General features: G+C 46.5%; 1 protein-coding gene across 2 annotated transcripts; it reads right to left on the reverse strand.

The window, feature by feature from the left end:
• Nucleotides 1-10,513: 10,513 nt before the first annotated feature.
• On the reverse strand, nt 10,514-40,425 carry LOC129015016 (liver carboxylesterase 1). Of its 2 annotated transcripts, none has more exons than XM_054452571.2 (14): nt 40,198-40,425; nt 35,978-36,182; nt 33,370-33,514; nt 30,768-30,901; nt 28,584-28,737; nt 27,586-27,693; nt 26,749-26,853; nt 23,864-23,902; nt 19,859-19,999; nt 17,901-17,981; nt 17,491-17,638; nt 13,312-13,443; nt 11,179-11,251; nt 10,514-10,894 (listed from the first exon to the last, which is right to left on the reverse strand). In XM_054452571.2, exons 1-14 carry the CDS (start codon nt 40,247-40,249, stop codon nt 10,711-10,713), a joined length of 1,701 nt encoding a protein of 566 aa, XP_054308546.1. In that variant the 5' UTR covers nt 40,250-40,425; the 3' UTR covers nt 10,514-10,710. The 2 variants fall into 2 exon arrangements, with proteins under 2 accessions (XP_054308546.1, XP_054308545.1); XM_054452570.2 differs by having other exon boundaries at nt 35,978-36,185.
• Between the last annotated feature and the right edge of the window lie 10,149 nt (nt 40,426-50,574).

Consider the following 50,574-nt stretch of genomic DNA (forward strand, 5'->3'; position numbering starts at 1 on the left):
GAAAGCTCTAAAGCATGTCATTCCCACCTTATCAGCAAGAGGAAGCCGGATTATCCTCAAAATCATAACTTTTCCTGCACCAAAGAGCTGAAGTTGCAAGGCACATGGTTCTCTCGAAATCAAAGGGAAGACGAGCACCTAGGGGGAGTGGTGGGATGTGAACACTGGCTTACTTCTCACCTGCAGGCAGGAGACAGCGTGACCATAATGAGCAGAAATACTCTATGAATTTTATTCAGTGCTGAAGGCCAAGTGTGGGCCACTGTAAGAGTATAAAACCTCTGGGAACCATGGACCCATGGGGAGTTGACTCCCATCACGGACTCTACTCCATGGGTATTTATCAGGGCCCATGAGAAAGATTGGGGTAGACAGTAAGACTGGAGAAAGTCTGCCTTCAGGAATGCAGGCATGAGCCCTGCTCACACCCTTCACCCCTAAAGAACAAAATCCTTCAATCATTGCAGAATGGCCAGGAAATCTTGTCCTCCTCAAGGTACTGGTAGAGACATATTGACGTTGAAGATAAGGAACCTTTTAAAACTCTATACCCCTGGGAGAGGGACAGGGAGTCATCTTGGGCCCAGATTATTGGTCTTTTACTGCTGGGGATGGTCAATATCTCCGACAAACCTCCATCTCCAACAGCAAGAAATGAAGGTCCTGCCTAAGGTTGAGGCTGGACCACGACAAGAGCAGGCACTCCTGGCTGCTACCATGGAGTTAGCAAGTCCCAGGTAACAGAAATCTGCTGCTGGGAGAGAGAGCAAAGCATGCAGAGCAACCCTCTTGTAAAAGCAGGTGCACAGGACAGGCCTAAAGCTGAGAGTGGAACAAGACATTAGGAAAATCGTTCAGAAAACCGGCCTTTACACAAGCACACCAGAACCAGCACAAGGGAGCACTGGAAGCATTTGAAGCAGATGGTGCGTTGATGATAGCCATAGCAACAACAAAACTATTCCCCGATCACCACACTCGAAATACGCGTGTGCACGCACACACACACACACACACACACACACACACATGCGTGCACACACAAAATCAGTCTAGCAGCAGAAGAAAAGATATGTCCATTTCCTGTCACGGATACTACTTACTTCAGTTTCAACTCACTTACCCATGATGTCAAGTATTGAATTCAAAATTGCAAACCTTATAAAGGAAGCAACACCTATTAACAAGAGACAAAGCAGTTGGGCACAGTGGTGCATGCCTGTAGTCCCAGCTACTTAGGAGGCTGATGCAGGAGGATTGCTTGAACCTGTGAGTTCAAGGCTGTAGTGCACTGTAATTGCACCTATGAATAACCACCTGCACTCTAGTCATGGTATTATGGTGAAATAGCATCACTTAGAGTGAGAGAGAGAGAGAGAGAGAGAGAGAGAGAGAGAGACAGACAGACAGACAGACAAAGCAATCAACAGAACCAGATTCAGAGATAACCTAGGTGTTAGACTAACAGACTGGGAATTTAAAATAACTATATGGAATACTTCCATGAACAGATGGCTAGTTTCGGCAGAGAGGTAGAAACTATGAGAAAGAAGCAAATAGAAATGTTAGAAATGAAAATAAAATAGTAACAGAAATTAGAAATGCCTCTAATGGATTCATCAGTAGATCTGACACAGCTGAGGAATGAATGAGTGTAGCAGAAGACAGGCCAATATAAATTACCCAACTTAAAATGAAGAAAATCAGTGAAAAAACAAAAAAACAGGGAATCAAAGAACTGTCAGATAATATCTAATGGTCCAACATATGCATAACTGGAATCCCAGAAAGAGAAGACAGAGCAGGCAGAAGAAAATATTTGAAGAGATAATGGCTGAGAATTTTCCAAAAGTAATGAAAAACATCAAGGCATAGGTCCAAGAGCCTGGAAAACCCCAAGCAGGATTCAACAACAACAGCAACAACAGCAACAACAACATACACATTTAGACACACACTGAGAAAATATTGAAGGCAGCCGGGGAAAAAGACATTGCATACAAAGAAAGGGATTAGAGCAGATTTTTCATTGGAAACTATGCAAGCCAAAAAATAATGGAGTGACACCTTTAAAGTATTCAAATGAAAAATATCTTTGCAGAATTCTATATCCAGCAAAAACACTGTTCAAAAAATACAGGCAAAAATGTTTTCAGATGAACAATAGAGAGAATTTATAATTACATACTTGTGCTACCAAAAATATAAAAGGAAATTCTTTATGCAGAAGGTATATGATACAGGACAAAAACTTAGATATTTATCAAAGAAGTGAAGCTCTACATATAACTTTAAAATAAAGGTAAAGTAGGCTATTTTTCCTTATATTTAATTACTGTTTAAAACAAAAATAGCACCAATGAACTGTGGATTCAGAGCATACGTAAGAATAAAATATACGACAAAAATAATATGAAAGATGAGAGACAGGTATTTGAAGTACACTTTTGTAAGATTCTTACACTTTGTGTAATTGGTATTGTCTGAAGGTATAAGGTGATTAATCAAATATGTATATTGTATACCCAGGAAAACCAATAAATAATTTTAAAAAGAGACATGAATAATAACACAATAGAGGAAATAACATGAAATCATAAATACTTGCTACACGAGCAAGCAGACAGGAGAAGAACAAAGACACAGGAACAAATGAAAAAGTACTGCTGAAGTGACAGATTTTAATCCAACCGTATCAATAATTATACTAAACAAAAATGATGTAAACACACCAATTAAAAATGATTTTCAGATTGGATTAAAGAAAACACAAAACGCAACCTAATGCTGCGTCATAGTTAGTCCAAATTCACGTTTCAATGTTTGACTCCTGGTGGCTTTTAAGCCTCAGCCTTCCCTCGTCCCCTCTTGCTGACACCTGGAAAGCTGATAAGAAAGCCTGGGTGCTTCCTCCTTTGTTGCTGGAGGAAAATTCAAAGCTTACCATGAGAAAGCTGACCACAGCCCCAGTGCGGAATCCTCATACTACACCTGGTCGTCCTGTCGGAGACAGCGTCCCAGAGCTCCTTGAGCCTCAGCGGAGGGAAGAAACAGCATATTTTTTCCTTCTGGTCCAGAGAGGGGGGAGACGCTACAGGGCAGGGGTCGGTAAGCTGCAGCCCACAGGCCAAACCTGTCAGACCGTGGGATCCTTGGGTCAGGACCAAGGTCAAACTCGTTTTGGGGCTCCCCAAGAAGTGCTGGGCAGTGCAACCTGGTGGATGGACTGAGAGCTGCCCAGCAGATGGATCTGTACCCAGGGAAGTGCACATTGGCCTTTGGTGAACAGTCCATGGTACCCTTGAACTCTATAATAATAGCAGTAATAGGCCGGGCACAGTGACTCACACCTGTAATCCCAGCACTTTGGGAGGCCGAGGTGGGCGGGTCACCTGAGGTTAGGAGTTCGAGACCAGCCTGGCCAACACAGTGAAATCCCATGTCTACAAAAAATACAAAAATTAGCCAGACATGGTGGCGGGTGCCTGTAATCCCAGCTAGTCGGGAGGCTGAGGCAGGAGAATCGCTTGAACCTGGGAGGCGGAGGTGGCAGTGAGCCAAGATCGTGCTACTGCACTCCAGCCTGGGCAATGAGAGTGAAACGCCGTCACAAAAGAAAGAAGGAAGGAAGGAAGGAAGGAAGGAAGGAAGGAAGGAAGGAAAGAAAGAAAGGGAAAGGAAAGGAAAGGAGGAAGGAAAGAAGGAAGGAAGAAAGAAAGAAAAAGAAAAGAAAGAAAGAGGGAAAGGACGGAAGAAAGAAGGAAGGAAGGAAAAAAGAAAGAAAGAATAATAGCAGTAATAGAAGTAAGCAAAACTCACTGCATAGTTATTATGTGTTTAATTATAAAATACTCTTCATATTAACTTAGAGAGTCTTCACAGAAACTGTACGAGCAGTTCACTTGGTATCAACCACGTGAACATCACCACGAGGCCCAAGAAAACTGGGCTGGAAAGTGACAGACAGGACCTGCTGCGGAATTTGCTGTGCAAACAAACAAAAACAAGACAGGATGCTCATTCTAACAATGAGCATCCTGGATTACAGGTGTGAGTCACTGTTCCTGGCCCTCTCCAGTCTTACTATCTACCCCGATCTTTCTCATGGTCTCCTGATAGATGTCATTGGGTAGACTCTGTGAAGGGGGTCAACTCCTCCTTGGGTCCTCCTTGGAGGTTGAGTTGATCACCAATGACCAATGATTCAATCAATCATGCCTATGTAAGGAGGCCTCCATCAAAACCCAGAAGGACAGAGTTTGGAGAGTTTCCAGGTTGCTGAAAACATGGGGGTACTGGGAGGGTGGTAAACCCCAGAGAAAGCATGGAAGCTCTGTGTCTATTTCCCATACCTTGTCCAATGCATCTGTTTCATCTGGCTTCCATCTGTATCCTTTATTATAATACTCTTTAAAATAAACTAAAAAATATACATAAGTTGTTCCCTGAGTTCAGTGAGCTACTCTAGCCAATGATCAAACTCAGGGCGGTGATCATGGGAACCCTCAGCTGGTGGCCAGTTCCTCAGAAGCACAGGTTAGTGCAGGACAGGCGTCCCTCTTTTCTCACTTGCAGTTCTGGAGAATAACTGTAGAATCTGCTAGAGTGCAACGTCCTGACATGGAGGGACTGGCTGCAACAGCCCCGGCTCTGTTCCATTCCCTCCCTGGGAACAAGATGTTCTTCAGTACTTCAGCCCAGCATGCTATGGTTCCCCCAAAGTATGAAACCCTGGGCGGACTGTCTTCACAGTCCTGCAGCTGCAGGACAAGCAGGGCATGCCCAGCTAAGATTCCATCTGCCCCAGGCAGCCTTCTGTTGTCCCTTGCTGTCTGTTTGGGTGGGAGTTTCCCAACTCTTAATCCTCCTTCAAACAGATTGAATGCCTTCTTGCTAAAAGTAATAATAATGCTTCATAGATTTGTTGGGTGTAGGGCTGTTGTGTCACACCAGATCCAGACAGGCTGGTAACCGGCCTGTGGTGAACCTGCTTCACAGTTACAACCTGAGACTTGTGACTGGTCTCTGACATGGGGGCATTCTTGTGGGACTGAGCCCTTAAGCGGTGGGATCTGGTGCTGTCTCCAGGCAGACGGTGTCAGATGTGACTGCATTAGAGGATATTCAGTGGGCATGCACTTGAAAATTGGTGTGTGGGAAAAGCCCACACATCTGGTGTCAGAGGTGAAGTATTGAGGTTGGAGGAGTGTGGAGAGGAAAAACAGTTGGATTTTTAAATTCGCAAGTTTTAGAACGGTTCAGGGAAGAGGAAAGAGATGGACCTTTGCAGAAAAACGCTGGGTAGATGGAGTTTGCTGAACACTTCTGAGATGCCAGGAACTGGATCGGTTTTGTGTTAGAGGTTGGGGAGGACCCTGAGACAGAAGGCATTTAATCTCAGTTTGAAAGAGGAATAAGATTTGGAAACTCCCACCCAAACAGCCCGTGCGTGATGACGATTCTAGAGGTTGAAAGAGCCAAGAGACCAGTCTTGATGCTGTCCCTGGATGTGTCAGCCAAGGCGTCCGCACCACTATCTGGGGACATTGCTGGGAGCCTGGGCCTGGGGTTGTGGTTCTGACTCTGCCCTGGAAGCACAGTGGCTATCTGACACTGCCCACAAGGGGGCACCAGAGACTCGCCTCCAAATGGGCGCCCTTGGCCAGAATGAGGACCATGCAATTAGTAACCAGGACAGGCCCAGACAGGGATTTCAAACACTGTTGTGGGTGAGAAGGCAGTACTGCTTCGCACCTAAAGACTCAGGCTCTAGATTCAGGCTGCGCAGCTTCATATTCCAGCTCTTGTGACCAGGGCCGGTTTCCTGGGCCTGAGACCTGTGCGGGAGGTCTGTACGTGGCTTTAACGCTGTGCTCCTGCTGTCCTGAAATGCTTCAAAATTGTTAGAATGAGCATCCTGTCTTGTTTTTGTTTGTTTGCACAGCAAATTCCGCAGCAGGTCCTGTCTGTCACTTTCCAGCCCAGTTTTCTTGGGCCTCGTGGTGATGTTCACGTGGTTGATACCAAGTGAACTGCTCGTACAGTTTCTGTGAAGACTCTCTAAGTTAATATGAAGAGTATTTTATAATTAAACACATAATAACTATGCAGTGAATTTTGCTTACTTCTATTACTGCTATTATTCTTTCTTTCTTTTTTCCTTCCTTCCTTCTTTCTTCCGTCCTTTCCCTCTTTCTTTCTTTTCTTTTTCTTTCTTTCTTCCTTCCTTCTTTCCTTCCTCCTTTCCTTTCCTTTCCCTTTCTTTCTTTCCTTCCTTCCTTCCTTCCTTCCTTCCTTCCTTCCTTCCTTCTTTCTTTTGTGACGGCGTTTCACTCTCATTGCCCAGGCTGGAGTGCAGTAGCACGATCTTGGCTCACTGCCACCTCCGCCTCCCAGGTTCAAGCGATTCTCCTGCCTCAGCCTCCCGACTAGCTGGGATTACAGGCACCCGCCACCATGTCTGGCTAATTTTTGTATTTTTTGTAGACATGGGATTTCACTGTGTTGGCCAGGCTGGTCTCGAACTCCTAACCTCAGGTGACCCGCCCACCTCGGCCTCCCAAAGTGCTGGGATTACAGGTGTGAGTCACTGTGCCCGGCCTATTACTGCTATTATTATAGAGTTCAAGGGTACCATGGACTGTTCACCAAAGGCCAATGTGCACTTCCCTGGGTACAGATCCATCTGCTGGGCAGCTCTCAGTCCATCCACCAGGTTGCACTGCCCAGCACTTCTTGGGGAGCCCCAAAACGAGTTTGACCTTGGTCCTGACCCAAGGATCCCACGGTCTGACAGGTTTGGCCTGTGGGCTGCAGCTTACCGACCCCTGCCCTGTAGCGTCTCCCCCCTCTCTGGACCAGAAGGAAAAAATATGCTGTTTCTTCCCTCCGCTGAGGCTCAAGGAGCTCTGGGACGCTGTCTCCGACAGGACGACCAGGTGTAGTATGAGGATTCCGCACTGGGGCTGTGGTCAGCTTTCTCATGGTAAGCTTTGAATTTTCCTCCAGCAACAAAGGAGGAAGCACCCAGGCTTTCTTATCAGCTTTCCAGGTGTCAGCAAGAGGGGACGAGGGAAGGCTGAGGCTTAAAAGCCACCAGGAGTCAAACATTGAAACGTGAATTTGGACTAACTATGACGCAGCATTAGGTTGCGTTTTGTGTTTTCTTTAATCCAATCTGAAAATCATTTTTAATTGGTGTGTTTACATCATTTTTGTTTAGTATAATTATTGATACGGTTGGATTAAAATCTGTCACTTCAGCAGTACTTTTTCATTTGTTCCTGTGTCTTTGTTCTTCTCCTGTCTGCTTGCTCGTGTAGCAAGTATTTATGATTTCATGTTATTTCCTCTATTGTGTTATTATTCATGTCTCTTTTTAAAATTATTTATTGGTTTTCCTGGGTATACAATATACATATTTGATTAATCACCTTATACCTTCAGACAATACCAATTACACAAAGTGTAAGAATCTTACAAAAGTGTACTTCAAATACCTGTCTCTCATCTTTCATATTATTTTTGTCGTATATTTTATTCTTACGTATGCTCTGAATCCACAGTTCATTGGTGCTATTTTTGTTTTAAACAGTAATTAAATATAAGGAAAAATAGCCTACTTTACCTTTATTTTAAAGTTATATGTAGAGCTTCACTTCTTTGATAAATATCTAAGTTTTTGTCCTGTATCATATACCTTCTGCATAAAGAATTTCCTTTTATATTTTTGGTAGCACAAGTATGTAATTATAAATTCTCTCTATTGTTCATCTGAAAACATTTTTGCCTGTATTTTTTGAACAGTGTTTTTGCTGGATATAGAATTCTGCAAAGATATTTTTCATTTGAATACTTTAAAGGTGTCACTCCATTATTTTTTGGCTTGCATAGTTTCCAATGAAAAATCTGCTCTAATCCCTTTCTTTGTATGCAATGTCTTTTTCCCCGGCTGCCTTCAATATTTTCTCAGTGTGTGTCTAAATGTGTATGTTGTTGTTGCTGTTGTTGCTGTTGTTGTTGAATCCTGCTTGGGGTTTTCCAGGCTCTTGGACCTATGCCTTGATGTTTTTCATTACTTTTGGAAAATTCTCAGCCATTATCTCTTCAAATATTTTCTTCTGCCTGCTCTGTCTTCTCTTTCTGGGATTCCAGTTATGCATATGTTGGACCATTAGATATTATCTGACAGTTCTTTGATTCCCTGTTTTTTTGTTTTTTCACTGATTTTCTTCATTTTAAGTTGGGTAATTTATATTGGCCTGTCTTCTGCTACACTCATTCATTCCTCAGCTGTGTCAGATCTACTGATGAATCCATTAGAGGCATTTCTAATTTCTGTTACTATTTTATTTTCATTTCTAACATTTCTATTTGCTTCTTTCTCATAGTTTCTACCTCTCTGCCGAAACTAGCCATCTGTTCATGGAAGTATTCCATATAGTTATTTTAAATTCCCAGTCTGTTAGTCTAACACCTAGGTTATCTCTGAATCTGGTTCTGTTGATTGCTTTGTCTGTCTGTCTGTCTGTCTCTCTCTCTCTCTCTCTCTCTCTCTCTCTCTCTCACTCTAAGTGATGCTATTTCACCATAATACCATGACTAGAGTGCAGGTGGTTATTCATAGGTGCAATTACAGTGCACTACAGCCTTGAACTCACAGGTTCAAGCAATCCTCCTGCATCAGCCTCCTAAGTAGCTGGGACTACAGGCATGCACCACTGTGCCCAACTGCTTTGTCTCTTGTTAATAGGTGTTGCTTCCTTTATAAGGTTTGCAATTTTGAATTCAATACTTGACATCATGGGTAAGTGAGTTGAAACTGAAGTAAGTAGTATCCGTGACAGGAAATGGACATATCTTTTCTTCTGCTGCTAGACTGATTTTGTGTGTGCACGCATGTGTGTGTGTGTGTGTGTGTGTGTGTGTGTGCGTGCACACGCGTATTTCGAGTGTGGTGATCGGGGAATAGTTTTGTTGTTGCTATGGCTATCATCAACGCACCATCTGCTTCAAATGCTTCCAGTGCTCCCTTGTGCTGGTTCTGGTGTGCTTGTGTAAAGGCCGGTTTTCTGAACGATTTTCCTAATGTCTTGTTCCACTCTCAGCTTTAGGCCTGTCCTGTGCACCTGCTTTTACAAGAGGGTTGCTCTGCATGCTTTGCTCTCTCTCCCAGCAGCAGATTTCTGTTACCTGGGACTTGCTAACTCCATGGTAGCAGCCAGGAGTGCCTGCTCTTGTCGTGGTCCAGCCTCAACCTTAGGCAGGACCTTCATTTCTTGCTGTTGGAGATGGAGGTTTGTCGGAGATATTGACCATCCCCAGCAGTAAAAGACCAATAATCTGGGCCCAAGATGACTCCCTGTCCCTCTCCCAGGGGTATAGAGTTTTAAAAGGTTCCTTATCTTCAACGTCAATATGTCTCTACCAGTACCTTGAGGAGGACAAGATTTCCTGGCCATTCTGCAATGATTGAAGGATTTTGTTCTTTAGGGGTGAAGGGTGTGAGCAGGGCTCATGCCTGCATTCCTGAAGGCAGACTTTCTCCAGTCTTACTGTCTACCCCAATCTTTCTCATGGGCCCTGATAAATACCCATGGAGTAGAGTCCGTGATGGGAGTCAACTCCCCATGGGTCCATGGTTCCCAGAGGTTTTATACTCTTACAGTGGCCCACACTTGGCCTTCAGCACTGAATAAAATTCATAGAGTATTTCTGCTCATTATGGTCACGCTGTCTCCTGCCTGCAGGTGAGAAGTAAGCCAGTGTTCACATCCCACCACTCCCCCTAGGTGCTCGTCTTCCCTTTGATTTCGAGAGAACCATGTGCCTTGCAACTTCAGCTCTTTGGTGCAGGAAAAGTTATGATTTTGAGGATAATCCGGCTTCCTCTTGCTGATAAGGTGGGAATGACATGCTTTAGAGCTTTCTACGTACTAACAGAATCCGGAAATCACCCATGGGATTCTGAAAGACACAGTTTAGGATGACCCTCTGGAGAAGAACGGACCACCTCCAAGGTGGTCACTGCCCACACCAGAAGTGGTCCAGGCTACAGAAGGAGTTTAGACCGGTTGTTGGAAGAGACAGCCTCATGGAGGGGTATGGGAGGCTAGTGTACATACTCAGAAAGGTGTTGCAAGCCTGTGCAACGGTCAGTAAGTGCCATGCAATGGTGCCTTGGGATCACCTCAGCATGCCTCCCTCTTCCCTGATCCAGACTCATTCTCAGCCTGGGCCACTTCCATTTCCACGGGCAACTCCAAATAGAGGGTAGGGATCCTGCCCCCTGGCCATCCCAACTCGTATTGTTGGAAATTGTTGGGGGCCCAGAAACGTGCATCAGGCCCAGAGCTCCCCTGAGCACCGTCCATGACCCAGCCCTCTGGACTCTGCTCATCCTGAGACCAGGCCATCCCCAGCAAAGCCACCTTCCTTCTCACATTGCCTCTTTCATCATCGTTCTGTCTCTGAGGACAAAGTATTAATCTCCAGTGCAAGACACAAGCACCAATTTGGCTTTCAAAAGATCCTTTATTCCCAAAGCTGAAGTCACAAATACAAAACTTGCTCCTTCATGGCCTCTGTCCCCGGCCCCCCGCCACCAGACAATTCCCCAGCCATGGTAAGATGCCTTCTGAACCTGCAATGCCTTTCGCAAAAGACCCCAGTCTTTGCTCTCCAGGCTCCCAAGGCCGGCTGGATCTTCATTCACAGCTCTATGTGTTCTGTCTGGGGTGGCTTCTCCACTGCCTTCTTGGCAAAGAGGTTGGTCCAGAAAGCTACTTCTTTGTCCTTCAGCTTCTGGGCCGCCTGGGTGTTGGCACCAATCTGCAGATACTCTTCCTTCTGGTTGTACGCTGGCCAGTGGGGCAGCCCTTCCCCATTGGGGTTTCTGGAAACAGAATCAGTTAGAATTGCCCCGAAGCTGCTGTGTGCTCCCAACAATCTTCAGAGACATGCGAGGAAGCCCAAGTTATCTCTGTCAAGAGGCTTGTATACCTCCAGAGATGGAGAGCTCGCTATCTCCAGGGGCGGCCTCTCCATTTGTAGAGAGCTCTCATTGTCAGAGTGCTACAGAAGTTTGATCACTAGAACCTTAGAAGCTGCCCCTTCCCAATAGGCATGCCCCGCCCCCCACCCTCACCAGCCGTGCTCTGTCTTTGCCACCAGCCTCACCCATTGCGAGCAAAGTTGGCCCAGAATTTCATCACCATCTTGCTAAGTCTGATCTCCTCTTCTGAGGCACCCTCTGTGGGGAAGAAGAAAAAGAGGCTTTGTTACTCAAAGTGCGGTCGGTGGACCTGCAGCGTCAACATCACGTGCGAGTCTGCTGGAAACATAGTCTTGGCGCATGCTCCACACCCACTGAGCTGAAGTCTGCACTTTTAGAAGATCATGGTGGATTTGTGTGTACTTTACCTTTCAGCATATCTGACCTAGGGCTCAGCAATGGGCATGTGTCATTCCACTGGCTGGCTGCCTTTGTCTCCTGTGACCCTCGCCTGCCTCCTCCCCGCTCAGGGTCACAGGAAATGCCCCACCCCAGGGTTTCCTCTACAGCAACCCCACCTCCTAGGGTTGCTCTCTCTTGGGTCTTTTCTCCCTTCCCAGCACACACCCACAATTCACATTCTGAAAAACAACAGAGCCGCAAGGCGCCTAAGCATGCACAGTGAGATGCCCAGAGGCGCTGGTGCGTTCTGAGCAGCCTTGGGGTGAGTCCCATCTGATCTGTAACTGCTGAGAGTTAAGACTTAGAAGACACTGTGAAAGGATTTTTTAAAAATATTCTATAATGTAAACTAAAAATAAAATCCTAACACCCCCAACTGACTGAACACATCCTCTCTGGGCTAAGGGGAGCCTCGAAAAACCTTCAACTCTGTTCCTGCCTGGGAACGGACAGGAGGTCAGACACGCCTCATAATACTCCCTCCCTTTTGTGATTTAGACACCACCGGACCAGCATCAGCAATAAAATAAAGGTCATCATTCTGACAGAACACACTCTTTGTGGCAATAAGACACCAAATTAAAAACGAGACCTAAGGCCACGTCGGGCAAGGGTTCAGGCCTACATCTTTACCCTTAAAGAGTCCACTTTGTTCTCACTGCCACGAGGTGCTTCTCTTTCTCTAGCAGCTAAACCAGCACTGGCCTGGAGTTAAGCAAAATGAAAATAATAACAACGGCTGCAGCTGGGATACGCAGACAAACAGAACCCTGACTCGCCAGACTTAACTACGGCTTTGATTGCATAAGAGACTGATTTCAGTAACTTTCTCCAGATAAGAACATCACCAACCATGAACTGGACCTGGCCGGTGTACAGAGGCTCCCCACTTGCTGAGCTTCGTGTCCTGAGAAGACCTTTGGACTTACAGGCCGTAATTGTAATACATTTAAATATTAGGTGTCCACCACCAGGTGAACATGGGCCATGTTACATACGTGTTTGTTTAATACACATGTGTCAGGACTGTCTTCATGAACATCCATTGCTCCCCCTGTAACCTGTTGAACAGGTATGTTTAGCCAATCCGTTCACATAAAGCTCCTACCCAACCCCTCCTTCAATGGGCCCATTTCTGGGCTTGGCCAGAGGCACCTTCCCAGCCTGTGGGATGGCCATCTTGCTGACTATAAACCATATAAAAAATAGTCTCTTCTCCTATTCCAAATTCATACATCCTGTGAATTCTAAATGAACAATTATTAAATGTAAAGGTTTATGAGTTTTTGTTAGAGACAGACAGAAAGACAAACAGACACACATTAGACCTGACTCAGGGTTAACACCAATTCTAACCTCACCCTCACTCACTTTCTCAGCGCTCCTGGGAGAGGGAAATTGATTGGTGGCTTCTCAACCTAGAGCAGGGCCCCGCATGTGTCCCACCGCCTATCTTGTTGATGACACAGCCCAGGATTCTGAGTGTCTGTGGCAGAGGGTACATGAATACACATCCTCCCTCAGGTGTGTTAGAACGGGAGGAAGCCGGGGGACAACCCAATGACATTGAACCCTGTCATAGTGAATCCTGCAGGAGACCACCCCCCCCCACCATCTGTCTTGTTGATGTCACAGAGCAGGATTCTGAGTGTCTGTGCAGAGGGCACATGAATACACATCCCCCCTCACGTGTGTTAGAGTGGGAGGAAGCTGGCGGACAACCCAATGACATTCAACCCTGTTATACAGAATGAGGAAACTAATACCAGGAGAGGACAAAATTGCTGAAGGCCACCACACCGAGACTGGAACCCAAGTCTCTAACTCCTAGCTCACAGACGGGAAGGAGCCATTACCTTTTAAAAATGGGGCCCCAAAGACGGAGAAGAGCTCATCCCCATGGTCTCCTATCACCGTCTTGGGTTTCATGTCTGATGAGAAGCTTGGACGATACTGAAACTCATACATGTAGGTTGGCGCTCCAGCATCTGAGAAGACAAGGATTCATGCACAGTTCATGTTGCCAGACACACACCTGGAGGCTACCAAGATCTCCAGCTCTGCAGGAAACCTCTGGCTGTCAGCACAGTAGAGAAACAGAGTCACAGGAAAGCTCAGTCATGTGCTCCGGGCTGCATAGCTGTCTGAGGTGGAAGCGGAATTTGAGCCAAATATGTGTTCAATGAACAAATGTTTTATGAGTGAATGTGGAAACCCTGGGTCAATTCATTTAAAATAGCTGCCGGTGCAGGGACCCTGACTCTGCCTCGTCAACCCCTTTTCCTGCTGGTGCATTCTCACACAAGACAATCTCTCTACATCTGGTTACACCGGATATAATTCATTGATAACAGACTCGCGTTCATTCACTTGGATGCCATCTCCACCCTGACAGGTGTCTTCTGTTCTGCGTCGTCTTGAGCATTTCCAGTGTTTTTCTCACCCATCCTGAGAAGACTGAAGCAAATCCAAGTTGCTTGTCTGAACATGAGGCTATTTAAATACAAACATATGCAGAGAGGGAACAATCTGCCTCTTGTGTCTCAGGAATCTGTGGCACTCACTGCTTTATAGCTCACTGTCCCCATGTGTCTTGCTGCCTGCCTGGCCTGGGAGTATTAGGGTGTTAAGGCAGTAAAGTCCTGGCAGAGAAAAGAAGGGGCTGAGCAAGGGTGACCTTGCCTCTCCCCTGCCCTCTTTCCTTCTGCTTTCCCCTCGTCTCCCACCAACAAAGCTCTCCTGTCCCAGCCCCAAGAAGATGCCAGTTTCCCAATGATTGGCTCATTGGAGCCACAGATCACTGCCCCTTCAGGGCTGCCTTGTGGGCCGCCTGGCCCTGTGCCTCAGCACTTTGCACTGGTCATGATACCCACTGAGAAGTGAAACTAAGAAGGAAAGAGTCAGGGCAATGCCAGGCTGGTGCAGAAAATTTACAAAGTCTTCCCCTTTGGGTACAGTAAGAAATTTGGAAAATAAAAACAATTAGGAATAATTAGAAGAAACAGAAATATGGAAATGCATAAAGCAAAATCAGATATCTCTCATAATTCCACTACCTGAGGCAAGGGCTATGTATTTTTTGTATTTCCTTCTAAAATTTTTCCATATCCTATATAATTTAAAAATCAATTTTAACAATCCAATTTAAAGTATCACTCATAACTCTACCACTCAGAGAATGCTTCTTTTTTATTTTAGCATATCTCTCTTTTATGTATTTAACTTGGGATATTATATATGGTATTTTTTAGTACACTATAATCATTTCCCTTTTAAATTTTTTTGGAGAGACAAGGTCTCACTATGTTGCCCAGGCTGATCTTGAAATCCTAGGCTCTCATAATCCTCCCACCTCAGCCTCCCAAAATGCTGAGAATGTTGGCAAGAGCCACCACCTCCAACCATCATTTCTTAACATCATTAAAAATTCATTCACAAAAGGATTTAACAATGGGAGCTCACGCATCCCTAACCTCATGCCCCACCTGCACATGTCATTTCAGTGTGAAAATGAAGAATAATCTATTCGCCCATATTTGTCAGCCTCCTTCACTGCACCCTCGGCTCAGCAGGAAGCGCACCTGGGAAGATGCCATCCTTCTGTGGCTCTGTAATCCACCTATTAAATGGCTGCTTCAAGGTCAAACAAAACTTGCTAAAAGGAGGGTTTGACCTTGCCTTCGCCCCTCGAACATTTTCCAAAGAAACTCAGAGCCAACCATAGAAGAAAGAGCTTTTGTGAATGATAGAACTTATTTTAGGCAGCATGCTGCCCAAAACGTACTTTGTAAAACTCTTTGGCTAAAGCCATTGATATTTATACAATTCTTACAATCACAACACAAGTCTTCAGAGGAAAGTAGCACACAGATTTGGGTAATGACAATTAGACATAATAAGAGAATCAGAGACAATGAGAGGGCTAGTCATGGAGGACATGCAGATTAAAACAGGCTGATGTGCTTCTTGTTGGTGGGGAAGGCTTATGAAACTGGCAGTGTTATGCTAATTTTTAAACTTAGCATCCCAAATGAGAAAGAGAATTAAGAAATCCACATTCTTATGCAGTGGAATTCAATCTTACAATATTTGCCGAAAGTTCTAAAATGTTTGTATTGTCCAACCTAGTTATTCACCGCTAAAAATAATCCTAAGAAAATTATTAGACATGTGGTTAGAGACTTATGAACATTAGGCTGAGCTCAATGTTATTGTAGCATCAGAATGTGAGTAGCCAGGCTAAACATCTAATAGGATAGGAATATTAAAGTCTATTTAATACAGCCATTTCATGGAATAAGGAATGCTTTGATGAGTTTGTATCAAGATAGAGAAAATCCTCACAACATAGTGTTCTATGAACAAAAGTAAAATATATAATTGATTTTTAAAGTATATAGGACATGGAAAGTCTTTAGATGAAAACACAAAAAATTTATACCACTTGCCTCCAGGTAGTGGAATTATGAGTGATACGTACTTTCTTCTTTTTCTGTTTCCATATTTTTGAAACTTTCTATAATTTAACATATTAATTTTATATTCAGAAATGTTATTTTTATCAAAAAGAGTGAGACAACAATAAGTGAAAATTGATAAAATCTGTGTAGTCCTGGCAAAAAAAAGCAAAACCCTGAACTTAAAGTCATGGGAAATCAGATGAAAAACATAAGTTCAGTATTGCTCAAACCATCAGAAAATGGAGATGGGAACTCTATATATAGATCAGACGCAGAGCATAGGGCAAGGGCAAGTTTAAGAAAGAACAGATTCAACTCCAATGGTCTTGGTTAAAGGTTTTTATCAGGACCCTGTGAAGAAATGAGGGTTATGAGCACCTGCCTCTTCCTGTGCAAAGGTGTGTCAAGGTACCTGCTAGTTAAGCGTTAGCTACTTTTTATCATGCTTATGAAGTTCTAAATTTAAAAACCCTTCCAGCATGGTTAGACAGAGGACATTTCCTAGCTTGCAGACTAGGCGAATGAGAGCTAGAAGAAAAAGAATCCTGTGAATCTCCTCTAGCTGGCACCCAGGAATGGACACTCCTCTCTAGGTGAGCACACACATCTCTAATGTCATGCCCCACCCACACAGCCTCGGGTCAGTGGTGGAAGTTCCTGCATAGACCCTGCCCTTGCCCTGTGCTTGAACGCTACTGCACGCACTGAGATGCATAAAAGCCAGCCTCAGACATTGCCATTCTCCAGACCACCTCCCCTACACCCGCCCTGGCTCCTCTCTCTGGCCTTCTTGGTCCTGGACAATACTCTGGATCCCATGCAGGGTTCCCACTTTTTATCCAACTCCAATACTTAACAAACTTGTTTGCAGCCGGCTTGGACCTTAAAACCCTTCCACGACTCATCTTTCAATATTTGTCCTACAGCAGCCCTATGTCCCACAATAACTCCAGGCATGGAGCCCTTGCAGCAGATGCTGTCAGTATCTCACCTATATCCCCTCTTCCTGGGCATGCCAGTCTGACTTCCACCTCCAGCATCTGCAGCTCCTGGCCTGAGGCCTTTGTCTGGTCACAAGAGACTACTCTGCCCTTATGTGCAGCAGGTCAAAGTCACAGGGAATAAACAACTCCTTGCAAGAGCCTTCAACCAATGACAAGTGGAAGCTGGTGAATAAATACTCTGGCTCCCTTGCCACTCAGATGGGATGCCCCTGAGTGCTGTATTCTCGGTGTTTCCTTGAGTTTCCCAGCTCCAGTTGTCCACAGTGGATACTCCCTTGACAATGCATCCTGGATTGGATTCCATCTCTTTCCTCTCACTTCCCCACCTCCCTACTGCTGTTATCTGGGATCATCACCTTAAAAAAAACTACTTGCCTCTGGATTTTTTTTTCTCAGTCTTCTGCTGGCATAAACCAAAATAAGACAGCACCTCATCCCATGCCATATGGAATCAGCCTTTGAGGCCTGACCCTCAGCTGTTTCCATGTCTGTCTATGCTGGGAGGTAGGTGGGTCAGATACAGAAGCTGGTGGGGTTTGTGTCCCTCCCCTGTTCGACCTCTGGGACTCACCTCTGTGGTTCCGGGCCAGAATCACAGATGGGACACCAAACATCACATCTGCTAACAAGTCCAGGAACAGGTCTTTCTTTTTGACAGGGTCATCTGTTCCTCCTAAGTATTTCTCAGTGGCTTCTGGAATCAGTTCCTTAGCAATTTGCTGAAATAGATCAAAAAGTGACCACCAGCCCCTGGTGAACGATGCAGCTTCTCCAGCCCACCAGGAAGGCCTGCCTCAATGGTAAACCCCATAAGCCCTGTGCAACTCCCAGCTAGGGTAGAAAGTGAAGTGGGAAAGGTGGAAAGATGGGGGAAACCCTCAGGCCCCAGTCTTCATTCTGCCATTTAATTGCTCTACAATTTGGGCAAGTCCTTGTCCCTCTCTGGGTCTCAGTCAATTCCCATGATTCCTAGACTCTTACAACAAGGGGATAGGACTTCCACAAGAGTGACATGGCTGTCTTCTGGTCCAGTTTCCCTTCAGAGAATGGAGAGCTCAACAACTGTTAAAAAAAAAAAAGTTCAGCATTTATGAATCATTGGGAATTAATGATAAGAAACAAACTGACCAACCAACCAAACCAATGCAGTCTGAAAGTCCTCTAATTATGGGTGCTTTTTAAGGGCATGGGTCTTTACTGAAATGGGTGAAATCAATGAATCAAATGGGCTTATATCCAGAAACTCAAGCATTGCAAAGATTACACACAAAAAAAACACAATTTCGGAGAAGCTGTGACAGTGTTTTGCAGTGTGTGTGTGTGTGTGTGTGTGTGTGTGGCTGGGATCCCTACAGTGGTCAGTGACATGGAGACGCAAGGTGTCTGCCAGGCCAGTGTGGAATAGAGGGCTCTGGGGAAGAGGATGTAGACCTCCCAAGTACCCCAACCTGTCACAGATGACACTGAAAGCCTTAGATCCCGCCTTCGTGGCTTTGGTCTTTGGTATAACCTCTGAAATCCTTCTGAGGGGCGAACTGCACATCTCTACTCACATAACAACTCTTCCCAAACCTCTGCACTCAGAGACTCGACCAATCTCTAGCATTGCTTCTAGCAGCTTAAGGCTGTGTCCCTAGAATGACCCCAGTATCCTTAACATACCTGCCTGGGAAGGCTCAACCCTGCCAGGACAATTTACTCTGCTCCAGCCAAAACCTGGAGAGAAGCAGCCAGGCCCCTGAACCCAACTAGAGCAGTTACTTTAGAAGCCTGCAATGGTAAACCCTTTCACTACCCTTTGGGATGTAAATCTACCACCCAACCCCATTTCCTTGAGGACCTGAAAGCCTTCTCTTTGCAATGCAAACATTCAGGGAGCTCACTCCTGATCTTCCCTGTCCCTGTGGAAAGAGTAGAGCCTGACTTCAGTGGGTTCTTCCTGCGGTCTAATGCATGGCTTCCTGTCCTAAAGATAAGAGGAGTTTGTTTCTGCCCCAGGTGAGCCAGGATGAAGACATCCAGGCAGTCTAGTCACATGAACCAAGCCTCTCCCCACAGACCACAGTGTGTTTCCCTTGGCACACCTAGCCTATGAAACATCATCAGGCTTTTGTTTCCGGGATATGAGTCCAGTCCACGGTAGACTGTTTTCCCTATTGCAGTCATGTTGCTGAATAAACCCATCCTACTACGTTAACCGGGTTTAGTTTGTTTTATCTTAACTGGAAGGAGAACCCTTCTTTACTTTTAGAAGTCAATTACTTATTCCATTTATTTGTTTCCAACTTTTATTTTAGGTTTGCGGGTACCTGTGCAGGTTTGATCATGGGTAATTTGGGTCTCTGGAGTTTGCTGTATAGATTATTTTGTTACTAGGTATTGAGCATAGCACCCGATTAGGTAGCTTTTCCATCCTCATCTTCCTCTGACCCTCCACTCTCGAGTAGATCCTGATGTCTACTGTTCCCTAGAAGTCAATGGTAACTCAAGAAGAAGCCACTTTCTTTGGATATTTCCAATGAGGTGATGAAGAGCATGAGTGATTTATGGGGGAACTACGCATACCTAGCCCGAGGTGGGAAGCCAGGAAGCCCCCGACTGCCTCTCCAGACTCCTCAACTCCTTCCCCCTCCTAGGCCCCCTCAGTTTTTCCATCTGCACAGTTATTTCTCTACTGGCCCTCACAGCACAGACACTTCAGGATTCTTCAATAGGAAGACAATAAGAGAGTCTGGGGAGAGGGAATCCCAAGGCCCTGATACCCTGGTGAAAACTGTGCCCTCCTGGAGAAGATTTCCATGGAAATGATAACTCCTGCTGAAGGGAACAGCTGCCCGGGACTCAGAGGTGCAGCTCAGAGAGGGAAGGACTCCTGGGACCACAGACAGGAGGGCTGATGGGGGTGGTTGAGTCCCTCCAAGAGACGTGGGCCTTCTCACCATTGGAATAATCCAGCCAAACTCCTGCTTGTTAATTCCAACCATGTAGGGGACAGTGTGGAACTTCCTTTCAGCTTGAAGCTCTTCAGGTGTTTTCAGCAGCAGCACCCCATCAATCACAGTGCCCAAAAAGGGTTGACTCTGGGAAGAGAGAAGTGCAGCGCCTGTGATTCCCTCCCTAGTCACACACATGTCCCCAACTCTTCCTGTCTGAGGGTGAAACCAGTACCACAGACCAGCATGGCCATGGGCCATGGCTGCACATGCTCAGATCCTAACTTAGGGGGGTAGGTCTCCGTGACTCAGGGGCAGAACTTCAGGCAGAGGCTGACACTGCTCAGATGATGAGGAGAGGAAGAAATCTTCACTCAGATTGAAATACATGTATTATCTATGTAAAATTACATGTCTATATATTTCAATTTGAAGTGCATGCATTTCCCTCTGTGTGTCCACAGTTGATTTTCGGTAGTCCTGGCAGTTGCTTCTGATAAAGCCCCCATGAGTGCTGAATTAGAGAATACAGGGTCATCACTCAAAGGGGAAATACTGGGTTAGGTTCTTGCAAACCTCTGGCCACAACATTTTCATCAACCTTCTTTTATGTGTGGGTTTCTGTTGAAAGAGACTTCCACAGCTCCATCCCACACAATAGGGACTTTAGCCCTTTCCATCACAGCCTCATGTATGAATTGGCCAATTTCCTTCTCCTTTTTCTGAATGTGCTATTATGTGGATTTTTCAACACCAAATGCACGGCCATCAGCACTGCAGCTCCTGCCTCATCCAAGCTTGTCTCACACAGGCGCCTTCCCCGTAAGGCACAGCACAGCCTGTTTAGCTCAGGAACGCCAGACAGCAGCGCTACTCTTGGGATCACTCTAAACAGTGACATCACCACAAAAAGCACAAAAATGCAGAACACATGGCACTAAATAGACCGCGAAGAGGACACTTGTAAACATCAGAGATGAAACAAGAAGACAGAGGTTGCCTTGCCAGATCTCAGATGGAACATACCCATCATGCAAATCCAGCTTCCCCTGCTCTGTACCTGCCTGTGTGTGACCATGAAAGTGCCACCAGTATTGATTTGGGGGTTACAAGGACATTTTAGCAAGCAGGTGAATTTATAAACACAGAATCTATGATTAATGAGGAAGAGATTATGCTATCTATCAGTATTTAAACAAGAGCTGTTATTGATCCACGGATGGCTTTGAGGAGGTACCGAACCCTCATCACTCAAGGAGCCTAGACTAGGACATGATTCCCTATTAGAGAGAAAATCATGAATAAAAAGATCAGTGATTAACTCACAGTATATTGATCCATCTCTTAATTTTAGGTTTTACCTTTGATGAATAATTTTTATGTGGTCACAGATTAGAGAGAGCCCGACTCACGTGTTCCCATCAGGGCAGCTGCTTCTGGGTACAGTTATATTTCATATTTAGTCACAATGGTGTAGTTGCTAAGATAGAACATGGATGTTGCTAAGATAGAGCATGGACTTTGAAACCAGATTAACTGCATCTGAAGCCTGGCTCTGCTACTTACTGGCTGGGAGTTTCACCTGTTTGGGCCTCAGTTTTCTCATCTAAGAGGTGAGTTATTGTGAGGATTAAATGGCTGAACACATGTAAAATACTTAGCACAGCACCTGGTGTCTGGAAGGGCTGAATAACTGTTAGGTATTACTTGTTAGCAAGGTTGCTGTGGGTCCCTCTCATAGACATCAGTCCTCTGTGCCATCTTCCCAGTTCCACGCCCCATGGGCTATATTTCCCTCCTGGATATCAGATGGAACTGGACAATTCCTAGCCTTTGAGACCCTATGGCTTCCAGGACCTTTGGTCTGCTCTGCAAAATCCAATGAATGATGAGCTAGTTCGGGCTGCCTGGGGCAGATGTTCTGTGAAGTGGATCAGACCCAGCTGTACAAGGCGCAGATTCTAATCCAATATGGCTGACAATGCAGAACATGATTGGGGTACAAGTCCAGCCTCCTTGAAAGGATGTGCAGTTCAGGCAGGGCTGCTGTGGGAGGCCAGCAAGAGGAGCAGCCCCTCTGGAAGGAAGATGCAGGGCGGGCTACGTGGAGGAGGCGCTGCCTGCCTGCGGTGGGCTCTGGGCAGTGAATGGTATTGACAGGTGAGGAAAGGAGTGAGAATTTCTAAACAGTGGGAACTGCATGAGCAAAAGGACACAGGTGTCACTGTGCAGGGTAAATTCCAGAAACAACCAAGAGTTCTGGGCTTGGAGAAATGCTGTGGGGCAGGTCTAGAGGGAGGGACAGGTGCAGAGCCTACCTTCTGCACAGTCTGGCACACAGTGCGCATGCAGGTGTGTTTTGAAGGACTAACTCCATGGAGGTAAGGGGATTTGTCTCATAGGGAAGGTCAGGCTTTTAAGAAGTGGGGGTGACGTGCTCTAACTCTGTTAAGGAAGGCCAGTCTGGCTGCACCATGAGACATGGAAATGGGGAGAGAAGGTGAAGTAGAAGAGGATAAAAGTTGAGGCAAGAGACAAGAGCACCTCAGTTGGGCGACAGCCATGCTGGAAGACTGCAATCAGCAACAATGACAAGTGATTGTTGTTCACTTAGAGTTTGCAAGTGGCTGCCCTGTGTGGGCACAACCTTGTTGTGTCAGAAAACTCAGGGCTTCCTCCACTGCTCCTCCTTTCTTACCACTTGCATCCTGTCCATCAGCAAATCCTCTCAGCTATTCCTTCAAAGATATCCAGACTCCAACCACTCCTCCCATCCCCACTGCCACAGCCCTGTCTAAGCAGCCAGGTGCCCTTGCCTGGATTATGGCAATGCAGTGGCTGCCCAGCTGGTCAACTGCATCCACTCTGCCCATTTCCTACAGTCTACTTGAACACCAGAGACAGAGACCTTTGTGAGATCTAAGATCATGTGACTCCTCTGTTCAAAACCTCCAAAGGCTTCCCATCTTGCTCTGAATCCAAATCCAAGTACTTTAATTGATCTCTCTCCCACTGCCCATTACCTCTTTAGCCTCAAGCCAGTCTGTCCCCACTCTTAGTCCTCTCCAGCCAGACTGGCCCCTTCCGTCAGGGTCTTTGCAGTGACTGTTCCCTCTGCCTGGAATAGGCTTCTCCAGGTTTCCTGACAGCTGGCTTCCTGCCTCCTCCAGAGCTTGGCTCAAATGCCACCTTCTCATTGAACCATTCCCTGATCCTGCTACTTAAATTGAAACCACCCACAAACTCTACCCCCTAATGCTGCACACCATCAAATGGAATACATACTTGATTTGCTTTTTTATTGCACTCTCCCTGCACTGTAATGGAAGGTCCCAAGAGGGCAGGCAGTCTTTCTTTTTTCACTGCTATATCCCCAGCTCCTAAACAAGTCCCGGCACATAGGAAGTGTTTATTATCTTTGCTGAATGAATCTCATGTACTCCGCCCATGACCATTTAGGAGAGTGCTGTGATCTCCAGGAAGGCAGCAGAGAGGACAAGATTGTAAGATTCTGCAGAGGTGATGTCACCAGAAACTGTCAACCCACTGGGAGGTGGGGGTGGGGGTGAGGAGATTGGGAGGATACTGTTGGAGTTTCCTGTGTGCTGGGAGGAGGCGAGTGTCCTTGGACTGAGATTTAGGCTTCCCCTCTCCATGGCTAATCATCCCTGTTATCTCTGACTCCTGATTGTGGAAGGTTCTGGTTCAGCCTCCTCCTACAGTGCCATTTTGGAGAGCATAAAATGTAAAAAAAGGAGTGGGCAGAGCCCAGGGCACACAGATATGATGCCTGGGAGCACTGGACTGGGAGTCAGGAAAATGGGTTCCAGGCCAGCCACTAGTCTTCCTGGCTGTGTTACCCAGGTGAGTCACTACCCCTCTCTGGGCCTCAGCAACAAACACACAGGAGTTACTATAATTACCCAAGAGAGGATTCTTTCACTCATAGTTAATTGGAGCTTAAAGGTGCTAAGACTCAAAACCTATAATCAAGAAACAAAAGGTCCTTACCTCTCTGGGGTCTCCCTGTAAGTCCAGAGATAAGAATTTCTGTGAAGACAAAGGCAGAGGATGTGGGTGAGAGGCTTCCCAGGAGAACACTGAGCTGGGTGAGTGGGGCAACAGAGGTGTCAGTTTCTCCCTCCTGGTGCCAAGCTGGCTGGGCCAAAAGGAAGTGGGCAGGACTCTGGCTCTGCTAGGCCTGAGCACAGGGTGAAGGCGTAGCAGGGAAGGGTGGGCACCAGCATGGGAAGGACGGGCCGGGGACTCTGAGCCAGGGTCGATGGAGCTCTGGAGAGGACGCCCGCTGGTTGAGGCTGCCCGGTCCTCCATCCCTCTCCGCTTCCTCTTCCCCTGGGAAGAACCCACCAATTCTCCTTCAGAGACCTCCTTCTTCCCCCATCACTCCATGAATTCGTATATCTATATGCGACCTGCGGTGCTCCATCTCCCTGAACATGAATATTAGTTCAGGGATGGGCATACACTCATGTCAATCCAATAGAGTTTACTCCAAAATTTTTGCAGGAATTGTTTAGAAAGAGGGTTTTTAAGCAGATAGGACATAAGTCTAGAGTGCTGTTGTCTTTAACCTTCCCAGGAGATATATCTGCCTAAGAGTGAAGCCAACACAGAGATGTGCAAAGCTGAAGGATAGAGAATGGTAGATTCTCAATAATATCCTATGGTCATCTGGATCCAGCCATGCCTAAAGCCATCAACTCCTGAGATTTTCAGTTTACACGAGGATGCTATTGCAACACATTTCTTTTTCTGTTCAAGGCACTTGGGAGAGTTTCCTCATCTCCCATTAGAAAGCCCTGACTCATGCAAGCTCACTGAGTCTCATCCTACCCCATGCTTGTCTTTGGTGTGTGTTCACCAAGATTGCAGTGACTGTAGTGTTGCACTGTAGTTCCCAGATCTGACCTGTGCTCAGGATGAACCAGTGCAGGTCCCTCCATTAAGGATTGAAGTCCCACTAGCAAGGAGTGTGTGTGTGTGTGTGCGTGCGTGTGCACGAGTGTGTCTGTGTGTGGCTTTTTGTGTGTGGGTGTCTGTGTGTGTCTCTGTGTGTGTGTGTCTGTATGTGTTTCTCTGTGTGTGTGTCTGTGTGTGTGTGTGTTTGTCTGTGTGTCTGCATGTGTGTGTACTGGAGGCAGTGTGTAATCATGGAGGTGCTTCCACAAGATCTCAGAAAAACTCAAAAGAATGTTCCAGGATCTTAGGGATGGGTTTTCCCAAAGACTCAATTCTTCCCTTTTAAGCTGGGTCCTCTGATGCCACGTGCAGAATTGCTGGAATATTTGCCTCCTTCCAGGCATTAGAAAACAGTTGTGTTTTAATTCCTTGAACACTTTGGTCACTTAGAGCCTGACCCAAGACCTAAGCACCAATACCACATTGGACTTAACTCATGGAAACACAAGCAAAGTCCAGTGGTAGAGGCTGGCCCTGGGACCCAGGAGTAGCCTCAGGTCCAAGGAGAGAGTCCAGGCTACTCCTGAGCTTGGAATTCACATTCTTCCCCCTCAAATGGAATAGTTCCCAGTGGCCCTGGGTGCTGTGTCATCTGGATGTTTGTCCTGCTGGGCTTCGCTGTGATGAGAGACTGCCACAGCCGTCCAACAATCCTAAAGGTCCCCAAGTCCTAATATGTGAGGATGGCAGGGAGCAGGGATGGCAGAAGATACTCTAGACCCGCAGGTGTGGGTTCTGGGTCCTACAGTGTTGCCTCTGTGACTAATTTGAACTGTAACATGGGCCAATTACAAAATTTCTCTGTCTCTGTTACCTCTGTTAAAATGGGCACAATGATCTCAAAGCTGAATTTCTCAAGAAAGATAAGATGGAGTCAGGATTAAGGGCATGAACTCCTGAATTCCACTGTCTGGTCTCAAATCTGGCTCCTCCACCTTCTCTGTGAAACATCCTTGATGACTATAATGAATGCTTCCCCTTTGTGCTGCCACCATACTCAACCTGTGAAGTATATGAATGTGTTTCTCTTTGGATAGTTCCTTGAGAGCAGGGACTATGTCCACTTCATGTCTGTTTTGCTACCTCTAACACCCACCCCTACATATTTAGCATGGATGGATGGATGGATCAATGGAGGGATGGATGGAGTTGGTCAATACATGGAGTACAGTTGAATTGGATGGATACATGAATAGATGGGTGAAAACTAGCAGACAGGTGATAACTGCATTGTTGATTTTGGAGGAATGGGTGATGGAGTTGAGATATAAGGTGGCTGGATGATCCATGAATGGTGGTTGGATTGAAAATAGATAAATACAAAGTTATGAATAGGTTGACATTAGATTGATAAAAAGATATGAGTGAATTGGATGAATTAGTGAACAGATAGATGGATAAGACAATCATAGATAGATGGATTAATGAATGGGTGGAGGGAAGACTATCCTAGGATGACAATTGAGTCAGAGTCTCAGAAAATCTAGAAAACTGGACCACCAACAGGTCTAATACAGACAGTTTCTAAGTCAACCAAGATAAATTGTGACATCTTTCTGAAAATCTTTGAGCTTAATATCTCCATCCTCCAAATTCAGGATGATGGTGTCCCCTGGGAATATGTAATATTTAATTTCTTAAAAATACATCTGAAAACAAGAATGGCAAAATATTAAATTTTGGTCAGGATTGGGAATTGTTACACAATTTTTTATCATGTTATTTTTTGACTTTCTTTTTTACATTTGTGGCATTTTACAATAAAAAAGGACAAATCAGATTCCCCATTCAGATACTGAGACTCCTGAGAATAGAGAAATTGTCCCAGGTAACTATCCCTGGGCAAGAGGACAGCTGAAATGAAGAAGTCTGGGACCGAGTTTACAGGGTTTGGGCTATGGGAACAGTCAAACTACCATTTTCAATGTTGTCTCCAAGAGCTCCTCTTCCGTCTTCTGTTGCAGGCAGTGAACCATGACAGCTGAGGTGGTGGTTTTGCAGCCAGCAGTGATAGCAATTTGCTGCAAAGATCACAGGCAACAACAGAGCTCAAGAGCGACATCCCTTCCCTCCATCAACGAGGAAAGTGGCATTCTATCCCAAGCCCAACTTGTACTAGTGGCAGGGAGCAGCAGAAGATACTGTAGACCCGCGGGTGTGGGTTCCAGGTCCCACGGAGCATTGCCTCTGTTACTAATCTCAATTGTAACATAGGTCAATTATGTAACCTCTCATCTCTGCTACCTTATCTCCATTGAAATGGACATAATCATCTCAAGCTGAATGTGTCAAGAAACGTGAGGTGGAGCTGGGATAGAGAGCATGGAATCCTGAATTTCCTTGTCTGCTTTCAAATCCTGGTTGTTCCACTTACCAGCCATTAGGCAGACCCTGAGAGACACAAGACACCATCACTGTCCAACATGGCACCAGGCCCTGGCACATAGGAGGAGTGCGGTCACAGACAGGGCACTGTACTGGCTGCTAGGGCCATAAGCTGGAGTCCCAGCTCTGCCCTGATCACCTGCTGCCCTGGGCAAACCCCTTCTAAGCCCTGCATCAGTTTGCTGGGCTGTGAAACTGGGACGCTTATCAAGGTGTCTCCTTGCCCTTCCTGCTCAGCCATTGGTGCCTCAGTGATTCTGGGAGAAGATTAGCTACAACTGACCACAAGAGAGACCCCTGAGGGTTCAGGAGCATAGAGCCAAGGGGGTGGGGGTGTCCAGCCAGAGACGTACCAGCTGGAGACCTACCTCAGCCAAGGGCTTGACATCACCTTTCTTCACCAGAACAGAAGTGAGGGCCACGCCACTCTCAGAAATGGCCCGGTGGAAGAGGTTCTTGGCCAATGGAGACAAAACCTGACAGCAGAGTGGAGGGGAGGAGAGTTCATGCTCAGGGGTGGGGTCAGTGACTCACTCACTCTTCCAGGCTAGATCTACCCCACTATAAAACCAGCACAGGATTGAGGAATCCAGTAGTGGGCTGACCCTCTGCCCACCTCGAGGCAGGCGGAAGGCTTCCTACAGCTCCTGGTACCTCTCATCTGGTTTTTCATCCCAGCTCCCGCAGTGTCTCCTGCACCCAATCCCCAACCCCAGCAGGACCCCTCACACCCCCAGGTTGTGTCTATGACCCACAACCCCTGCCCCATCCCTCCCCATCCTCAGCTCCATCCCTCCTTCCTCTGCCTGCCTCCCCTAGCCCACCAGGCCCCACAGTCACAGAAACTGTTGCCTCCTTCTTGGGCATGGAACAGCCATCAGACCACCCCAGAGGAATTCCCAGCCTGCTCAGTGTCCATGTCCCCTCCACTCATAGTTCTGGTTTAAGTTAAACAATGACCTCTGTCCACCTCTTGTCTTTGCCTGCCTTTACTCATAATTTATGCCTATTCCTACTTCCCAAGAGAAGGGAAATGAGTCCTTATGTTAAAATGAGTGGGAAGGGGAGAGAGAGAAAGAGAGAGAGAGAGCGCTCAATCAAGTTAGAAGAGGAGAATGCCACCATTGCAGGCTGCAACTAGAGATTCATATGGCCCCTGGACACTAAGCTGAGCTCTGAGCTTCCTGGTGGCCAAGGAGAGCTTGGTCTTTAGCTTTCTACCCCCTGATGCTGGGCTATGAGTAGGGCCAGTCCTGAATCCAGGTATTGTAATCAGAGGTATCCATAGCTGGCTTGACAGGTGTCCAAGAGGTCTCATGTGCATCACATCAAGCGTGGGGTTGGGCCCGCTGCCAGGAACACGCACAAGAACAGAGACACTTTCTCCTCCCGCTGACTCTCCAAAGATGGTCACAGAGCCTGGGTTCCCTCCAAAGCTGGCAATGTTGTCTTGGACCCAGCGCAGGGCAGCCAGCTGGTCCAGGTGACCCCAATTCCCCGGGCTGTGTTCATCCCCTGTGCTGTGAGGAAGAGAACAGGTTGAGGGTGGGGAGCAGAGATGTCATGCAGGACCTTCAGGACCACAGGTGGGGCTGGGGGCTCTCAGTGAACCCTTAAGAATAAGGCTGGGCTTCAGCATCTCTGAGACCCTGCCTTCGTTAGTACAGCATTGTGGTGATGTATGGTTCTACATTCACTCAACTGGCAACTATTTACTGAGCATCTACTGTATGTCTGACACTGTCCTATGAGCTAGAGCACATCTGAGAGCAAAACAGGCAAAACCTGTGACGACACTGAATTCCCACTACAGATCACAAGCAGATAAACAGATACATAGAGAGAATATAATGGTGTCAGGTAGTCAAAGTGCATTGAGGTAAATACAATGGAGTAAGGAAAAAAACAGGGGTGGGACAGGGGGTGCCATTTCAGATCTCAATCAGGGAAGGCCTTTTGGAGGCAGTGACATTTGAAGTTTTGGAGGCAAAGTCCTTCATAAAACAAGTACAATGAGCATATGAGCCTTGTAAATATCCAAAGAAAGGAATTCCAGGCAGAAGAAAAAGCAAGTGCAAAGGGCCTGGGGCCCAGTGAAAGAAAGTGTGAGGCAGGAGATGCAGCTAGAGAGGGCCCTGGGGCCTTGCAAGAACTTTGGCTGTCATGGTAAGGAACATGGGAAGCCCCTGCAGGGTTTTGTGCAGAGGCATCGCATGATTCAAGGCATGTGTTAAGTGATAGCTCTCGGTACTGTGCAACTCAGCCTCAGTATAAAAGTGTCAGGGATCTGAAAGTGTTAAAGATCATAATCAAGGTGAGAGACAGAGAGCTTTGGCTGGGCTAGGAGCCAGGGAGGAGGTGCAAAGTAGTGGACTCTGAGTGGATTCTGAAGGTGGAGCCAAGAAGGTTGTGAGAAAAGAGACAGTCCGGGCTGCCCACGAGGCCCTCTCCTGAGCCCCCGGGAGGATGGGGCAGCAGCAGCTGAGTGGAGGCGCAGTGGGAGGAGAAGGGGGTCTCTGTTGGGGAGGGGCGGTGGGAGTCAAGGATTCAGCTTGTCCCTGGGAAGAGTACAGCGCCCTTTAGACAGCCAAGGGCGGGGAGGAGGCAGTGAGTGATGCCTGTGGGCTTGAAAGGTGAGGTGGGCTGGAAACAGGGGCTCTGGGCTGCTCCCTGGGATCACTGGGAATTAGTAGGGAGGGAGAGGGAGACAAGAGAGGCCTGTGGACAGGGAGGAGGGAGGACCAGGAAAGGGGCTGGGAAGGAAGCATGTCACAGAGGCTGAGTGGCCATCTGCTGCTGCTGGGAGGTCCTGAGAGGTTGGGTGGAGAGCAGGGGAAGGTCACTGATGACCGCGATGAGACCAGCCGAGTGGCGTGTTCAGGAAGAAACCTGACTGGCATGGATGGAGGAGAACCTTAGAAAAAGTTCATAGCAGTTGCACCTTGAAGGAGATCTGACTCCTGTCCCCATGGAGACCTGATGGGAAGACTCCATCCTTGCTTCCCGCACTTGCCAAATTTCAAGCAGAAAATGGGGTGAGTGGGCCCCAACACTCCTCCAGGAAGGAGTCAGATGCTCCCACACCCCACCGTCTGCAGCCCCCATTCCTTCACCCACAACATGCCCTGAGCTCCCTCTGTGACTCTGCCCCTTCCCTCCTCTCCATGAGAAGTCAGATGTGTCAACCTTCACCTGCTGGACTGCCTGCTAAGTGTCATGACAGAGAAATGCAATGTGCTGGAGAAACATAGGTGAAGAAGAGATGAGTCTTTCAGTGGAAGTAACTGGGGGCTGGGTCTTGCAGGATGAAGAGGAATTCTTCGGGTAGAATAAGCATTCCAGGCAGAGGGAACAGCACATGCAAAAGCTCAGAGGCAAGTGGATGAGTGGCTGGGTAGTGAGAGGGCAGGTAGTGTCCAATTATGAAAGGGCTTGGATGCCTTACTGTGGAACCTAGCTAAGCTCCCCTGAGGGCTGGCATGACCAGAGCTGGGTCCTAGAATCCTCGTGCTGGGGGCCAAAGTGCAGTGAGGAGAGTCCAGTTTCTTACCTGAAGAATCCCCAGATGCCTAGGCGGTATTGAATGGTCACCACCACTACGTTTTCATGGGCAGCAAGGGCCAGCCCATCATAGGTTGATGCCGCACCCACCATCAACCCCCCTCCATGGATCCACACCATCACCTGGGCAGAGAGGAAACAACATACCAGTTACAGGACACAGAGCCAGGGAGCACTCAGAAGATGTCTTATATGGTGACCTACCTGTTAGGATACCTTCAGCATCCTAACAGAAGGAAGATGCTATCCAAAGTTCACCAGCACCCAGCAACTTTGCAAAAGGCAATCTCTCTCCTCCATAATTCTCCCAACTGGGGCCCAAGCCACCACCCCACTGCACATACCCTGGCTGTGCCTTCCTTTCTACCCAGTCTCCAGTGCCTCCGCCCCGCAAGGCTCTTCATGCTGAGAACATCATCATGGGCATAGCAAAGGCTAAGGATGTCCTCTTCTCCCCCTCACTCCCATCACCCTCAAGCCTGGACTGTTCGTGCACTCAGCGTACCCATGGGGCAGCCCTTGTATCTCAGCTTCATCTCAGTTAACTCTCTCATGGTGAAGGAAACTTCTCTGTGCATGAATGATTGTCTCGAGAAACACACGTACCTGTGATGGTGTCTCTTCCTCAAATGCCTCCTTATGCCTCTGCATCCCCAAATCCTATCCACCCTGCAGAGCCCAGCCTAAAACTCACCCACTTCAGGATGCCTTCAATCAATGGATTAACACTGTCTGAGAACTCAGTATGTGCCAGGGACTCTGCTAATACCGGAGGATGAGAGTGGATACAACTCCTCATGCATGATTCTTGCATTTTAAAAGTCCACATAGTGGGGAAGAAGTGAGAGTGGCTAAAATAATAATATTGTAATAATATTATTCATGAAATATAAAAGAATTCATAACATAAACTGTGTCCCAAGTGCTGTTCTAAGCACAGTAAAATAAACTATACATTGGGTAGGTACTAATAATGTCCCATTATCCAGGTGGGAAAATGGAGGTACTTAACCTGCCCAAGGTCCTACAACTCAAAAGTGGTAGCAGCAGGACTTTAACCCAGGCAGTCTGCCTCCAGAGTCCACATGTTGAGCTGCCCAGCACACTGTAGGCACCGGCCACAGTGCAGTGAGTCCACTGTTAGGGCAGGGGTATGAGCCTGCCTCTGCCTACTTAGCCAGGGACTGAGATCAAGCTTAGTGGTCACCCTTGACTGATCATATGTGATGATTCCCATTTTGAGGAAACAGAGGCTTAGAGAAGTTAAGAAACTCCCAAGTCTCTCAGCTAGTCAAAGGCAGAACCAGGATTTAAACCCAGACCATGTAGCTCTAGAACCTGTGGCCATTCCTGGAGGTTTTCCTGCCTCCAGGTTCCCAGAGCCCTTGTTTCTCCCACAACTCTAATCCCTGCCTGCCTCCTGGGGAGGGATTGAGTGTGCATTCACCTTTGTGTGAAGACTGAGCCTGAGGGCTGGCCTGCAATAAAGTGCTGAAGGGAGGATATGTCTCTACAGCCCAGAAGGCAAGATCCTTGAAGGCAGGGGCTGTGTGGAGTGGGTTCATGTTCCTCCTTTCCCTGAAGCCCCAGGTCTAACTGTATATGGGGCACTGAGTACACAATAGAAGAATGAATGAATGAATGAATGAATGAGTAAACCTTTCTCCCACTTCCTGTGTCTCGCAAAGCACATGTAGGGCCAACTTCTAGTCCCAAGTTCGCAGACCTGCTCCCCCACTCCTGGGCACCATGCCACGGTGCCCCTGGGAGACTGGCTGGAGGCAACACCCCTTGTTTTTTCACCCTGGGTGGCCTCCTTTGCCAGCAGACCCTCCCCACCCTCCAACCTGCAGCTGGCAGGCTGTCCCATGTCCTGCCCTTCATTTATTTGGGAAATTCTGACTCACTGGGTCATCAGCCTTTGCCAAGACAATTAGAGAGGGAAATTAGGTCCAAAAAAAAATCCCAGCTATTTGGCCAAAGGCAAAAGGAAGAGCTTCTGGGATTGTCCCAGGCTCCGTCCCCAACACCCGTACCTGGACAGTGAAAGTTACCCCAGATGAATGTTGATGTGCTGGAGAAAGGCCACATACAAGCTCAATGCCCTACTCCGTGTCAAAAGCACTGATTTGAAGATCAGAAGACTTGAGCCAAAACTACCCTACTGGGTGACCTCCCCTTCCCTGTCTGGGCCTCAGTTTCTCTATCTGAAAAGGAAGAGTTGGGGTGTTGGCTTTTCTCTAAGTTCCTTCCACTGCTAACATTGAAAATCATGACTTACCCACTCTGTGTATCAGATTTTTAATCTTGTAACTAAAAGTAATCATTCTCATCCTTCTATTAGCATGAGGGAACTTGGACCAATTAAGATGTTCATTAAAAATGCAAAACAAACTCCCCCAGAGTACCTATGTCACGAGGGTAAACTGAGGTGTGGAAAACTAGTGTTTCCTGTGGAGGCCCTGGGGTCCTGAAACAATCCTGGCCTGTGCAGCTCCCTCCCCAAGCTGCCTTCACCCCCTTCCATTCTGCCCCAGAAGATCTGGGGTACTGGCACTGACACGCCTTGATCAGGGGATCCCACGGCTTACCGGCAGCCTGTTTTTCTTGGTCAAGTCAGCAGGAGTGTAAATATTGAGGTAAAGGCAGTCTTCAGACATCTTGAGAGGAATGTTCTCCTTTCGGTTTGTAAATACCTCTGAGAGAAACTGCCCCACCACAGCATCTTGGGAGCACCTGGAAGGGGGGAAAGAAGAACCCCTGAAGTTCAGCCAGATCTAAGCGAGGTGTCTTCTAGGGCAGCGCCTTGGACTGGGAGGTTTAAGCCTGAAAATGGACTTGACGTTTACAGACTCACAACATTGTAGTGGGTAGGAGGTTATCAGGGGCTTCAGCTGGGGGCGCTGGGACTCACTAAGATCTCCTAAGACCAAGCAGAGTGAGAAGGGTTTCACACTTCTTCCCTTCCCGGAACCTTTGGGATCCCAGCATCAAGGAGGGGAGACAACCAATACACTGATCCTCCCTGGGAGGTGACATTTCTCACAATAGCTCAGGGGTGAAATCGTTTTGGGACAACATCAAGGGAACTGTGCTCTAGTTTTGTCTCTCCCATGCATTTACGAGGTGACCTTGGGTGAATTCCTTTTGCATTCTGGGTCCCAGTCTGCCAGGTCTAAGTGAGCGGAGTGATTTCTACATGAGTCTTGCAGCCCTGACATGCCAAGATTCTACCATCAGCCTCTCCCAGGCAAGTGCTGTTTGTTGCCCTGATGAAAGATCTCAAGGATACAACATAGATGAACATTGGTAATAGTTATTTAGTTCTCCCAGTGTTCCAGGCACTGTTTTAAGTACCCTTTGTATATTAACTCATTTAAGCCTCAGAACAGTCCCATTAGGTAGATTCTATTTTCTCCATTTTACATATGAGAAAACTAAAGCCCAGAGAGGTTAGAGAACCTAACCAAGGTTACATAGCCAGGTAGATCCATGCCATGTGGTGCTTATACACAAGTATATTATAAGCAACAGTCCCAGATCTCAAAGTACCAGAAGGCAGGCATCACCGCCCCCACTAGATACATGAGGAAACTGAAGCACTCAGGCTCTGGGATGACACAGCTGTCCAGTGACAGAATCAGAGCCAGCAAAGATGACTTCCTGATTCCATCCTGGGAAATTTTCCTAAGATCACCAAATGCAAGAGGAATAACAATAATAATAATTTTAAAAAGACATTCCAATGTGAAGAAAGGGAAAAAGAACTCGACCTCACTGGTCTTCAGATAAATGCAAATTAAAGAGGAAAATAATATTGCTGGTATTTTTATTATTATTTTGTCTATACAATAGCCAAAAATATTTTTAATAATCCCAAGCATTGCCAAGAGTCTGCCAAATGGAGATGTTCATACATCAATGGGAGGAGTGTAGTTGGAATATTTTGGGAGGGAAATCAAACAAGAGATATATACTCTTTGACTCAGAAATGTCATTTCTGAGAAGTTATCCTAAACTATTGAGGAATGTGCATAAATGTTTCACATTCATGATGTTATATTATTAAAAACATCATATGTAACTTAATGACCCCAAATAAAAGCTTGGGAAAATTAATTATGGTTCAATACCCAATGTAATGCAATGCTGTGCTATTTAATGGCATGGAATTATGCTCATGATATATTTATAAATGAGCAAAGCAGGCATCCAAATTATCTCAATATAGCATTCCCTTTTAAAGGAAGAAAGTATAGCAACAGGCAAAAAAACTGGAATACAAACAAAATATTACATCATAATACATTACCATCTAAAATATTGATAGTTGTTCCCTCTGGGTGGTGGGATATTGTATGTGATTTTAATTTTCTTACTTTTCCTTCTCTGAATTTCCTAAATTTTCTGTAATAAGTATATATGATATTTGCACCCAGAAAATAAAAACAGTAAACATTATTTTTTTAAAATGGCAAAGAAAAGAAGGCAGCCAGAGGTGGGCTGCTGGAAAGCCTCCGAACACCTGGCTGTTGAAATGAGTAGGGTCTTCTCTGATGCCTGTAGGGTCCTTGGTACCCTGGGGAGAGTTGGTGAGGCCAATTAGAACCTTTGGGCTTTTCTTCCCAGCTTGGCCACGGTGAATGGACACACCTGCCATTGTTCTCCTCAGGAATAGGCACACCTGAGAGTTGAACACTTGCTGAGTGGACACCTCAGTACACTTGCCACCCACACACCTCCTGGCCCACGCCTCTCCCCTATGTCAAAGTTCAAGACAGCGGAATTCATGGGATCCTTCCTTCTGATCTCCCTCACCTGCTTAACTGCTTCTTTGTTTCCAAGACACTTATCCCGTTCTAACATATCATATATTCCGTGGAGTAATTTGCATATTGTTCTTATCTGTCTCTCCCTGCTAGAATGCACGCTCCATGAACCTAGGAATCTTTGCTTTGTTCACTAATGGATCCCAAGAACCCAGAACATGCCTGGCCCACAGTAGGTGCTCAATAAACATGTGTTAAATAATGGACTCCAGAATGCTGTGAGAGTTCTAGAATGTTCTTAAGGATCTACAATGATCTTAAGGATTCCAGAGCAAAGGATCAGCCCATTAGAGGACTGCTTTGACTCCTTCCTGCATCACTTTGAGGCGAACATCCCCATGGACACATGCCACAGCCACCCCTGGCTTACATAGGAGGGTACGAGGTGGCATTCTTCACGAAGCTCCACGGCTCTGCAGGCTGTGGTGGAGTAAACCTCAGGGATCCAAGAGGGGGCTTGGCAAAAGGGATTCCCAGGAAAATGGCCACAGGCTGTGCAAATCCTTCTAAGCTGACGAACTTCCCCAACACTTTGCCATGCACGGTGTCCACCACAGGTGGCGATGACAGATGCCCTGCTGGACATGGAGAAGAAATCAGGATGCATCAGAGGCAAAAGGCTGGACCCGGATTCCAGGTGGAGTTTTCCACTTTCTAAGTGAGTGACCTTAAATAAGTCACCTAAACCCTCTAGGCCTCAGTTTCTCTTGATGTACAATAGGGATGAGGATCAAGTCCTTCCTAACCCATTGAGCTGGTTTAAGGGGCAAATTAGAATTGGAGGCATAAAAACATCCAGCCAAAAATAAATGCAAGAAGGACAGCTACTAGGAAAGGGAAGCTACTAGGGAAGCTACTAGCTTCCCCCTTAGAAGTCTCTGGAAACATTTATCCATTAGAATCCTGGCACTGAGCTGCATGGTGGATGAGAGGATGAACAAGGGGTGTCCCATATTCTGACAAGCACTGACACTTATAGGGAAGGGTCACATATACACCTGGGGCTACAGCTGGGAAGGAAGTGGCCGTGTCCTGGGAGAGGTACACATAAGGCAGTCTAGGAATTAGAAGACAGGGCAAGGCCTTCTGATTGCAGGCATCATGGAGGAGGTGGGACTTGCGGCAGGGGAGGATTGAATAAGGGGAGATGAGAAGCAGGGAGTGGTAAACAGCAGTGAGAAGGGAATGTTTTGAGGCTCAGAGCAGCAGAATGCAGAGCCTGCCTGGGGAAGGGGGCATGGCCCCCATACACCAGGTGGAGTCTGGGGGGAGTGGAAAATATTCTGGCAATGAGACAGCACATGTCAGGGAGGGCTTAGAATGCCAGGCTAAGCGCTTGAGTTTTCTTTAGTGGACAAATAAGCAGCAGGAACTGTTCCAGATAAAGGATGTGATCAGGTCAAGGAGATTCTTCTGGTGGCCCTGGGCAGGTCTGCTCCATTCTTGCAGCACGGAAAATGTTTCCTCACTGAACTGAAATTCATTTCCCGCAGCCTGCGCATCAGTTCTGGTTCTACCTGTCATGGGACTATACTGGCCTGATCTGATCTGCAGCCTGTGGCCTTTCAGACACTTGATCTTGCTGCCCACCCCTCAGGTCCTCTCTGGCTCCAGTGACCTCAGTTTGTCTGAGCTTCCCTCCTGGGAAATGATTTCCAGCCTCTTGCCCTCACAGCTGTTCTGCTTTGGATACAGACAAGACGTCAACACCTCCCTCAAAGTGTGGGGCTAGAACAGAACAGAGCAATTCAGATTTGGTCTTAAAAGAGAATATCCAATCACAATGGAAACCCCTTATGCAAAGCCCAGTTACACAACAGCATCCATGTCCCATGTTATTAATAGCCAACCCTGTAATGTCAATATTTAGCTTCTTTTCTTTTGTTGTTGTTGCTAATTACAAATAATACTGAGATGAACTTCCTTGGAAGCATGTTTATCGACATAGCAATGGGTGGTGGCATTACATGTGGCCTGTTTTCTTGGTGATTTCCACCTTTTCAGCACTGTATGGGATTTCTGATCTTCACCTGAAATCCTCCCCCACCCCATCTTAATTATTTTAAAATTTTAAATAAAAAAAGAAAAAAATATGAAGAAATATGATGATGTCTAAAAGATATTTTGAAAGACTTGGAGACCAGGCACAGTGGCTCACCTGTAATCCCAGCACTTTGGGAGGCCAAGGCAGGCAGATCATTTGAGGTCAGGAGTTCAAGACCAGCCTGGCCAACATGGTGAAATCCCCTCTCTACTGAAAATACAAAAATTAGCTGGGCGTGGTAGCATGTGCCTGTAATCCTGGCTCCTCCAGAGAGAGAAGAAGGAAAGAAGGAAAGGAAAGATGGAAGGAAGGAAGGAAGGAAGGAAGGAAGGAAGGAAGGAAGGAAGGAAGGAAGGAAGACAGGCAGGCAGGCAGGCAGGCAGGCAGGCAAGCAGGAGCGAGGGAGGGAGGGAAAGAAAAGAAGGGAAAAGAAAAGACCTGGTCCCTGACCAGAGATGGGGGAAATGGAAGGGAAAGAAGACCAAAGAGCTGGCTTTGTGATGCTGGATCCCTGTTTACATAGGCTCGGTGGAAATGTCAGTGGGATATCCTGGCAAGACGATGCCACAGGACGAGCGCACTTCAAAGCTGGAAGGAAGCCTGGTGGGGGAGCAGGGCAGAATCTTCTCCTGGACGGTGAGGGTACATACTGTGGATGTGTATGGTTTCATTGAAGATGCCAGTGTGAGAGGGAAGGGAAAAAAAACAAAGGTCAAACACAGGGACCACTACAGCTAACACCAAAGATCCATCAGAGTAGCGGGGAGAGAACATTCCCATGTCTTCGAAGCCCAGGGAGGAAGAGGGCGAGGAACCAGCTAAGATTGCTGAGGACTTCAGGGAGGTGGAGGACGGTCAAGGCAGAGAAGAAACCACTGGGCTGGTCATTCTCAGCTCAGGGATTCCCTTCAACAGGATGAGGTGGATGGCAGCCAGATTGCCAAGGGTGAAAAAGTGGGTGAATAGGGGGAGGCAGAAACAAGTATGAGAACAAGAGCAGTTGCCGCTGATGTTATATGAAGCATGAACATGGTGCGCACCTACTATGTGCCAGGCATGCATTACAGTTTTTTAAATTAATCTTCAAATAAGCCTTGCTGGGTAGGCATCAACATGCCCATTTTACAGAGGAGGAAACTGAGGAAGTGGAAGCAGCCTGTATGGTCTTCCTAAGGAAGGAAATGGATGGCATTGCCAGGAGTAACCAGAGGTAAAGGAACATTCAGTTCCAAATAGGCTTCCTCTCTTCCTCTGCCCTTCCCCACAGTTCCAGAGCTCTCACAGTGTCAGTTTGCCAGAAGGAAGACAGGATGCAGATGGGGCTGGGCTGTCAGGATTCAGGATCCAGAGACAGACCTAGGCATGATTTTCGGGTCGACCCTGGGCAAGTACATTTCCTTGTGTGAGTCTCAGTTTCTCTGTCTATAAAATGGCACAGGAGTATTTCGAGGTCCCTTGCTGCACCCCTCTATGTACCATGTGTTTTGTTTTCTGTATTCTGATACTCTGGCATCTGAGACCTTGTTGACCTTGGAGAAACTGTCCCTCCCAGGGTCCAGCCACCCCGGAGCCCACACCCCAACCGCCTCTTTGATCGGGTTGTCATGCCCTGGCCACTACCCACCTGCCCTAACCACACCAGGGCTAGGTACAAAACAATTAGGAAGAGCCCCTGTGCCCCAGAGCCCCCTGAAGTATCCCAACTCGCTAGTCCTCAGCCTGCCCGCCCTGCCTTTCCTCTTCTATCCTTGGAAGCCACAGTAAAAGCCCCTTGGCCTCAGATCCGCCCTGTCCCCTCCCCATGCTCTGCTGCTTCCCCTTGTGCCCCGCGCACTGGTGTCCCCCTCCTGTTGAGAACATGAGTAAGAAACTGTCTTTTTAGTGGCAAGAGGTCCTGATATAGTGGCCTGACCACAGCTCAAATTTTCTATTATACACTACGTTTTTAAACAACTCCTTTATTTATCCACTCCTTTTTCGTGCTTTCTACATACCAGGCGCTGCCAAGAGTGCTTTAGAAACAACCACCCATTTCCTCCTCACCAAAGCCCAGTGAGGTAGGTAGCACCGCCACCTCTATTTCAGAAAGGGGGTAACCCAAGCACGGAATAGCTCAGTCCCTTGCCTAAGGACACACAGCAAGGAAGCGCCCAGCGGGAACTCAAACCCACGCACTCTGGCTCCAGAGTCGATGCTCTTAATATTCTCCTGAGCCGCTCTCCTTTATGCAGCCGTAACGGGACTAATTAAGGGACAGTAAACTGAGCTGCCTAAATTTCTCGTGCGCGGAGTGAAGTGGGCCGGCTGCCTGCCTGCATCGGGTGAGCAGTGCAGGGCGGTCTCAGGATGTTCACCCTCCCTGCGTCTCCACGCGGGCCAGGCTGGCCGGGCTCAGCTGCTCCAAGTCCAAGTCCAAGTACGGAGGTCGCGCATCGCCGCGGAGCCGGACCTGTTGTGTCTTTGCCTTTCTACGCATCTGCGCCCACCTCGGCCCAGTACAGGGATTTCAAAAAGTGCCTCGCGTATTTGATTTCAGAAGGACTCACCACAAGCCGTGGAAGCAGCGAGAGTGGCCAGGACAAAGGCACGGAGCCACATCGTGGAAGGGCGACAGTTCCCGGGGCCTGCGAGGTCTCCGTGCAGCTCAGAGGGACTGCGCTGTCCAGCCCTGGAGCCAAGCCCCGACCCGAGTTACCACCCTGCGCTGCCAATTGCCTAATCCTCTAACTGGGAGAGATCAGAAAAGCCCTCCCTTTCCCCAGATCTCCCTGGGCTTCTAGTGGGACCTCAAGCCACGCCCACCCACAGTTTACCCTCTTTCATCAAACCGGTCTGGACTCTACTCTCAGATTACAGAGAGCTGTAAACTTGCCCAACTGCTTGTTACATAAGGGTTTCACCCTTGCAGGACTCTAACCTCAGTGCGCTGTGACCGCCCCCAAAGGCCCACACCAGCAGGCAGATGCTTTTAGGCAAAGGGAAGCTTTGATCTGAGGTCCTGAGGAAAAACTGGAAAATGTTAGAGCCACTCACACCTCCCAGCTCAGCTGGGTAAGTTAGGACATATCTCAGCTCCCAGGGCTTGTGTTTTCATAGCATTCCAGGCTCTCAAACTTGGAAGTGATCTTAAATTTCATCGAGTCCCCTTTCTGAGGCCTGAATTAGCTTCACAATATCCTGCCAACTGGCCTATCCTCCTGTCACACACCATCAGTGTCAGAGAACTCACTACTTCCCAAAGCAGGGATTTTTGGACAGAATGTAAAAATGAACTCGTCCCCCCATAGTCCCTGGCTCTAATCATCCATCCATCCATGTACCCATCCATTTTGTGAACATTTACCAAAATGCTTGGCACCTGGCCACATATAATGGATACAAAGGCCAATTCAAGACATGGTTCAGCTTCTCAAGGGGCTCAACATTGGTAGACAAGACAGATGAGGTGGAGGAGCAGTGGGGGTGATGTCAAGGCAATGTGAAATCACCAAATTAAGGGGATACAGAATGCTCTGGGCACACCTGGAAAACTGTCATTTACAAGCTCCTGGGGACACAAGGAAGTCACTCAAAGCCTCTTTCGTGGGATTATTAAATGTCCAACAACAGGGAATACACTAAACACACTATGGTACCGCTGGCTAAGGAAATACGATGTATTCACTCAAAATAGTGATGTGCACAGCTATTTATTAACAATGAAGACAGGATGCATTGTGAAAGGAGAAAATAACAGGTTATAAACTGTTGTGCGGTGTAGGGAGTTCCTCGAAAAGTTCAGCATAGAGTTTCCATATGACCCAGCAATTCACCTCCTAGGTGTCTACCAAAGAGAACTGAAAGCATGTCCATAAAAAACTTGTACACAAAGAGCAGTGTCATTCATCCTAGTCAAAAAGTGGGTGCAACCCACATGTCCATGACCTGATGAATGTGTAAATGAAGTGTGGTGTATGCGTGCAGAGGCACATCATTCAGCCATAAGAAGAACATGCTACAACGTGGATGAAGCTGGAAAACATCATGGTAAAGGAAAGAAGCCAGCCACAAAAGGCCATTTGTCATATGATGGTTTTTATGTGTAATATCTAAAATAGTCAAATCCATGGAGACAGAAACTGGTTGACAGGGTGGGAAGGGGAAGGAGACCGGAATGAGGAGTGACTGCTAATGGGCATGAGTTTTATCTTGGGGGTGGTAAAAATGTCCTGGGATTAAATTGTGATGATGTTAGCGCAACTTTGGGAATATACTAAAAACCACTAGATCGTACACTTTAAAAAGGTAAACATTATGGTATGTGACTTACATTTCAATAGAATAATGAAATATGTTTTGAAAATCTAGATAGGTATAATATGATCCCGTTTTGGTAGCAACATACGTCTTTATTTGCATGGGAAAATATTGGAAGGCTATATAGCTAATTAGAATTACAACAGCCATTTCCTGGCTGTAATCTTGTCAGTGTTTTTACTTATTTGCATTTTCCACTTTTATTTCTTCATACATTCATTGACAAATATTTACTGAGAGCTTACTGTGTGGCAAACACTATGCCGAGAGTTTTGTATGCAGGATCTCAGCCTTAGTTCTCAAAATAACCCCGTGAGATTAATGCTGTCTCACAATCTTAAATTGATTTCTGTTGTTTAAGCCACCCAGTCTGTGATATTTTCTTCTGGCAGCCTAAGTAGACTAATAATAGGCTCAACTTGATTCTGTTATTTATTCCCAAAAGAAACTAAGGCCCAGAGATGGGGAGGGATTGCCTAAGGCCACACAGCGACTCAATGGCAAAGTCAGAACCAGAACTTGAAGCTTCTGCCTTCCAGCACAGTGTGGCTGGCAGTCATTTCTCTTGCTTTTATACATCAGGAAGATATTCTAATCGGTAGCCTTATCTAAGGCAAATTGCCTTGTCAGCTCATTGACCCACGCTGAGCATGGTAGGGCTGAAGGGATAGAAATAGCCAGGGGAGGCTGGGCACTGTGGCAACCCTTCCCGCTCTGTAATCCTAGCACTTTGGGAGGCCAAGGGGGGGGATTGCTTGAGAGAGGAGTTCAAGACCAACCTAGGAAACATAGTAAGACCCTATCTTTACAAGAAGAAGGAGACAGGAAGAAGAAAAGAAAGAAGAAGAAGAAGAAGGAGAAGGAGGGAAGAAAGAAGAGGAAGAATAAAAAGACGAAAGAAAAAGAAAGAAAGAAAGACAGAAAGAAAGAAAGAGGAAGAAAGAAAGAGAGAGAGAGAGAAAGAAAGAGAGAGAGAGAGAAACGAAGGAAGGAAGGAACAAAGATGGGAGCCAGGTACCAGGTACCTGGGGAGCTATGTTCTATTTTCCCAGTGTCACTTGGCAAGGCTGCCCTTGTCCACGCCAGAACACTATTGACATTAGGAAAGACTGGGCAACCAGCAGCCATAAATCACATGACAGTCCCAGAGCTGCTGATGGATTCTTGCCCAAGGCCATGAGTTGTAGCTGAAATGAAGCTTCTGGAGACCCAAATTCAAAAAGGAATGCTCATTAGCACTCATTCTAGCCACGTGCAGGCTGGTAAGGGGCATTGTGTGATGGAAATGAGGATGCTGTGACAGCATGCGAATCAGTCCCCAGAGCTAATTGACTCTACAAAAGTTGACCTGAGCTTTAGAGTTCCTCCCTTACTTTTATCCAGGACAGAAACCTGGTTGATAAACTGCATGCTAATAAAAAGCATCTCTCTCTATCTCTATCCACAAGAGACAATCTGGGTGGTCCTCCTAAGTAGGAAGCAAGGCTAGTCCCACTCACTCAGCACACACACACACACGCACACACACGTGCATGCATGCACATGCCTGTTAACCATCCTGCCCTGTTGCCCTGGCCAGCTAACCTTTGCAACCTGGGAAACAGCCCTGGCTCTTGGCCTATGAAGATTTTGTGGTGCTGTGTTCACAAAAAATAAAAGATAAGGATTAGTTCTTCTCCTGAACCACTGCTCAATCACATGCTCGCTTGTGACACCAGCCAATTGTGCAAACAGACAATTTTTGGCCACTCCTAGGTTTTGCCTGGGTCTGGCTGCAGCCTCTGACACCCATTTCTGGTTCATGATGACTCTGCAGATTGTGATGGGTGAGGCTGGAGCCTACCAAGCCTTATAATAGATTTAATTTTTGCTTAACACGTATAACTCCCCTGCATCACTTCAGCTGTAAGCAATACTTCTCTTGTTTAAGCGGCAGTTGGTTGGGGGGCGGGGGCGGGGTTATTGTTTTCCCTGGGGAACACGCTCTGGTTTCCCATGTGGAGCTATATGACATGGAAAGTAAAATCCGAGGAATTGGCCTTAACTTCTAAGCAGGGGGTAGGACTTGGGAGAGTGGGCATATCTGGGGGCTTCAAATGAACTCCCCTAAACCTCTCCACCTCCATCAGTTTACTCAGCAGATATATGGAAAGCTCATATTAGAGCAGGCATTGGGCACAGCAAGCCCATGTCCTGCTGAGCCCCTCACTCAGCTTTGTCTCTGAACCGTGGGACTGATCAGGTGTAGATTTTGTGGTGGAGAACACTGAACTGGGAGACAGAAGTCTGAGAATCCACTGGGTGACATTTGGGAATTCCTTGTGGAAAAGCAGGGGGTGGCTCTGGGGGAGAGGCTCTCTCATGCACCCTTCACCGTGGTTCCACACTCTATGAATGCAGGATTCTATGACATTCTCCACTGCAGCCTGGGCATATGCAGTGTTTCTGGAACCTCACTTATTCTCACGCTAATATCGTGGTTTTTTGCCTCATCAGCGTATCATCTGTACTTCTATGAACAGTTTTCTTTAAATGAAGTAACTCTTTTTACTTTAACATGCTCACTCAAAAATGAGACTTTATACCATTTCCATAAATGCAAGACCTGTATAAACTGCCGTAAGTTAGAGGTATGCATGGAAAATGTGTGACTGCATTTTTAAAATTAAAACGATGGTAAAAATAAAAAAGGAAATAAAGAAAAGCCAGTAAAAACACTTCTAGTATACAAAAGTGTATACCTGAGAAATGTCACTCAATGGGAAAAGTGAACCATTGAAGGCCAGTTAGTTACATGAAAGCAGGGCCAGCCTTGATCGCCATCATGACCACCAGGTAGGTGACAAGGCAAGGGTTACCTACCTTTGGCAAGGGTCATTGTCACCAAGGTCATTTTCTTCCGCTTCAGGGAACATCTTCCTGTTAACATTCGATTCAATTGTATTATGTTTACACCTTCCCAGGACCACGATGTTGCATTATATTTTGGGGGTCAGACTCCCTGGGGTCAATCAGGTCCTAGGTCTGACTGGTCAAGCATCAGGAGGAAATTTTGGCCTGGTCGTGGGTCATAGAGGAAAGAGCTGTACTCCCATGGGCATAACTAGTCACCCTCAATGGCTCAAACAACCGGAAATCAGGCCATGTACATTCATCAGGCAATCACCCTGTGACTGCTGAGCAAGAATTATTAGTGAGAGTAGGGTAAACTATGGTAGCAAATAGGCCCAGAATTTCAATGGCTTATTTTTCACTTAGGTAAAGGACTAGAGCGTTGTTCAGGTCAACAAGGTGGCTGTCCTCCATATGGTCATTCAGAGATCGAAATTAGGGTATTGGCAAACTTTCTCTATAAAGGGCCAGATAGCGAGTACTTTGGGCTTTGCAGGCCATGGGCTGTCTGTGGCAACTGCTGTGGTAGTAAGGCGACCCATAAACAATACCTATGCAAATGAGCATGGCTGTGCTTCAATAAAACTTTATTTTTAAAAAGACAGTAGGCCAGATTTGGCCCTTAGGCTGTAGTTTACTCACTCCTGATCTAGGCTGTGGCGGCTTTGCCTTCCTTAACTCACGGTTTCTAAAGTTGCCATAGGTGTCAATTCCCTGTCACCTGCAAGAGGCAGGAGCAGAAGTGTGACCATGGAGTATTTGTATGGGCCAGGCCTGGCTGTGGCACTCTCCACTCCCACTCAGAGGACATTGGTGAGAACTTAGTCACATGATCAATCTAATTGCAACCAAGGCTGGAAAATGTAATCTGGCTGTGTACCAAGGAAGGTGGGACAGATTTTAACAGACTGTCAGCAATCCTTGTCACAGGTAATATCCGTTAAACGATGGACTTGATAGTAAGGGGTTTTTTTCCCTAATACACAGCAAAATAAATAAACAACCATTATATAAGTGGTTTCTAGTTTGTGCGCCATCTAGAATGATCTTGCATAACTCCTGGAAAAGTGCACCACACTCTGATAAACACTAAGTTTTTGCATTTCTTTGATTCAAATCACAAAAGCCTGATTATAAACCCAGATCCTATTCATTAGCGCTACTCTATTAAGCCTTCCTTTAGCCTGTTAAGAATAAAATGGGAAAAAAGATGATTCAGAAAGCCATGTAAAAATTTAGACACAGAAAAGTGAACATTGAATTATAATCTGGAAAGAGCCCTGTAAACTCAAACTATAGATTACATTATAAACATCCAGGGGAATAGAGTGGACTCCATGGAGAGGCATGTTCTGTGTGTTTTCTTGCCCTGAGAACTGTCCATATTCATATATGTTAATGCCCAAAGCTGTGATGACTCTTGATGGTAGCAGGTATTGAGAGATGGGCAAAATTTTGGGAGGCAGAGAAGAAATTAGCATTGGAACAAGGCAGATTCAGGGGCTTCTTGGGGAGGCCAGTTGGACTAGAAGGGTGAATGGAGGACAGAGAGCTTCAATGCCAAGCCAAGGAGAACAGACTTCATCCCTGGACAATGAAGAGACGCTGAAAGGCTTTAATTCTGAGAATTGCACAATGAAGGGCGTTTCTGAAAGTAGAGCCTGGCAGAAGCAGCCAAGCCATCTGGAGGGACCAGTGGTTACTCTCAAGGGGAACCTCCTACATACTTCTCAGGAGGGTAGAAGATAAACTTCTCCTTTTCAAAGTTGCCTAAGTCCTAGCTTGTGAAAGCTTGGCTCTGGGGCTTACACAGGACTCAGCAAGCATAAATGACATAAGCTTCTCCAAAAAGCTGGACTGCACAAAGGTCTGCCCAAATCTCAGGATCTACTGATGCTGGCCCTGTGTTCTCACTTTAGAAGGTCATGCAAGGGACAAAAGATCTAGAATCCTTCCTGGGCTGGGTCACAGCTGGGGTGGGAAAGCTGTAGCCCCTCTGAAACTTCCCGCATAGCTGTCCTTCTATGGAGGCCAGGAGCACATCAGGGTGGGTACAGTCCACAGTCCCCTCCATCCCACCAATCAGGCTCCAAGGGGTCTTCACATCCACAAAATACCATTTTCCCAGACCAATAGCACACACACCAAGACATGCAAATTCAAACCAGATAGCCAAATGGCACTTACTGAATTTGCAAGGAGTTTTACCACTACTCTTTTGATGGTAGTGCCTAGTGGCAACAATATGGAAAACAAAGAACTTTCACCACTGATGTGAGAGATCAATCAGTTCAAGCTTTCTTGGGGGCAATTTGGCAAAATCTATCCTAACATTTCAAAAAGCCATCCCTTTTGCCTCAGCTATTTTTTATTAACCATGTTCTTTATTTTCTCCATTCTGACACTTTGACATGCAGGGCTTTGCTCCTAGAGGGACTGCTCCTCCCATGGTTAGCCAATTGCTAGAGATATAAGCCACTTGTCTCTTAGTGTGCCTTTCATATACAAACTCACCGATCCAGAGCCCACATCCTCAACCATCTCCTTTATGGGGCCCTCCCACTCTGAACTAATAGCCTCGCACCTTAATCACCCCAGGGCTAGGTACTAGATGGAACAGCCCCGATGCTGCAGAGCCCACTGAAATTGTTCAAACTAACCAATCCTAAACCTGCTCACCCTGCCTCACCTCTTCCTTCCCATGGAAACCACAGGAACACGTCTTGCCACAACCCCATCACCACCACCTTCTGATGGACTCCAGCGTTGTCTGTGCAGCGTCCTGCTCCCGTGGCATGGAGTGCCCCCTTGTTTTGTCTTGGGGTCTGTGAGTAACAAGCTACTTATTCTTTCTTTCTTTCTTTTCTTTCCTTTTCTTTTTTTTCTTTCTTTCTTTCTTTTATTTTCTTTCTTTTTTTTTTTTTTTTTTTTTTTTTGAGACGGAGTCTCACTCTGTTGCCCAGCCTGGAGTGCAATGGCACAATCTCGGCTTACTGCAACCTCTGTCTCCCAGGTTCAAGTGATTCTCCTTCCTCAGCCTCCTGAGTAGCTGGGATTATAGGCACCCACCACCAGCTTTTTTTTTTTTTTTTTTTTTTTTGTATTTTTAGTAGAGATGGGGTTTCACCATGTTGGTCAGGCTGGTCTCGAACTCCTGACCTCAGGTAATCCATCCACCTAGGCCTTCCAAAGTGCTGGGATTACAGATGTGGGCCAGCATGTCCAGCCCAAATTGCTTTTTCAGTGGCTGGCATCTGATCGGTGGGCCTGCCATACCTAAATAATAATAAAACCTTTATTTTAAAGCACTATTCTCTAGGAATAATTCTGAATGAGCCCAAAGATATATGTATCAGATGGTCACCTCAGTGAAGTTGACAATGGTACAAAATAGGAAATCATTCGAATGGCTAACAATAGTAGATAGTTAAATAATTTATTGAGTATTATACTATGGGATGCAACGTAGCTGTCAGAAAGGTAGAAAAAATTGTTTTTAAATGTTTGTGTAAAGGAAAAACGGTTTACCACTTCCTGTGAAAGAAGAGGGATCCAAAATTTTTTATTTCCCCCTTCCAATTATCCTAAAAAAAAAAACAGTGAAATAAAGTTTTTAAAGCTACAAACCCACATTGACAAACTGTGAAAGAAGAGATGGCAGCATTTTGGACACTGGAAGGCCAACAGAATGATGAGAACTAGTTTTAGAACAGAAAAAGGAGACGTTAACTCATGGAGAGAAAGACACCACCATGCACCTATGCAATCGGAATAGAGACAGAAAAGACTCTCTGGGTTTAGGGGTATTGGATACCTGTAAAAGTTGGGGTGTAGGTATCCCCCACTTAAGCCCATGGGGAGTGCACCTCTCCCCTTGGAGCTCCACCCCAAGGCCAAAGTGTCCTGGAGGCTCTCTGCCTCTGCCACTCCTAGACCTGGCTGACCCCAGGAACTCTGACCACCCAATTACAACAGAATATCGGAAGGTCCTTGCCAGATGTCAACATAAGGTGATTTCTGTCCAGAGATCTGAGTGTCAAAAGGAAGAAGTTTCCCCAAGCTCATGTAATGGCTGCAGTAATGATGACTCTTGATGAAGTCAATGCCTGGCCACCAAACAAGCTCTCATGATGGTGGACAAGTTTGTCCCTGCCTTCATATTACTAATTGACCCTCAACAGTCCATTTTTCCCATTGAATAACTTATGTTCAGAAATGTGCTTCTATAATTCAATTGTTGCATGCAGTGAAACTAATGGATGGAGGAATTATATGTAATAAATAAGAATCAAAGTGTACCAATCCTTCTAAAAATACCGAAGGTATCAGCCAGAGTTCTGTTCTCTCACATGAAAAGTTCAGGAGGTAAATAGAGCTTGAAACACAATTACATAAATAAATGTAATAAATGAAATAAACAGATCAGATAGATAATAGATAGATGATAATTGATAGATGATAGATAATAGGTAGATAGATAGATAGATAGATAGATAGATAGATAGATAGATAGACATTTTATGGCATTATCTTCCTATAAAGAGAGAAGTCTGTTTCCTACATGTCAAGGTAGAAAAGCTGTTCTCCAGGCACCCACGGTGTGCTCCAGCAACCTTGCCAACACCAGCCCTGCTGCCCGTGGGCTGGCCCCCCTGCCATCACTGCTCAGGGTCACACTTCCACCACGCTGTGGCTGGCCATCCCCCTTCCTACCCATCCTTTAATTTCAGACTTGAGCTCCATCCCATTCATGGAGCACAGCGAGCTCTTTGCAATGAATTTCCTTGTATTTTGAGACAATCAAGCAGCAAGGTAGGTTTTTTTCTCCCCAGCCCTTCCCGTCCTTGGGAATAATGAGGCACACTCTTGATACAAACTTTTAGCAGAGCATATGGGGCAGGACTGAGTGGGATCTGTCCCTGCTGGGGGAGGGCAGGATCATCTTGTAGATGCGTTACCTGGGGCAGCACCAGGTGGGGCAGCTACCCAGGTGCAGGGCCTGAGCCCGCTTCCCACCCTCCCCTGCAGCTCTGCCCTGGGGGAATCTGGGCTGAGTTGGTCCAAGGAGAGGAAATCCCTTATGTCCCTCTGAGGTAGGCTCCTGGAAACTTAATGGGAAAGTCCAGGAAGTGGAAAAGGGAAAAACTGCTGGCTCCAACCTCTGTTCTGCTAGTGAGTTTAGTCTTTTCAGTCAGACTTTTCAGGGAGTGGATTCTACCTTTTCCTCTTTCCAAATGTTACAGATGGAATGGATAACACTATATTGTATTGGCTTGTATATAATTTAACTATTTTGCATGGTCTTATTGTCAGTCCAAGTTCTACAATGTCACACCACCAGCGTCTCAGGAGCCTCAGAACAGGGGGAAGTATTTTTCCTTTGTGATAATGCTGCCCTCTACTGGACATCAGGAAATTCACAGGTGAAGACTGACATAGTTTGTCCCTAAAGTTTTGCTTTGATTTAATTTAAGGGACAGGGTTCAAGATTGTTTAAAAAAGGCGGGGGGAGGGGGAGGCAGTGGGTCCTGGAAAAGTAAATTGTTTATTTTACAATAAGAAAGTGATTAAATATTTTATTTTTTTTACAGTGGTGGAAAATTAGAAGTGATTGTGAAAATGATGCGTACCTGTCTTGCTGGTGAGTAGGATGTGATTTGGCGCTTCAGGAAAGTGAATTTGTAGAACTCAAAAATATTGACTTATAAAGGGCATGGCCATTGACCCATTCCATC

The sequence above is a fragment of the Pongo pygmaeus genome, chromosome 18, assembly GCF_028885625.2.
Source record: "Pongo pygmaeus isolate AG05252 chromosome 18, NHGRI_mPonPyg2-v2.0_pri, whole genome shotgun sequence".
NCBI classification, from domain to species: Eukaryota; Metazoa; Chordata; class Mammalia; order Primates; family Hominidae; genus Pongo; species Pongo pygmaeus.

What these genes read in the sequence shown, in the direction of transcription:
- LOC129015016 (XM_054452570.2), bottom strand. Translation starts at nt 40,249, where the DNA reads ATGTGGCTCCGTGCCTTTGTCCTGGCCACTCTCGCTGCTTCCACGGCT. An exon ending in GCCACCTCGTACCCTCCTAT is followed by an intron (nt 33,515 to 35,977) that starts GTAAGCCAGGGG and finishes CCCCCCTTCCAG; the next exon opens with GTGCTCCCAAGATGCTGTGG. An exon ending in GGCATCTGGGGATTCTTCAG is followed by an intron (nt 28,738 to 30,767) that starts GTAAGAAACTGG and finishes TCTTCCTCACAG; the next exon opens with CACAGGGGATGAACACAGCC.